Raw genomic sequence first — 72,089 nt, forward strand, 5'->3', positions numbered from 1 at the left:
GGCTCCAGGCATCCCTTGGCTTGTGACTGTATCACTCCAGTCTTGGGCTCTGACATTACAGGACCTTCTCTTCTGCTCTTTCAAAAACACATGGATTTAGGTAATTACCTGGCTAATCCCGAATGACCTCAACTTGGGCTGCTTAGCTTAATTATACCTGCAAAGACTGTTTTTCCAAAGAAGGTCACATTCACAGGCTCTGGGGATTACCATGTGGACAGCTTGGAAGTGGGAGGGCACCATTCACCCCTCTACCCGCAGCCAATAGTCATTTTAAATACATTTGTAAAACGCCACTGGGATAGAATTCCAGGTTACATGGATATTTTACCTGAATTATAAATTGCTGTTTTAAAGTGCTTGAAAACAGTCTTACTCAGTTTGGAAGGAGCTACACAGCATGGGGAGCATTAATATTAATATTAAATGGGGACGCCACCTACTGGTGGCTCAGATTCACAGCTGGCAGTGTGGGGAGAGAACACTGAATGCAGAAATCTGCAGCCGCACAGATGACCCACTGTTGTGTGTGGCACCTGTTGACACACCTGGCTATTCAGATATGGCTCCTTTTCCACTCTGCGCCTCAGTTTCTTTACCTGTGAAGGGGAGGAATCATTCGCTCATCCCTTGTTTATTGAAACACTATTATTAGGACAATCACTAGGTAGCAGGGATGTAGTGATGAATAGTGTGAACAAAGTCCCTTACAGACAATAATTCCACACACAGGATTGTTGTATGGTCTAAATGGAATAATTCAAATAAAGATGTGGTACAGCAGTTATTGGTATTGTTATTCTTACCTTTAAATTCTGTTTTTTTTTTTTTTTTTTTTTTTTTTTTTGGTACTGGGTATTGAACCCGGGGTGCTTAACCACTGAGCCACATCCACCAGCCCTTTTTATTTATGTGGCTGTTTTCACTAAGTTGCTTAGTGCCTCACTTTTTGCTGAGGCTGGCTTTGAACTTGTGATCCTCCTGCCTCAGCCTCCTGAGCTGCTGGGATTACAGGCGTGCACCACTGCACCTGGTTAAATTCTGTTTGATCCAAATGCTTATTTAGAGTTGCCTGCCCTGGCATTATTTGTTGAAGATTGCCAGACTTTTGGGGGAATACCTGTTGGTCTTGCTCTCTGCAGTTTTCTCTGCCTCTTCCTGTCTGGCTAGCTCTTTAGATAGGAACAACTTATGAGGTACTTGGAATTGCAAACCAAGAAAAAGAAAGGAACCTGGAGACACACTTTTCTTTCCCTCTTTCTCTTCTCCATTCCAGGTTCCCCTTGGTTTGTGCATTCTAGAAGAGACCCTTCATTCTTTTTTTTTTTTTTTAAGAGAGAGGGGAGAGAGAGAGAGAGAGAGAGAGAGAGAGAGAGAGAGAGAAATTTTAATATTTATTTCTTAGTTCTCAGCAGACACAACATCTTTGTTGGTATGTGGTGCTGGGGATCGAACCCGGGCCGCACGCATGCCAGACGAGTGCGCTACCGCTTGAGCCACATCCCCAGCCCCGACCCTTCATTCTTTTGATATTATTGAATATCTTTCACATGTTGGATAATGCATTCAATGTTGAATATACAAAAACAATGAACTATGGTCTTACAGAAGCCAAGAAAGTTCCAAATTCAAATTCTAAAAATGGGCTGAGTAGACACTGGTGTTTCCAAAGTTTAAGAAGAAAGATGTCCTCCTCCAGGGAGTATTGGGGACAGTGTCCATCAAACCCCAGGCCTCATGATTTTTATAAATTCAAATGCAATAGCTTCTCAATCTTTTGGCTAAGATCAAGTGTAGTATACCTTTAAGTTTAATGTCTAATATGTCCTCTATCCAAGGACAATATTTTTGAGAAGACAGAAATGCTGACCCTGCTTTGAACATTACACCATGTTTTTATGCATCTAATATATGATAAGCTTTGTATAGGCACAGTTTTTTTTTTATGTGATAAAAAAATAAATAAAACATTTGAACGCCACACCATGTCACGTGGGCATGGGATTTTCCTTGATGTCTTCATCCTCTGCCTTTGTCTGCGTTCACTTGTTCAACTGGACTTCTCTTAATATCCTGAGAAAGAAATGTTTCTAGGCGCTAAAGAACTCGGAGTGTAGTTTTTCAAATGTACATTTTCCAACATTCACAGAATTTCAAGAAGTGCGCCATTTGCCTAGGGGCAGAGGATTTCGACACTCTCTCTTGTGATAAGTTGGTGATTGGGAAGCTGATACATGAGTCTAAGTCATTACTATTCTACATTGATGCTTCCGAGGAGGAAGTGAGTCAGGGGAATTTTTTCCTCCCTCACGTTTTATCCCTGCTGAAATAAGTCAAAATACCCTCCGTCCTTTGTATTCAAAGGTGACACGGGTACCAGCACGACCGTCAGCGGCTGTCAATCCCCAGCTTTTGGAAGCGATGTCACGGTGCTTTCCCTTGCTTTTCAGTTTGCTCAGCATGTCTTTGAAGCATCGCTCAACTCATCTCTTCCACAGCTCACTGTTCAGCCAAATTGCACTGTTTCAGCAGGAAGTCAGCTAAATATCTAAAAGCGAGTGGCAGGGCGTCTCCTTGCTCTGGACTTCAGTGTGTGCTTTTTAAGGAGCAGCCTTCAGAGAGGCAGCATCTGTACCCCTGGACCCCCTGAACCTGTGCACCCTACACCACAGATTCCTGGATCTCATCCCCAGACCAATGGATTCAGAAATTCTGGGAACAGATTAGATAATCTCCGTGTGTGTGTGTGTGTGTGTGTGTGTGTGTGTGTTTTGCTGGGGATTGAGCCCAGGACCTCACACATGCTGGACAAATGCTCTACCATGAAGCCACTTCTCCAGTCTGCAATCTGCATTTCAAACAAATGAGCCTCAGGATTCCTATGCGCTGGTATTAAAATCTCTGAATTGAGGGCTTCTGCAGTCACCATCCACGCCTTTGTAGAGCTTTGTGTCTTCATTTCCACAAGGGGTCATCAACCATCTGCAGAAGCTCATTCCCAGAAACATACCTGAGTATCTCCACAAAGGGGAGGCACATTCCTATGATTCAAATCTTCCCAGAAAGACCTCCAACCTTAAATATATTACTGGTCATATTTGGAAAATGTCCCACTTGGCAATTGAGTGATACCATCCTAAATGACGAGGTAGATCCTGAACAAAGAAGACAAATCAAGTTCAAAATGTTAACATACATTGAAAGAAGAGGAGTTTGAATAGTGGGAGAAGAATTCTGTATAACCTTCAACAGAAAGGAAAAAAAAAGCCCTCAGCTCAGTTGATAGACAGGCAAGAACATTTTCTGCTTTATATTAATAAAATGAAAACGAGGGCACTACCTGGAGCCTTCTTCCTAGACAGGTGGACTCCCAGGGCTGCTCAGGGCAGTCTATATCTCTGGCTGCTGAGATGCCGTCCCAATGGCCCAGAGCTCCATTTACATCTGTATCATTCCTCCAACCACAGACAGCATTTCTGCTTAAGTCTTTTTTTTTTTTTAAACTTGTGATTTTGAAATAATTACAGATGTGCAGGAAATTGCAAAAAAATAAATCAAAAACACAAAAATTATGTATACAGAGGCCCCATACACCCTGCAACCCAGTTTCCTCAATGGTAACATCTGTCACAACTATAGTACAACATCAAAACCAGGAAATTGACATTTGTCATTGGAACAATCCACAGGGCTTATCCAGATTTCACCTATTTTACAGGCACTGCGGGTGTGTGTGTGTGTGTGTGTGTGTGTGTGTGTGTGTGTGTGTGGTGTGTGTGTTATTCCCTGTGATTTTATTACATGTATACATTAGTATGACCACAAAACTAAGCTGCAGCTCTGTTCTATTACTACAGGGACCCTTCGTAGCTGTGCCCAGCCCCTGCCATCCCCACTCCTGGCTCTAGCAGTGACTAATCTATTCTGTCTCTTCAATTTCACAAAATCATTTTTAATAGTGTTTTACTAGCCTTGAGGCAACCTCCAATCATGCTGAGCTTCCTGCTTAGACTGTCCAAGTTGTCTCTCAAGATACCAATTACTGTTTTTGTTAGCACTCGAGTTACAAAGTTGCATAAATTTTTAGTGGTTTGACTATAATCCTAAAATTCCTAAATGCATTCTTTTTAATGTATAATTTTGCTGAGTGTGTGGTTTTCAGCAATATCTGTTCTATATCATAAGAGAAATATTTGTATAATGGCTGAAACATAATAGAAGTTTATTTTTTTACTCACAGAAGAGTCCAAGAAACATTTTCTGTCTGGCAAGCATTTTGGGGGGGCTGGTGTGGGGGGTGGCACTCATTGTTTTTGTTCATGAACTTTTGAACATGTTCTTTGTTATTGGCTCAGTCCATTTCCTGTTAGTATAGCACAATACCCAAGACTGGGGTACTTTATAAATGAGAAAGGTTTATCTCAGATCATGGTTCTGGAGGCTGGGAGGTTCAAGGTCTTGGGGCCATATATCTTCTTGCTGTTGGGGATTCACTGCACGGTCTGGAGGAGGTAGACAAATTAGTTCCACAAGAGATCTACTCTCAAGATAACCCATTTATCCTGAAATGGATTAATCCATTATGACCTCAGAATTCACATAATCACTTCTTACAGGTCCCACTTGGTCCCACCTCTTAATAGCTCACAGCAAGGATTCAATTTCAAAGAGTTTTTTTTTTTAATGGGGACTTTTAAGCTGTAGCAATTATCCTTAATTATGAATCTCAACTCTAATCTCATTTTCAAAATAATCATAAATTAAAATATGCATGTTTTCATTTTAACCAAAGATAATACCATTTGTCAGACATCACTAAAGAACATTGCTAAAGAATTGGGTTCTTGGGGCTGGGGTTGTGGCTCAGCAGTAAAGCACTTGTGTAGCATGTGCGAGGCACTGGGTTCACTCAGCACCACTTAAAAATAAATAAATAAATGTCCAACTTCAACAAATAGATATATAAGAATTTGGTTCTTAAGCTACTTCTGAACAACTGTGATGGTCAAGTTTTGTGAACCAGCCCCCACCCCCGCCCCCCAAGCCTTCTTCCATCCTGTCCTCTCCTGTACCAGCAACTCTCCCAGCTCCCGTCAGCCCCTCATCTGCTTCCATCTCTCCACACAGCCAGGCCTTTCCGCTTCCTTTCTTTAGAGAAGGCAGCTGCCCTGCCAATGGGAAGGGGAGACTGCCCTGGGTCAGCCCTGATCACAGGTGCGTCTGGCCAGTTCGAGACACTGCATGGGGAGCTCATTTGGCAACATCTCTAATGTAGACTTTATCAGTGATAAAGATGATATCTTGGGCTCTATGTATCTTACTTCTTAGTTGGTTCAAAACCTGCATGGGCAAAACACTTGTATTTATTGGGCCTCACTCAAAGTGCCTAAGAAAATACATAGACAGACAGACAGACAGACAGACACACACACACACACACACACACACACACACAGCTTTTGTTTTTTATAATGAAACTTCAAAGGATGAAGATGGCTGTTTTGTTTGTTTGTTTGTCTATTAAAGCTCTGGTAGGGAACAGGTAGAAAGGAAGGGATATTGAAGCAACTAAAGAAGTAAGGAAATCTGATCAAAATATGAGGATGAGGTAAGGTGAGTGGGCCATGTGGGTTCTGCTTCTATTGGGGAGATGGGATATTGCTGCTCAAAGCTTTAATAGTGTTGAAGAAGAATCTGACATTAGAATTTTTAGATCTGAATGGAGTGGGGCATGACTTCCATATTCCTGATAAGCTTCAGGTGATACTGATGACCCTGGTCCCCAGACATCTTGAGTGGCAAGCCTGTATGAGATCGGGAATTACTACCCTTTGCTCTCAATGATCACTCATCAATGTATTTATTTTGAAGCAAATTTATGCTAACAGTTGTTTTGATTAATCTTATATTTCTGATGTATATACAATTCCCTAAGTATACCCCCTTCTGGACAGGTTGCTCATGTGACTCACATGCCCCCACCTTCCAATGACCCCTTTATCAACAAGCTGTGGAGTCTTTCACAGGCCACTCTAAAGTGCAATGGTTTAAAACCACCACCATTTATTTTGGTCATAGTCCTGGACTGGGTTCCACTGGGCCACATTACCAATCTTTACGGGGCTTACCTGTGCACCTGGCCATTTGTGAGGAGCTGGAGAGCTGTTCCTCAGGTGGTGCTGGCATTGACTGGAACATTGCAGGGGACTGAGTCACACTTTTCCCATCCTCCAACTGCCCAGAGAGGGTTTGTTCCTATGGTGGCAGAAATGCATTAGGGTGAGCCCAAGGTGCAAACTCCTTCCTACACATTTGGTTGTGCTCATTGCTGGCACAGCATGGAAGGAGGCAAGCTGCACACATCTAAATTACATCTGCTACCTTCTGTCCCATTGGTCAAAGCGACTGGCAGCATCCACTCCAGGGTGGAACAGAATTGCCCAAAGGTGTGGACACTGGGAGGGGAAGCATTTGTGATTGCTTTTGAAATTGGACTCTTCAAGTTCAAGTTGACCTTTAAGGCCAATCCCAGAAAGGCGTATTTTTATCCCACAGGATTGCTCTTTCACTTCTTTCTTGCTGGAACCTTCTTTCTACTTATCTTTGGATACAGCCCCAGTTCACTTTCAATCACTAGCTCCTTTGTAAGCTTGATATTTAAATTGGTTGAGGTTGTTAGTTACAAAACACATTTCATTCAAACAATTATAGTTACTGGTGTGTAGCATGCAGATATTTCTAAAGGGCTGTGTTCATTTTTGCATTCCTGTATCATGCAACAAATATCAATTGCTATCACTTATACCAATTACTTTATATATTTTAAATCCCATAAAAATATAGGCAGTCTTAGTGATTCCTTTTTACAGAATAGGAAACTAAAGCACAAGAGAACTAAAGTTACTTGACCAAGATCACAGAGCTAGGAAGCCTCAGAGCCAGGATTTTAACTCCTGTCTCTTAAACTCAGGATCCTGTCTTTTTCCATTCATCTCCTAATTGAATGGAAAGTAGTGCTCATGAATAAGCCACATGCAGATATTAAGAAGTGACCAGGATGGATGTGATTGTGCACTTGTTATACTGTAAGTGTCAGGCTCTGGGGGTAGAAGACATCAAGGTTAATGAGTTTCTCTTCTCAGCCTCAGATTTTGGACTTAGATCTATAGATTCACAAATTATTCTCAGTTCTCTTAGAGATCAACAGTCTTTGTGGAACTGAACCATTGTAACCCATGTCAGGAGATACTTAGGGTCTGTGGAGATAGAGAAGGGACTCCCACATCGGCACAGTTGTCAGATGGCCACAACCCTCTTTAATCAATAGGGAAACTGAGGGAAGATGAGAAGGTTGCAGGGTGAGGTTACTTCCGGCTCCTTCCAAAAGGGATTTGAGACCGTTGCACAGGGAGCTGCTATTTTTAAGGAACACGGTCCCCAATGAGTCCTGTGAGTCACTCTTGATGAAAGGCTTACTCTGCCAAGCCAACAAGAGACTCATGGTGAGTCACCAAGGCTCCAACTCTCTTGGATGTTGCTGGAAAAATTCTTCTCCCTCAACTTTCCATTCTGGCTATTCCATAAAAACATCAACATTGGGCTTCACTTTATTGGTTTGGGATTGTGGCATCTGTTCTTCCCTTCCTGGCATGGCTCTTGTAGTGTGGGCAGCCTGGTCTCAGGAGAGGACAATGACTTCAGCTTAGTTACCTACACATGGGGTGGCCGGTCAGTCTTTCTCTTGACGTCAATAATGCAGGGAAAATGATAACACAACCAGGTGTGGTGAATGATTCTTTTCCTAAAAAAAAATATTCTCACGTATGAAAAATAGGGTCCTCGGTTGAGACTGTGAGCAGGAGCAGTGCACACACTCAGTGGAAGGGTCAGGATTGAGTGCAGGAAACAGGCACAACCTTAGATACTTGAACTTTGAACTCTAGTGCAGGGGATGGGGAATTTTAAAAGTTGCCGGAAGGTCTTGTGCTGTGGGCTCTAGGCCGGGTACTACAGGAACACCTCCCTGGGAGCTCTACCTTGGAGGCCACCTCTAGGGCTGCTGGCTTCAAGAGCCCTCTGCTGAGACGGGGTTATCAGGAAGCCACACTGCCAACTCACACTGCCTGTGGACACGCAGAAGGCTGTAGAACATTCGCCCAAAGGCCCAAAGCCTCATGTGTCTGCTACCTTGTTTGCCAACGACAAGAAAAGGTTGAATGGACTAGGGAAGGTGGCCTCTGCTGGAGCTGCCTCCCAGTCTCAGGTGAATACAGTTGTGCCCAAGAGCACTGGATCCAGGATCCTTGTGGATACCAAAATCCTTGGTGCTCGTTGCCTTATGTAAAATGGCATATTTGAATAAAACCCCCACACATCCTCCTTCCACTTTAGATCATCTCTGGGTGACTTAAGATACCCAACACAACATCAATTCTATCTAAACAGCTGCTATATTGGACTCTTTAGGGAATAATGACAAGGAGAAGTCAGTACATGCTCACACAGACACAATTTCTATTCTGAATACTTTTGGTTCATCTTTGCAGATATGGGAAACTGACCGTACAGTCTGATTGGCCAAACTTAACCGGCTTCTGAGACACTAGGTAAGAGTGAGTCTCGAGAATGTATTTGTTGGAGGGAAGATCCAGGGAAGGGTCTGCCCTTGCCACACACCTAATATCAAGCAGCACAGTCACTGTCCACGGGGACATGGCTGTCCCCTCCCCTGTTGTCATCACCCCCTTCCACAGAAGAGCGAACTAGAGGCCTTGGGTGATTTGCACACATATTTGTGAGGAGGGGAGTGGGCTCTGAACTCCATCTGCCTGATGGCAGAGACACACTCCCCAGCCGTCCTTGGCCACCGTACCCTGCTCTTCATCACTGCCTCGCCACCTGCCACCACGCTGAAGTCGCAGGCTCCGAAACTCTCCCTCACTCTGTTTCAAGTGTCAGCAAGCCCCAGGCTCCTGGGCTGTTCACAGGCTCCTGACAGGTCTCCTGCGGCTTTTCTCTGGCTCCTGCTTTTAGAGGGAACAGGACCCATCTCTGCAGTCTTAGAGCTCAGAGGAAGCTTTCTCTGCTAACTCTCTTTCCTCTGGAGAGAGGATTGCTTCACTGATCCCAGGGAAGGTCTGAAATGGCCTCTGCTACATCCACTTCTGCTTTGTTTCCATCCCTCTCCAACAGAAAGAGGGAAGATGAAGGCAAGACCCTGCTTTACGGATTTTTCTCAGTCTCAGCAAAATGTAATGGCTCCGCTCTGTTTTCTTCCTGGAATCACAGGAGGCTTATCCCGGCAGCCCAGCTGCCGATTCTTCCACTCCTCCTCTCCCTTTCAACTGTTCCTTGGAGCTTGGCCTTGGTGTGGACATGGATTTGCTTCAAATTTTTAAGAGGACTCATTAACGAAGTTGGCAACTGATGGATCCTACCACGCCTCTTAAGAGAACCACCACGTCCCCTCCTGCAAACATTTTAAAACGCTCCTGAACGCAATGGTAAAGCAGTGCGGATATCACTTGTCTATTTGCATCTGCCATTGGAAAACACCTCCTCAGTTTAAAATGCCCTCAGGACACAAGTTGTCCCCTATTTGTGCCTGGCCCCTGCTTGCTTTCCTCTCTCTACACCGGGGTTCATCCAGCAATCATTAAATGATAGGCCACCTTTGGGACCCATTCTTGCTTATTCATTCTAAAATATTTGTGAATCCTTACCAGGCACTGTACTAAGTGCTCAGAAGAGTTGGTGAATAAATAGTCCGTGTTTCCAGAAGCTTCCAAGGCAGACATTACACAAGCAACCAATTTCTCCAAACCAGGTTCCTACTTAAGTAGTCAGGGAAGGCTTCCCAAAGGCGGCAACATTTATGTTGAGTGGAAAGTAGGAGGCTGCCCTGTAGAATGAAGAAGGGGAAAACAGAGGAGCAGCAGGTACAGCACGTGGGAAGGTGCCGAGTGAGGAAAGGAAAGCGTTGGTATTTCAGGATCTACAAGGAGTCCCACTGGCCAGAGGGAGGAGCAGACTTAGGATCTGTGGGACCAGACCTTTAGGACCAGACCTTTAGGACCTGGTAGGGCAAGGTAAGAATTTGGGATTATGTGCTCAGTGTGATGGGAAAGGGTTCAAGGGGAGGGGTGGGCTGCCCACTTAGAGTAATTGTCATGACTGAGTGGGGACTGGACTGGGACAAAGGGGAGAGGAGAAAATGGAAGGACAGCAGCTACTGAGGCTGCCCAGCATGGACTAGGCGATGGAAGAGTTGGAGAGAGGTGTGGGTGGGATGTGAGTGGTGGGGAAGGGGAGGGGTCACTGATGCTGAGAGTTTTTTTCCAGTGATCCCGGGGCTCAGTGTCATGGGATCCTGCACCAATATGGCGGAGGGGGCTTTTCTGCCCACGGAGGCTAACGGGCTTATGACTCTTGACAACCTATCCTGTCTCCCCTCTGGTCATGTCTTGTTAGTCCATCCACATTCCAGTGGATAGAACCCTGAGGCTGCCCAGTTATCTGCCTACAGCTTGGACCATGGATGCCTCTGGGCTCTGACAGTGCTGTGGTGGTTAAGGACACAGTCTCCAGAGCCAGGCAGCCTGGCTCAAACCCTGACTTGTTCTCTGGTCTAATGGTGCAAGTCCATTTGGCGTCTCTGCGGCTTGGCTTCTTCAGTTGTAAAATGGGGTGAAGATGTGGCACACGGGTTTCACTGTTGCTGGGAAGGTTGGATGAGCTGCTGCCGGTAAAGTCCTCAGAACGCGTCTGGCTCAGTGTTAGTCCTTAGCGGTGTGAATCAGTGGGGACCAGGTACCTCTGAGCCACCTGATTTCATTCTACACCCATCCTTACAGCAGGGTTTAGTGTCTCAAGGCATCCTCTAAGTAGATCCAACCCCACAAGTGGATTAATAAGAAAGGAGACTTTACCAAGTATCTCAGGGGGAGAAGGAGGATGAGGTTTCTTTGGGAGTGCTCAGTGTCCCAGCTCGAAATCCCTATTGAAAATCTGGCCCCTTTCAAGCTCTTGGTACACCCTCTGCTGGGCCTCCCCAGTCCTGCAGTTTCCATGGCCTCTGGGACTGGGCCCCCCTCGCTCCTTCCTCTTAGTCTTTTTACAGAATCCACTTTGGGTTTTGCTCATTTTCTGTTTTCTCCTATAAACTGAATGTTTGTGTCCCTCAAACCCCCCAAAATAAGTTGAAATCTTACCCCTCAAGGTCCTGGTATTGGGGATGTGTTTTTGGGAGGTCCTGAGAGCAGAACTTTCAGAAGGGCTTTCTGCTCTTGAGAAGCGACCTCCAGAGAGATCCATCACCCTTTCTGCCACATGAGGGTACAGCCAGAGCAGGCCACCCATCTATGAACCACAGAGCAGGCCCGCAGCAGGCACTAGGCGTGCCAGGACCTTGATCTTGGACTTCTCAGCACCCAGAACTGTGAGCAATGAGTTGCTCTTGTTTTAAGCCATTTTGTGATATATTGTTATAGCAGCTCATAAGGGACTAAGCCATTTTCCATTTTCCTAATTTCTAGGCTTATATATTCAGTCTCTCAGTCCTTTTTTCTTTCTTTCTTTCTGTCATTTTCTTTCTTGAAAGAGGTTGACCAATTTAGAGAAGGCTAGGGATCCTGATCCTTACCTCTTGGGGACTGTTCAATTGTCTCCATGGTCCATTTTACTGTGACATCTTTTGGACATATATGTTATTTTATCGTCAGAGTGATAATCTGATGAGAGAATCGATGGTCAGAACTCCAAGGGCTGCTGGGCTGGGGTTGTGGCTCAGTGGTAGAGCACTCGCCTAGCACATGCAAGGCGCTGGGTTCGAGCCTCAGCACACATAAAAATAAATAAATAAAATAAAGGTATTGTGTTCAAGTACAACTAAAAAAATATATTTTTAAAAAAGAAGAATTCCAAGGGCTGGTGGTGTAAATCAGTGCAGGAGCACTCACCTGGCATGCACAAGCCCCAAGTTCAATCAAAATTTAAGGCACTGGATGGAATGCAAATGACCAGCATCATTAAAATTACGACAAAACAAGATCAAGTAACAGTTTCTTTAGGAGGTTTCGGAACCAGGAACCAAACTGCCCAACTCAAGCCCAGAGAACAAATCTCACCACTCATGAGAATCAACTTAAGACAGCCTAACAGCTTTCCCTTAAAGTCTCCATTAATGCCTTTTGTACCTGGCCTTTCTCATTGATCCACGTATAGCAAGGCATTTTAGCGATGGCACAGATGCCCCTGTGACTTGCCAAGAAGAAATTTAGAGCAATGTGATTGTCCATCTCTGCTCATGCAGAGGAAGTGCAACTGATTTGTATTCCACTAAGTGCAGGGCGGCTTCGTTGCAACTTCTGCTTGAGCTAATGATGTCTCTTGCAGTCTTTGCTATCTGCATCACTCTCACCAGCATGAACAATGAATCAGTAATTCCCCCAGGGAGAGTGCTGGAATAATTATGACTGGCCTGGTTTTGGAGTTCATGTACGGTGGGGATTTCTAAAGTATGTGAGGCATTAGTCTGAGGCAAACAGGATTAGATGTCCTGGGCTGAAGGAAGTCGTATTCAGCAGGGACACCTGGAGATATAGGAAAAAAGAGTTATTCATGACATGAGGTGAAAACCCAAGCTTTACATTAGCTGGGATACATATTTGGATTGCAATTAGCCTCATTTAGGAGGCAAGTATTTGGATCATCATCCTATTAGGGTTGTTGAATTTAAATTTAGAAATACACAGGGTCTGATCAATACTCTAATAATTGGTTCCTTTTCAAGGAGAGAGGGACACTAGCAAAGTTACAGGTTGATTCGCTTAAGATCATTTGTCCATGTAATTGCAAGCGGAAACATCATCGGTTGTGATTCCCTAAGGTCTTGTTTAATGAGATTGGAATTGTTCAGAGATTTTTATCATGGGGATATGGTGATGGATGATACATTCAGCAGTCAGTAAGACTGAGGGAAGTGGCTATTGTTGGGGATAACCCAAGAATGTCATTAGAATGAGTATGTTCCAGACTAACAATTATCTGGAATAAAAGGGAAAGAGGCCATTATGGAAAGACAAAAGCTAGAGGTCCATATAAAATAAGCAAGCAGGTTACACAACAACGAGAGTTAGGCAGGGATCTTAGCCTAAAGCCTTGGGAGAAAACTGTCCTATTTGAGGTCATTGGCTTGTTCTGAAGGTCCTGGGTTGGCTGACAGCTTCAGAAGACTGGCTGTTTCTGGAAGGTATCTGAGAATCCTCAGTTTGAAGCACCTTGTTGGATTTGCTTTTCAGTTGTACAGAATTCAAATTTTTTTTTTTTTAGTTCTGAAATGTGAGCCCAGAGATTGGCCCCTCGGGATTTCACTGTTGTATTCATTGTTAATTGTACAGATAAGGCTCCTAGCAATGAAGTTCAAGAATAGTTCCTCTTGGATATCTCTTCCAATAGATAACATTTCCCTGTTGGAGATCATGAAGAGGCTATTTAGGAGGATGTGGGACTAACAGCATAGTGATCTTGGTGTTAGGACCGAGTATAGTACATGAATCTCTTGCAATATTGTGACATGTCTATGTGCAGTAGGACTGAGTCTGCTATCAGAGGTGGAATCTCTAAATGTCTGGGCCTTCCAAAACTGGATCACACGGCCGTAAAGGTTATTGGAATGGGAATATGTTCGATCAAGGAGACTCAAATGGTTCACAAGGTTTTGTTAATCTAAATGTAAATATGCCATTGATTCTTTCAACCTCTCCAGAAGATTTTGGGTTGTAAGGATGGTGTACTTTTGGAAGAAGATTATAGATTCTTTATAATAATTTCACAATTGAGAAAAGGGTAATGACTTAACAGTGTTCTCATAAAATGTGTGCCTCGGTCACTTGATATAAAAGTTGTTTTGCCTCATGTTGGAAACATAAAATCAAGTAGCTTTTAGAAACTGTAAGGGATGTAGCTTTTTGGCAAGGAGGTGCCATGGGCCACCCTGAAAATAGATACACAGTAAATAAAATACATTTTAAAAATTGATTTGATAGTGGTTAAAACAAACAAACAAACTCTTGAGTCTTGTTCCAGGCCCTACCTCCCTTTTACAGATTTTCCAGGGATATGCTGTTGACGGGTAACACATGACTTCAAAATAACCTTACTGTCTTTTTTAAAGTTTCACAACTAATGCTGATTTGCGATAGTAACCAATTGGTTTACACTACAATGAGTATTTCCATGAAGAAATGTAATTTCATGCAGAACAATCAGATTTCCCTATTCTTTCTTTTCAAAATCAGGGACTAGACACTGTCAAGGTAGAAAGACCCAGTGCAAGAAAGGTGCTCAACTTATGGGAAGGTCAAGAAGCAGAGAGAGACAGGAGAGGGGCAGGGCCAGCAGGTAAGGTGAACCCTTCCTGGGCATAGGCCAGTCACCACCTCCTTCAGTCTTGCCCCACCTGCCTACAGTTACCACCTAGTCAGTCCATTCAAACCAGGACACAACTTGCTTATGAATGGAGTGTCCTCTGGAACTCTATGAAATAATCCCTTTGTTGTGTACTTGTGGTTATTAGTTTTTGCTGATTTCTGTGGCGTAAATGCTCTCACCGTGTCTAATTTCAAGGCACCAACTTTTGAATGGGAGTTGAAAAAGATATGGAAAAGTGCACCATTATTATTGGGTTTCCATCACACAGATACAATGGATGAAAGTAATCAGAGAAGCATAGATAATAAATATAGTAACATAGAAAGTGGTGAATTTTGAGTATTTTGCTTTTAATGTCATTCTGTGTAAGCTCATATAATTTAATTTTAGGAGTATCTATTTAAAGACTAGCTCACAAAAATACTGAACATTTAACAAGCAGCTTTCACAATCAAGTGTGAAACAGTGTAAATGGGCTCTAGTACACTACTGAGTGAGGACAATGCCAGGGATTACTATAGGCTTACCTAAGATGAAGATGAGGAGGAAACGGAAGGCAGGGATCCTTTTTATTTGTGTCTTCAGCACTTGTAGGTTATTCAAGAGCCAAAGTAGTTCATTGATTTTTTTCCCCCCTCCTATATTCTGGGCATTGTTTTAGGTACTAGGGGGAGAAGGAGCACTGCAGCAAAAGTCAAGGCTCTTACATTTATTGGGGGGCTATGTAGACACATGTCTGTGTGTCCGGTGATGGGGAACAAACGTTATGGCTAAAAGTTCTGTAGTGCCAAAGAACAGGAGTGGAGCATTGCCATCTCATATGGGATTGTCAGGAAGTTGTGAATGTCTTGGAACCTGACAGTGTGCATAAGGTTGATTCTGCGCAGATCTTAATCAATCAACAAGGTTGGAACACAAAGGAACGCTTTTTTTTTTCTTATGATGCCCATGCAATTGCACTTCTGATGCTCAGCAGTTCACCCAAGTGCGAAGTCCTTTCTAAAGTTCTAGTCTTGGTCTCAGAAACACTAGGGTTTAACTAGACCAATCAGATGCTCGCAGTTCGAATTTTAACCCTGACTCCTCCCATCTCCGCCAGAAGACAGCTAAATGTGAGGACGCCCTTGCGCATGCTCAAATACTCCAAATTCCTGGTGTTCCGGCTACAGGTTTGCGCATGCGCAAGAGGGGGCGTTGCTGGTCGTTATCTGTTTTTGTCCCAAGGTCCTGCCGTACCGTCCAGGCGGCGAGTTGCATTCTGGTTCCGTCGGTGGCCGGTGTGTGGGGAACTGTACTTCAGTCTACCCGTCTCCGACGCCAAGGGCGTCATGAACCGCGAGAGCTTCGCCGCGGGCGAGCGGCTGGTGTCTCCGGCTTACGTGCGGCAGGGCTGTGAGGCCCGCCACTCGCACGAGCACCTCATACGGCTGCTTCTGGAGAAGGTACCGAGGTGTCGGTCCCCTCCCCAGCCGCGTGCCCGCGAGGCTCCGGCCCCGCCCCGCGCCCCGGTCCGTGCCGGGTCCTGCTAGGAGGCTGCCGGGTGGAGTCCTTGCCGGACGGTCGCAGCTCGGCTCGCCCCGCGCTGCTCGCTGCGCTCAGGTCCTTCCCAGCCTCGCCGCAGCCTGCGAACCCGGAGCCTGGCCTGCGGGGCTGAGGGGTCGGGGCTTGGAGACCTCTTCTCCGCTCTCCGAACCGAGTGGTCCCAGCCCAGCTCGTTTCCCCTTGTTTGCGGAAAGGGCAAAGTCCGAGTGTTTCTCTCTCCCAGGGACTCGGGGACACTGGTCCACTACGAGCCAGCTCGGGTCTCGGGGTGTCGCCCCGCCCGGGTGCCTGAACTTTAATTTCACTAGTTCGACAGCCCTAATTATGGCCCCTGGTTGGAGTTGTCTTCACTGACAACACGGAGTATTGGTTCCCACTCACTCTGACTTACTGAAACTTAAACCCCAGGATACGCGTTTGTCATCACTTCTCGCAATCTGCAGACAGTCGTAATCAAGTGTAATAGGAATGTTGTGCCAATTTGAGGTTTCTTCACAGTGCTGAATTTTATCTCAATTTTAGGAGCAAGGAGCGTGGCAAAAAACACATTTAAAAAGTTTAAAATACATTGATGTAGGGTTTACATCGTCTTGAGAACGATGGTTTACTTGAATATAATTACTAGGTTTTTTTTTTTTAAATTTTTTTTAGGGCAAGTGTCCAGAAGATGGTTGGGATGAAAGTACTCTTGAACTCTTTTTACATGAGCTTGCAGTCATGGATAGCAACAATTTCTTGGGCAATTGTGGTGTGGGAGAAAGGGAAGGGAGAGTGGCATCTTCATTAGTTGCTCGTCGTCATTACAGGTATGTTTTTTAAGTAGATGTGAAATCATTTTTTTTTTCTTTTTGAAGGATGGTAAACATAATGGTGGCAGTATTCGCCTTATAAAATTGTCCATTGGCAAACCACTTTATTGTTCAAACGGGCTTGGAATCCAGATTCAACAAGGAGATGGAAACAGTTTATCTGAGCAGGTGCTTTTTGAAGACAAAAGAGTAGAAGTACTAATATCTGGTGTACTAGGTTCTGGGTTGTTAACAGCACAACCCGAATGTTCTGAAAAGGATGTTTGATCTTGTGGTTGTAAGGGTTTTAAATACTTTAAGTTGTTTATAGATTTCCATTTCTCTTTTAACATTGCAAGTTTTGTTTGAGAATGATTTATAGTTAGAACTTTAAAACATTGTCCATCTGTATCTAAGCTGAGTCCCATTTTATGAATATTTGTTTTTGTTGCAAAGAAATAGGAAAAAGTGTATTGGATTATTACTTCACTTTTATTCATTATTTCAGAAAGCTTTTCTTCAGTTCTGATAATCATGAAATTATGAAGTGATAGTGATTTTAAATATCATTTCTTTCTGTTTTTCAACCTTTCTGGAAGATAAATATAAAAACTCTCTTAAAAACTCCTGTCTTCCATGATTTTAAATCATGATGAAATTTTCCTGGGCGTAATAGGATCTTTTTAAGCTAAATTGTTGAAGTCAGAACTAATGATCATGAATGCATAAATTGAATGAAGATTTCATATTTGACAATTTGTTTATAACATAGTTGGTAAGTAATAAATGCTTTGTTTATGAGATTTTGATGGTAAGGAAGTGCAGAATTTCTGATCTGCTTAACTATAAATTACAAATTATTTCAGATTACAAATAGATTTTTTATTTTAAAAAGTATTTAGAGACTTTTTAAAAAAATGTATAATATCATATAGTTTAAAGTCAGTGGATTGTCACTGTTATTTTTAAAAAGCATATATGTCTTTTAAAATTAGGACAATTTTTGAAACAAGTTCATTGCCATTAGAACTTCTCTGGTTATATAGTGTAGTTTCTGTTGTTGCCTAACAAACCATGCCAAAACTTAACAGCTTGAAACAGTTATACATTATTATTTCTCATAGTTCTCTGTGTTAACTGGACTTAGCAGAGTGATGATTGTTTGTTTTGCCTCTTTGGTATAGTTGTGGTCAGATGTTGGCAGCCAGTTTAGTCATCTGAAGGTTCACATGGGCATTTTATTCAAGATGACTTACTCACATTATATGGGAACTCCGATGGCCTCTCTTTGACTTGGGCTCCTCCCAGCATGGCAGCTTGATTTGGAGAGAGGGCACCCTCAGAGTGAGCTGTTTAAGGATCCTGGTGGTGGGCTGGGGTTGTAGCTCAGTGGCAAAGCACTCACCTAGCATGTTTGAGGCCCTGGGTTCGATCCTCAGCACCACATAAAAATAAATAAAATAAAGTTATTGTGTCCAACTACAACTAAAAAAAAAAAAAAAAAAAAAAAATCCTGGTGAAACTGTAGGTAGGGCCTCTTATGAACTACTTAGAGGTTCCAGACAGTCATTTCTGCTAAACTCTTACTGGGCAGGCAAATCACTAAAGCTAATCTGGATTCAGATGGAGGGGAAATTAGACTTCATCACCTGGTGTGGGCAGGGAAAAAAGAAATTGATGGTAGCCATCTTTGGAGCCTAGATATCATCACAAAATTGATGAAATTATTTCAATTTAAATAGGATATTTTCACTCTGTTAAATATAGTTGATGACATATATATTCAATAGCTGAATATCGCCTCTGTTCTTTTTTGGTTATTGTGATTGAATACTTGTGTATTGAATCACTTAAAATACTGAGTGTATTTGTCCAGTCTTTGCCCTGTTTTTTGCTCAGGCTCATTCATGGGATTGGACGATCGGGGGATATTTCTGCTGTGCAACCAAAAGCTGCAGGCTCCAGCCTTTTGAACAAGATTACTAATTCTTTGGTCCTGGACATCATAAAGTTGGCTGGTATGTACTGTAGTAATCATAAGACATTTGGTGACCAAATTTATTTTATTAGTGCCTCCTTCTAAAAAGAATATAACTGGCTTTTTTTTTTTTTTTTTTCGGTATGGGGGAATGAACCCAGGGTCCCTTAACCACTGAGCTATATCTCAGCCCTTTTTATATTTTGTTTAGAGACAGGGTCTCCCCAAGTTGCTTAGGGCCTCACTAAATTGCTGAGGCTGACTTTGAACTCATGATCCTCCTGTTTCAGCCTCCTAAACTGCTGGGATTACAGGCTTGCACCTGTGCCCAGCATAACTGGCTTTTAAAAGGACACACATATAAGAAGTGTTACTGAATAAGATAGAAAATCAGTCATAACCCCAGAGGATGAATTTGACAGTGACCTTTCTGGGAGTAAGTACAGAAAAACAAATACTCAGGCTATGACTCTTATTTATTTGAAAAAAGAAATATATCATTTCTCTAAAAAGGATGTTAGTTTTTCAATGGTAACTAATTTTTGTTTTACTTCTTATTTTTAGGTGTGCACACAGTGGCCAATTGCTTTGTAGTTCCTATGGCAACTGGTATGAGTCTAACTCTGTGTTTCTTAACATTACGACACAGAAGACCAAAGGCAAAGTATATCATATGGCCACGAATAGACCAGAAATCCTGTTTTAAATCCATGATCACCGCAGGTAAAAAAAGAGAAGTGGCCTATATAGTGTTTTAAATATCCTAATGAGAAAATACAGAATTTTTATGTACAGATAGATAAATGAAAAATTAACTAAATCTGTTCCGTATTTCTTTTTTTAATGTAATAAAATATACATGATGTAAAATACAGTGGATATATTGCTTATACAACTTTTAGGTTTATAGATACTAAATGTTTACCATTAAAGTTTATATAATTATTATTTATGGGACCTATTGATTGCTAGTTAAATATACTCTTTCCGTTGAAAATTTAAACAAAAATTTTATATTTTAATCACAGAAGGCTCTTGTGAGTTGAGATGGGCCAGTGATCCTCAAGCTAGTGAAATCAATTACAGTTTTCTTTAAAGGTGAAACTTTGATGTTTGTGATTTGTTTCAGTCCTTGAATTTATATTATTATTTATGTCCATCTCTGAAATAAAGTGAGCTGTAAATTAAAACTGAAATATTGCCAGAGAATGAGCAGACTTGGACTAGTGATCCTTTTTGTTATCAATATCTGTTATTACTTCTGAAGATTCTATTTAATTTTTGTTTTTATTATTTTCCAAAGTTATTCTTTTTTTTTTTTTTGTCACATCAAAGTGTTAAAAAGGTTTGTGATCCTAATTATCTAGTCTTTCACATCATTTTGACCTGGCTTTGACTAATGTGAGCATTGTGCCAGGTCTTTATTACTAGAGGAAGGCTCATCAATCAAAATATTTAGAGTTCTTACATGGAACAGCAATGCTGTGTCAAGTTCCAAGATCTGACTTTATTTTCGTTCACCCTAACATTTAGATTTCTGGTTGGCTTGGTTAGGTTTTGAGCCGGTGGTGATAGAAAACGTGTTGGAAGGTGATGAGCTGCGCACAGACCTGAAAGCTGTGGAGGCTAAAGTCCAGGAACTTGGGCCTGATAATGTTCTGTGTGTTCATTCTACTACATCCTGTTTTGCTCCAAGGGTGCCTGATAGGTAAACGATTTGTGGATATTGACCTTTACGTGTTTGTCAGTCTCTTAAATAAAGTGTTATATACTAATTCTAAAATATGCTTAAATAACATTTGGTGGTAAATAGTGAATGGTCCTAGGAGATTAGATTAACCTTATGGAAAAATAACATAATGGCTTGGGAAAGAAAATATTTACTGTAGAAGAAGGAAAAACAATTAGTATAGGGGTGGAGATCCCTTTGTCACCTGAATAGAAGCAGGCCATATATTTTCTTGCCTTTTTTGTTTTTTCGTGGTACTAGGGATTCTACCCAGGGCCTTGAACACACTAGGCAAGCCCTCTATCACTGAGCTGTCTCTAGTCTTTTTTACTTTTATTTTGAGACAGTCTTGCTAAGTTGCCCAGGCTGTCCTTGAATTTGCCATCCTCCTGCCTCAGCTTCCCAAGTTCCTGGGTTTACAGGTTTGCACCATATTCCCAGCTTGCTTTCTTGCTGTGTATCCTGTTTCCAGTCTCTTAGCATCTTTTTCCTTATTTAAAAAAAATTTTAAATTTTTTTTAATTAGTTATACATGACAGTAGAATGCATTTATGCACTTTCATTTCCTCATTGTTTTAAATAAAAATTTCTTTTCCAAGCTAAATGCTGAGTTTAGTTGTTTTCATTGCTCTCTGTACTTCTTTGACCTTATTGTTAGTTTTCAGATATAGGAACTATTAGTATTAACAGATTTTAAATGGAATATTTTAGGATTATTTATTTTCCTTTGAGATTTTTTTAATTGGAAGATTAAATTCTGATGTTTATTAAATGTTCATAATGGTTGTTTTTATTTTGAGAATGGTATAATTATTTAAGAAAATAAAAGTAAACAGGAAATAAAAACAAATATTTACTGTTCTAAAGAATAGCCACAAGTTTTTATTCTGAAAATGTAATAGCACTTTAGTTTGTTAGTACAGATTTCTGTTTTTAAAAGTAGTTGTTTTTGTTTCATTTTAGTATTTTAACAGAAGTACTAATAATTTGTAAGAACTATATTGACTTTGGACTTATTAATAAGTTACACTCTGGCTTTCATAGAATCTCATTATTTGGCAGTAATGAATGTATGTTAGCTTGTATTATAGACAGATTTGGAGAGAGACTTTTTAAACCATGCTCTTGAAAATTTACCTTGCTACATTCATGAACCTGTGAATTCTATTTTTGATTATATTGTGTACACTTTAGTGGTTTTTATTCTTTACTTAAAAGCATTTAAAATTTGTATTGAAATATTTTTTCAGAGGTTTTATATTTGTGTTTATTCTTCATTTAACTTTTAAAATACTACTATAATTGAATATTGTTTTTAAAACAAAAACAATAGCAAGTAGTGAGCATATTATGATCATAGTCCTTCACTCATTCACTACTGCATATAAAATGCCTGCAGTGAATGTTATTTACTGGCCCCCTTAAGAAGTTTGACACTGAACACCACCTCTGGGCTGATGTTCTTCATCCTTATATGCTTCTCAATTATAATAGCGTCATCCTTCCTGATTTGGATCAAAGTCCATCAGTTCTACCAGATCCATTTCATTGGTCTCTTCTAATTCCTTCCTCTGATATAGGAGTTTTTCCAACAAAGAAAGTTTGTCAGGAGGGAGAAAGCCATTTTCAGGAAAGTTTACCTTAAACTCGATGGTTAGGGGACCCTTTCATTTGGTCTATGATAAATTGGCATACCTTCATTTAGCACACACTTTATATCTCCATGCTAGACAATATGACTGGATGAGAGGTGATGACTGTAGTTCGATTATCAAAGAGTGATACTGGCTTCTGGAAGCCACATAATGCTTCTACCAGCTATATGTCCATATACATGAAGAGGCCTTCTCCTTGTCAAATAAAAACAGCATGGACCCTCTGATCTAACACAACAATAATATCTCCTGGATCCAGTTCTGGCTCTTGGTCTCCTTCACCTTGGAATGTTATCTTCAGTCCATCTTTCATGCCTTTGTCAATATTAACTTCTAGAATCATCTTCTCTCAAACTATCTTCCTTCTATTGCAGCTTTTACATCTATCATTAGGACTGATCCATTCCTGCTGACCTGGGCTCTCCATGTACACAGACTGAATTTGGTGAACCATTCCAGGTCCTATCTGATGAATTCTTATTTGCATTCCAGTACCTTGGCATTTGGGACAGCACTCTACTGCCCCTTTCTTACCACTTCAGCCTTCACATTTGTCACAAATCACATTCTTTTGCAGAGCCAGTTTCTTGTGCACCATTATATAAATCTTCTAATGTTACTGAGAGCTGATGCACAACATTTTTGCCTTTTCTCTTTCCTTTGGATTCTTATCCTTGGTACTTCAAGGCCAGTTTCCTGTAAGCCTTTTTCAATTCTTCCTGGGTGGCATTGGGTTTGACCCCCCTAAACATTATAGTAAGTGGTTTCTTTCACCATTTTCTACAGCTGGTGAGCAGGCTGGGGCCATTATAGGGGAGTGGGTGGGAGGGTTTTACTGTGCAGCTTGGGCAGCTGCAGCTCCTCCACCTCTCCCCAAGTGTTCTGGAAAGTTCCCCTGTATTGAAATATTAAATAAACATTTCTATTCTTGTTTGTTCGTTTTGCTATCTAGGAAAAAATTTAATGTGATAAAGAACTCACATTTCCAAAAATAGCATATGGGGCTGTAGCTCAGTGGTAGAGCTCTTGTCTTGCATATGTGATAACTGGGTTTGATTCCCAGCACCACATAAAAATAAATAAAACAAAGGTATTGTGTCCATCTGCAACTAAAATAAATAAATAAATAAAAAATAGCATGTGGATATTTACATTGGTTGGATTATCTATCCTTGGGGAGAGTTTTATTTTTATTTTGACTAATGTTTACAGTATGCATGGCGCAGTGTTGAGTATTTTACATCTATTATCTCTGTTAGAAAAAAAAATGTTGAATTTTTTTAATCAGCAAAATTCTCATTTGTCACTTTTTAGTAGTGTTATGTAATGAATGTTTCTTTTCTTTTTTTTGTAGTTGGACACAACACCTTTATTTTATTTATTATTTTTATGTGGTGCTGAGGATTGAACCCAGTGCCTCACATGTGCTAGCGAGCACTATACCGCTGAGCCACAACCTCAGCCCCATGAATGTTTCTGTTAAGAGGGAAGTTCAGGAAAAAATGGCATGTATAGTTAGTGATATGTTTGAATTTCTGATTTTATTAAATTTTACAATTACATTTTGATTCCTTTATGTCAAGTGTACTTCCTTTAATACCTCATTTTAATGGTATGGCATATATTTTATTTTGATTAGATAATTGGAATATTATAGGGGAAATATTCTTAAAAGAGATGTTAAAAGAAGGGTATCATTTCTTTTAATTAACACCTTAAATTAGCTTACATTAGTTGGATTATCTGATCCCTATGAAAATTATTTTTCTGCTTCTTGCTTTTTATTTAATGTATTTTCATAATCCTATTAATGCATTTGATCAGATTATTTAAAACTATACTCACAAGTGATTGTATTCTTTTTAAAATATAATTTTGATTTTATTATGGTACACTATTTTCAAGGAAGTTTTTTTTTTGTGGTGCTGGGGATTGAATCCATGGCCTTGTTCATGTGAGGCAAGCACTCTACCAACTATATCCCCAGCCCCAAGGAAGTGCTTTATTAGAGAATGTTTTTATTAGATCACATATATGTGAAAGTGCCTTTTCTCTTGTGAATATATGAATCACAGAAGGTCTGATTTGTTAAAAACATCTGATTACTTTTAAGTAACAAAATAATTTCTATATTGATTTGTGAAGCTTATGAAAATAGATGATAAAATGAGTTTTCAGTTCATAAAATTTAGGGATACAAATTGAAAATGAAAATTTTTGTTGAGCACAATAATCTTATTTCTATTTATAGTTTGAAAACATGAATACACATCTACTTAAAAAAAGAAAATGTATCATGTATAATGTATAAAATATCATGTATAAAATGTATTATATATAATGGATATTTAAAATATATCCTTTTAGAAGAAAATTTTTATTATATAAAGATACTTTGCTTTCAAATTCTTTTATGTGAAAGGAAGCTTTAAAAGAAATAATTTTCTTAAACCATAGGAATTAGTTTTAGTTTCATAGTGAAGACATTTCTATTACAGATGACTTCAGTCATAAATAGCATTTGGTTTTGTGAAGGACCCTTTTTATTATGTACTGAGATTTATTAGCTTCATTTAAAGTTAGATTGAAATTGTCTTAATGTGAGAGGTGTAAAATGAAAAAGTGTGAGTGAATAATTACAGATTTAAGCAATTATTTAAAAGATTCTGCTGGTATACAAGGTATTAGAAAATGGCACTTATTTTGGTACTGAAACATTTCAACATCCTGTACTTTTAATACATTAAACTTATTTGAAAATGTATGTTTTATGATGGTTTAAAGTGAGTTTTCTGAAGATTTCCAGATGTGTTAATTATTTTGCAGATACTAGCATTGGTATGGTAAGCGACTGGTCGAATTTAAAAAAGAATATATCTTTTTGTGAGGGGTCAATATAAATAATCTTCTTGCTTTGTTTACAGGAATTTTTTTAATGATTTAAAAGTTACTATCTACGTAAATTTTTATATTTTTTCTTATTTATTGGTAATGTTAATTTAAAAGGTTTTTTTAGGCTTTTCTAAAGTGCTTGCTTTGTATTTCCAAACTGCTGAATTATATATGCTGAGAGAGTACAGAAGAAATTTCAGTGTCCCCCTGCCCCCTGTATACATTAATGTTGATTGTTAAGTTAAAAAAAGTTTCCACATTGTAATTTATAAAGCACAGTGTATGACTTCCTGTTGTGTATTTGTGCTTAGATTAGAAGAGCTGGCTGTGATTTGTGCTAATTATGACATTCCACATATAGTCAACAATGCCTATGGAGTGCAGTCTTCAAAGTGCATGCATCTTATTCAGCAGGTAAGAGTTTAAAAAGATATGTTAAAAAAAAGTAGATTTTGGGCTGGGTTTGTGGCTCAGTAATAGAATGCTTGCCTAGCATGTGTGAGGCACTGGGTTCAATTCTCAGCACCACATATGAATAAATAAAATAAAGGACTATTGACAAATGAAAAATAAAAATATTTTAAAAGTAGATTTTAACATTCACCAGGATAGTTATTTTTATCTTACAACCTTAAATAGTAAAAACAGTTATGTAGCACTCTCTAATATTGCTTAAATATTGGGTGCATTAGAAACTTCCATTCAGTATCCTCTCAGTAAAAGTCCTTATTCCTTGTTAGTATGGTGGTATTTTGGACAATACTTTTGTTAGTCCCGAATCGGTATGAAAGTATTTCAGTAGTTTTTAACTTTCTGAGAATGTTTCATGACCAGGATTCTCATTTTTCTAATATAGTATTTTAGAAATTTATAGTATTTTGTTCACATTTCCTATTGGTTCATTATAGTTGCCTTGTAGTATTTAAAAAACTGTACTATTTTAAAAACAATTGATGATTATGTTTTGTATTTAAGGAATCATTTTACCTTATTATTCTAGATTTTATTTCATTTAGAAACATTTTAGCATAAACTGTCGAGTTATGGGGATTTTTTGTTTTTTGTTTTTTATGTTTATTTTTGGTTTTATTTATGGTACTAGGGATTGACTCCAGGGGGTTCTACCACTGAGCTGTGTTCCCTTTTCTTTATTTTTTATCTCTACATAAGTTGCTATGGCTGGCCTGGAACTTGTGATCCTCTAGCCTCAGCTCCTGTGTTGCTGGGTGGTTTAGTCAGCTGTTTCACTGCTGTGACTAAAGGGACCCAACCAGAATAACTGTAAAGAAGGAAAAGTTTATTTAGAAGCTCATGGATTCAGAAATCTTAGTCCATAGAAGGTCCACTCCAATCCCTGGGGCTCAAGATAAGGTTGAACATCATAGAGGAAGAGTGTGGCAGAAGGAAGCAGCTCACATCAGAATCAGGAAGCAGAGAGAAAGGGATACAGAATAAATATCCAGGTACAAAATATATATCCCAAAGCCACGCCCCAATCCCCACCTCCTCCAGCCACACCCTGCCTTTTCAGTTACCACTCCCTTAATCCCTAGCAGGAGATTAATTCACTAATTGGGTCAAGGTTCTCACAACCCAATCATTTCGCCTTTGAACCTTCTTGCATTTTCTGTCACGTGAGCTTTTGAGAGACACTTCACATCCAAACCATAACACTGTGATTACTAGTGTGGACCACTATGGCCAGCATTGTTTTGTTTTAAATATAAGCATCAGCTAGATCCTGATGATCTGTCTTGGGTTCTAAGTTTAAAATATGCCTGTTTCCCATTCCATTCAGAATTAAGTCCGAGGTCTGGCCTGCAGGACTTTGCATGTTCAGGCCTTTGCTGCCCCTCTGACCACGTGCCTCTCACCTACTCTGCTCTAGCAGAGCCTCTCAGTGGTTGCCTTTCAGTGCCTCCATCATGCCGCAGGTGTGCCTGCTTCCAGGCTTGTGCTCCTGCTCATCCCTCTTCCTGGATTCCTTTTGTTGAGTTTTATTGCTTCTCCCCTCACTTTTCTTTAGGCTAATAAGACTTTTTTAGATATCTTATCTAAAATAACACTCCCTATTCCTTGCTAGTATTTCCCATGGCCCTTTCCCTCTTTTATATATTCATTGTTTGTTTTGTTTTGTTTTTGTTTTTGTTTATTACTGGGGATTGAGCCACTGAGCCACATCCCCAGCCTTTTTTATTTTTTATTTTGATACAGGGTCTCACTAAGTTGCCCAAGCTAGATTTGTACTTGTGATCTTCCTACCTCAGCCTCTTGAGTTGTTGGGATTATAGGTGTGCACCACCATGCCTGCTTTGTATTCATTGATTTTAAGATGCATAGTTCCACATTGTGATGTCTCTGAAATTGGAATGTCTTATGATCAGTGATGTCTTATGACGTAAATTATCAATATTTTGTCTTACATAGTGATAAGTAAGATAATAATCTTAAAATTGATGGCCTCTTGCTATTTTTCTCCATAGCTTTTTTAATCACTTCTTCTATGTTTACTTTTATTAATTGATAGTAGTTAGAATTAAGGTTTTGTTAAGGTTAGAATTTTGTTTACTGTTAGTTTCTATGTATTTAGGACAATAATTAGTATCTAATACAAAATTGACACTCAGTAACTGACTACTGAACATAGTGAAAACATAAGTGAAGTGGTATTATGTTTATTTACTTGTGTGGATAATGATTTTAATACACACATTCAGTTTTTTTGGTACCAGGGATTGAACCCAGGGGCACTTAACCACTAGGCCACATCCCCAGCCCTTTTTTGTATTTTATTTAGAGACAGGGTCTTGCTGAGTTGCTAAGTGCCTTGCTAAGTTGCTGAGGCTGGCTTTGAATTCACGAACCTCTTGCCTTAGCTTGCCAAGCTGCTGGGGTTACAGGTGTGCACCACTGCACCTGACCACATACTCAGTTTTGACACGTATGATTTGTGTTATGTATACTTAAGTTATTCAAAAATTATGACCTTTTCCAACACAATGAATGTACTAAGGCCTAGTAAATACTATTTAGTATTTTTTTTTGGTTTTTAAATTTTGTATGTACTAGTTTCATCTTTTTTTAATGTTTTCTTATTTACTTATTTATTGGTTCTAATGAGTTATACATGACAATAGAAAGCTCTTCAATTTATTGTACACAAATGGAGCAGAATTTTCACTTCTCTGATTGTACATGAAGTAAACTCACATCATTCATGCAATCATACATGTACCAAGAGTAATGATGCACATCTCATTCCACCGTCTTTCCTATCCCTTTGCCCCTCACCCATCCCCTTTGCCCAATCCTCCACTTATCTCATGCACCCCCTACCCCCCATATGAATTATCAGAGAAAACATTCAGCCCCCATTTTTTTGAGATTGGCTCATTTTGCTTAGCATGATATTCTCCAACTCTATCCATTTACCTACAAATGTTGTAATTTTATTCTCTATTAATGCTGAGTAATGTTTCATTGTGTATATGTACCACAGTTTCTTCATCCATCATCTATTGAAGGGCATCTAGGTTGCTTCCACAGTTTAGCAATTATGAATTGTGTTGCTATAAACATTGAAGTGGCTGCATTACTGTAGTATGCTGTTTTTAAGTCTTTAGGAGTGGGATAGCTGGATCAAATCATGGTTCCATTCCAAGTTTTCTATGGAATCTCCATACTGCTTTCCAGATTGGTTGCACCAATTTGTAGTCTTACCAGCAATATATAAGTGTGCCTTTCCCCCCACATCCTTGCCAACACTTATTGTTGCATGTATTCTTGATAACTGACATTTTAACTGGAGTGAGATGAAATCTTAGTTTTTATTTGCATTTCTGTAATTGCTAGAGATGTTAAACATTTTTTCATGTTTGTCAATCGATTGTATATTTTCTTCTGAGAAGTGTTTGTTCAGCTCCTTGGCCCATTTATTGATTGGGTGGTTTGCTTTTTTGGTGTTAAGTTTTTTGAGTTCTTTATATATCCTGGAGATTAATGCTCTGTTTGACGTGTGTGTGGCAAAAATTTGCTCCCACAGTGTAGGCTCTCTCTTCACTTCGTTGATTGTTTCTTTTGCTGAGAAGAAGCGTTTTAGTTTGAATCCATCCCATTTATTGATTCTTGATTTTGTTTCTTGCACTTTAGGAGTCTTGTTAAAGAAGTCAGGGCATAATCTGACATAATGAAGATTTGGGTCTACTTTTTCTTCTATTAGGCATAGGGTCTCTGGTCTAATTCCTAGGTCTTTGATCTATTTTTGAGTTGCTAGTTTCATCTTTGATGAAACATGGTTATTATGATAGTAGTAGCTGATTTGCTTAATTTCTTTATTCAGAGTTTATATCAGTTGGGATGTCATTGGCATCTGTAGCAGAAGCTCCAGTTGGCTTAAGCAATAAGGAAGTGGATTAGTATAGGTAACTTAAACCCAAAGGTGAAGTGGGTTTTAGCCATGATATATCAGGATTTCTTAAAACCATTACTAGGATTACCATTTTTCTTTTTCTTTCTTTTCTTTTTTTAAGTTGTTGATGGACTTTTATTTTATTTATTCATATGTAGTGCTGAGAATGGAACCCAGTGCCTCCCACATGCTAGGCAAGCGCACTTCCACAGAGCTGCAACCCCAGCCCAGATCACCATTTTTCTTTTTATCATTTGCTTGGTGTCATTTTTGTTATTCCTTAACTTTTTAAGGCTTTCTCACAGTTCTAGACTAGATTATATCTAATTTGTATGGAAGCAAGGGGAGGGTGTACAGTTTTCTAAACTGGAAATCTTGGCAGACATTTTGTTTCAATTACTCATTTGTATTGCTCCCCTCTCTTTCCTCCTTCCTCTTCTTCTCTTTAATGTTTAGTAGTCTCAGTTCTTTTGAAATTCAAAAATATCACATTAAAATTTACAAAAGTGCAGAAAAAGTAGAAGATCATTTATAACCATCTTACCTTTATAAATGCCACTAATAATTTTTATGTATCTGTTTTCTCTTTATATGTATTACTTTTTACATATAGTCATTATATACATTTAACATTGAATTTTTAAAATTTTATTTATTTAGATGTTGGTGGACCTTTATTTTATTCAGTTATTTATATGTGGTGCTAAGAATCGAACCTAGTGCCTCACACATACTAGGCAGTTACTCTACTACTGAGCCGCAAGTCCAGCCCCAACAATAATATTTTAAATTTTGTGTTGTGTTTCTCTTCACATGCTTATAAAGTTTTTGTAATTGATGATCACTTTAACATTCATTAACAGTTACTTGAATGTTATTTACTTAGTCAAGAAGTGCCCAGTGTTTTAGTATTCACAATCTGTTTCTGAATATTAGAAAATTTGGTGGCATACCTGAGATTAAGACCTTAAAAGAAACTGAGCTCCATAAAGCTGTACATCATAATGCCCTGCTTTGTCATCATCTCTCTGCATTTATGAGGTATTTTACTAACATTTTAACCAGAAGAATAAAACTGTGAGATGAGTGGATGGATTTTTAAAATGCAGATATTGCTTTGTTTTAGATACTGTGTTACCTTTAAAATTGATGTATCTTTAAAAGAAAAAAATAAAAAGCAGTAAATAAACATTCTATTTTCCTCAAATTTGCTTTCATGAAAAAAGGCTGTGTCACTGTTACTTTAACCCAAATAAATACATGGGTGTTATTGAGTGCTGGTTGATTTTTCATGACATTCTAAGTAATTAACGTCACCTTTAATTCATCCAGTAGCTCTTACTGACAGTATATACCACTTACTGCCTGCCCACCTTGTGTGTTTAGGCATCCTGCCAGGCTTTTAAAGTTTCTTAACTAATCCTAACAGTTGAAGGTGTACTTTTTTTTGTTCCTGTTCTCTACATGAAGAAACAAACTCAGTGGGCTTAAGTGACTTGCTCAAGGTCCCATAGCTGCAAAATATCCCATCTAGCTCAGTATGATGCTAGAGCCCCATGTTTTTCTTTAAAAAACAAAGTACTAAAGCTGCAAGTCTTTTCTTGAGAAAATAATATTGCATAATAAGGCAATCAATGGAAGAGCGAGCTATAACTGTTTTAAGAATTTCTTAAAGTATTTTTAGGGAATTCCCCAGAATGACTTAATTCTGAGCAGATCAAGAAATACAGGGGCTGGGGATGTGGCTCAGGCGGTAGCGCGCTCGCCTGGCATTCGTGCGGCCCGGGTTCAATCCTCAGCACCACATACCAACAAAGATGTTGTGTCCGCCGAGAACCAAAAAATAAATATTAAAAAAATTCTCTCTCTCTCTCTCCTCTCTCACTCTCTCTCTCTTTAAAAAAAAAAAAAAAAGAAATACATTTCTGTTTATATTTGCTAAAGTGACTGATTTGAGTCTCATGGAATATGGATGATGGTGGATTTATGGCAAGTGATACAGTTACTGTATCAAATACACATACAGGATTAATTATTTTAGTCAAATGGATTGTAAACCTCCCAAAGTGTGGGAAGCAGCAACTTACTACAAGTTTGAAGTATGTCACTGCCACTCATTCACAGACCTGGTTGTTTGTTGTTCAGCAGATGTTTGCTGGGTTCCCACTGATGGGCCAGGCCCTAGGGCATGTGCTGCTACTGCAGTTGTGAATACATGGAAATCCTTCCTTCTTGAAGCATTCTGATTTTGGAAGCAGGCAGTAGGCAGATATTGAGAAATACTCTGGTATTTGGAAGAGAGGGAAGTCAAATTATATGGAGTGATCCAGAGACCTCTTCAAAAAGTAACCTTCAACTGGAGCCCTGAATGATATGAAAAAGTCAAGAGAGAGTGAGAGAGAGAAAGAAGGGAGAGAGAGAGATTCCAGACAGAAAATTACAGCAAGTTTGAGACTAGCAAGGAGGCCAGAATGGCTAGATCATCATAATGAGGGGAATAGTGGTGGTAGAGATTTGAGATGTATTAAGGATTTGGGATTTTAGTTGGGGTATGGCTGTTTGGAAGGTTTGGAGCAGGAGAGTGATGTAGAATATGGTGAGCAGAATGTAGGATGGCGAGCGTAGAAGGCTGTCGTACAGCCCATGTGAAATATGTTGGTGGCTGGGGCCAGAGTATTCTCTGTGCAGGTGATAGGAAATTATTGGATTCAGACATATTTCTAGAATAGATTTTATAAAGTATGCTGGTGAATTATATGTAGGATGTGAGAAAATGAGAATTCAGGGCTTCTAGGCTTTTGGTCTGAGTGGCTGGAAGAGAGGAAATGCTATAGGATAATATTCTTTCTTTTAAACAGGGCCTCTTCATCTAGATTCTGATCCTACTGGGCATTGATTGCTTGGGTAACCTTCAGTAAGGAGCTTTAGCTGTCAGGATTTGAATCATAGCGGATCTTGGGCATGTCACTTTAAGTTCATTATGCTTATTTTTGTCATCTGTAAAATAGGCATTATAGTAGCATCTACCTCATGTGTTATTGTGCAGGTTAAGTGTGTGTTGAATGTAAAGTGCTTAGAGCAGTGTCTGACACACACTAAGCACTCTGTTGTTATTTTGTGAACAATTATTTGTTTTATAGGAATAGGTTCTGGGGATAGCAGTAGGGAATAAAATTAAATAAAATATTAATGATTAATATGTTAACTGGAATAGTGTCTGCCCTGTGATAGGTGTTCACACATTTGCTTTATGAATAAATGAGTGAACTAATAAATGGCAGCTCTTTACCTCATAGGCTGTATTCTAGTGTTCCTTACTCCGCTTCAACAGTTCATCCTCCCAGTGTTTTTTCCATCCATCATTAATGGGGGAATAGGGTCCTTAGGCCATTCTTGAGATTGGGTCTGGCCTGCCTGTTTTCTTGCCTCTGAGAGTGCTGTCATTTGAATCCTGCACTTTAGTGATAAAGGGTTCTAGCTAAGTCTGGTGCACTGATTCCTCTCGTACTCCTGCTCCCGGCTGAGGTTCATGTTTCAGGAAGCCTTGGGCAGCAATTAAATGGTAATAAAAAGGCATCTCTGTGCCATTTTATTCTTACATGCTGCAACTTGGAGTATTTTTCCATTATTCTATTGGTCTTAAATGCTTCCCTCTGTTTTCCTAGGATACAGTGGCGTTCTCTTTAATTACAGTATGTCGGGGAATTAGAGGTGTAACGGGAAGTAAAGATTTAAACAGTCCTGTGATAGTCTATGTCTAGTTTGCTCCCTTTTCCTGCTTTTGCTGCCTCTCCCTTTTGCCTGGATCTGGTCTCTCTGATTAGGCCGGCTATCTGCACCTTCCATTCTCCCTGAGATATGGAGATGGAAAGGAGGTGTGAAAATGAAGGTCAAATGTGGTTATAATATTAATAGGAATGTAGATTGCAAATACAGATTGAAAATCTGTGTCTACAGATAAAGAAGAAAAAAACGATCTTAGTTGAAATTTAGATAGTATCTTTACTTTTAAGAGGAGAGACTTGAAGCATATTAGACAGAAGGTCACAGACTATTTTGGATGGGAACCAGAACTTAGTTTTGTATTTCTAGTAGGTAAATAAATATTCAGTTTTTCTAGATTTTCATTTGAAGTTCATTTTGCAGTGGAATGATATTATCTAAGATTATAATATTAGGCAACATGCATTACGTAGAAACATTGCTTGTTAAATTTCCAAGAGTATACATATAAAAGATAGTTAAAATTTGGCTTCTCTCTTGTTTCTGAGTGGCAGTGGGAGCAGAATTTGTTGCTTACAGTGGTTACAAAGGTATAAGATTATCCTTGCTTCACAGAGACACTCAACTGTCTAACTGTTTGACCGCGTGGGTAGCTATAATCCATTAGGTTACAGTGGCAGCTCTTGAACTCACAATGGGTGTTTAAAACTGCTTAATTGTTGCAAGACTCACTGTAGACATTTATTGTCAAATAAAGGATTGCAGATAAGAAGCATGGGAAGAATCCAGTTTTAAGGTGTAAAGCTCTATTTCAGTAAAATTCCCACCTGAACTAATAATGAAAACCTGCCAACTTCACAAGGTTTTTGTGAGAATTGAATGATTAATATGTAAAGTATAAAATACTGCTTAAAAAGAACACCATTTAAAAATTTGGTTTAAGACTTAAAAACATTTTACTGGCACTGTTACAAAAATAATAAAAGTCTCTGACCTTTTATTTCTATGCATTGTTTTAATTTTGTATTTTTTAATTAAGGTATAAGGTATAATTGTATTTATGGTGTATAATATTTTAAAATATGTGTTATGAAGTGGTTAAATCATATAAATTAACATAGCCGTCACCTCACCTCCTTAACATTTTTTGTTGTGGTGATTATTTGTTGATAGTTGTTGTTTGTCCTAGCAACTAATATGTAATATTAAATGTTATTTATTCTAGGGTGCTCGGGTTGGTAGAATAGATGCTTTCGTTCAGAGCTTGGACAAAAATTTTATGGTCCCAGTAGGTGGCGCTATAATTGCTGGCTTTAATGATACCTTCATACAGGAAATCAGCAAGATGTATCCAGGTAAATAAGTTATTCTTCAGAAAAGGTAACTAACAAGCAGAAACCCATTTGTATATACACTGCTGTAATAAATATTAATCTCCAAAGCTTCCTTTATACCCTCTTTAATGTAATTTGTCCATTCTTATTTTAGGAAGAGCTTCAGCTTCACCTTCTTTAGATGTCCTTATTACTTTGTTATCACTTGGATCAAATGGCTATAAGAGGCTGTTAAAAGAAAGAAAGGTGAGCTTTCCCTTTAGGTGAACTGGAGGGAAAAGGATGACTAGAATAAAAAAGGGCACCAAAATTGAACAACTTCTGTTGTACATCCATCATAAAAATGTTGGAGAATCTGTGATTGATATGTGTGTGTGTGTGTGTGTGTAAACTATTCACTAGAACAGTGTTCCAAATCACTGGTGTTTTTGCCTATTGGTTCATTCCATTGGGAGTTTAGATATATGATATGGGAATATACTCTTATCTAGATCCACTGTAGGTGGTTTTCTTTTTTTTTTATTTATTTTTTATTTTTTTTTAAGGGGGGGGGGAGAGATTTTTTTTTTTAATATTTATTTTTTATTTCTCGGTGGATACAACATCTTTGTTGGTATGTGGTGCTGAGGATCGAACCCAGGCCGCACGCATGCCAGGCGAGCGCACTACTGCTTGAGCCACATCCCCAGCCCCTGTAGGTGGTTTTCAATTAGCCATTGTCATCTGGTCTATCCTGATAGTCTGAGGAATATTGGATAGGTGGTTTTACTTTTATTATTTATTTATTTTAGAAAAACTTTACAAGGGGGATCTTATTTAGTAAAATGAATTTTATTTATCACTTAAAGATAGAGGTTACTAAAGGAAAAATAGAAAAGTCTTCTTTTTAGGTTTTGGAAGCCTAAATACAGTTTAGGTTACGGATGTTAATCTCAGGAGGAAGAACCAGGTCAGAAGTTGGCCAGCTTCTCATACTAAAATAATAAATTTCTCTCTTGCCATTTTTGGAATGCTGAACTCATTGGACTATGTCAGCTGTGAGGAGAAAAGTGACATTTATGTTTAAAAACTGGGCTTTGTCTTCAGTACCCAAAACTAGCTTTATTCAGGACAACTCCAGAACCAGACATTGTTGGCAGAGCAAGTCAGATTAAGGTGTTTTGTTCACCTCCCATTTGGGAGAGCTTAAAGGTCCTGGTACAGGTTTTGTGTATATTTAACTTTCTAGCACTTATTAGCTATTGTAGTCCCTTAGATTTATATTACTACTTTACATAATTTAAAACATTTATATACATGTCTGTAATCTCCAACATCTTTTAACAGTATTATGATGAATTAATAACAGAAGTTTAAAAATTTTATACCCTGTTTTACTTTAGTCATCTTTTTCCCACTCATTCAGTCCATGGGCAAGTTGTTTACTTTTTATTGTGAGGACATTTCTTAAGGTATATCTTCATAAAGGAAAAGATACTCAGGAGTCATTAGGAAAATGCAGATTGAACAGTAAGATACTACTACACAACTAATGTAAAATAAACCTGACAGTACAAATGCTGACAAAGATCATGAGCAAATACATCTCTTAGACATTGCTGGTAAGAATGAAAAGTAATACAGCAACTTAGGAGAAACTCTGGCATTTCTTACAAAGTGAAACATAAACTTAGCATATAATCTAGCCGTCTTCTACATATTTCTCTCAAGAGAAATGGAACCTGTTTTCAAATTTGGCTATTTCTGACCAGAATCACTATAAACATTCATGTGTAGACTTTTGTATAGCTATTCTGTTTGTAATTGCCCAAACCTGAAACAACTGAAATATCATCTGATCAGTAGATAAACAAACTGGTATATCCATACTGAGCAATAAAAAGGAATGAACTGCTGATAATGCAACAAAATCATGACTCTGAAAAACATTATATAAAAGAAAGAAGCCATACTCAAAATACTGCATTTTGTATGGTTTCTTTATATGCTGTCCTGGAAAAGGTAAGAAAATATAAGGACAGAAAAAAGATCTGCGGTTACCAAAGGTTAGGGATTAAGGAGGGGATTTTTTGGCATGATGAAATGTCTTATATCTTGAGAGTAAGTTTCATGGCTCTGTGTATTTGTTGAAATTCATAGAAATGGACACCTGAAATTTTACTTTATTTAAATTATACTTCAATAAATTTGACCAAATTTTTATACAGTAAGAATAAAACTGTGGTTTTATTAACTACAAAAAGGAACATCATGTTCATAGATTGTTGTAGCCAAGAGAAAAGCTCAGATCTTTCAAGGAAATTTCTCCATACATCAGATGACAACTCTTGTTTATGTATGTGTTACACTTATTGGTTTGTCTGAGAGTTTGGTTATTTCAGATGCCAAAGGTTTTAGCTATCATATAAATTAGTTGTTTAACCTTGGAAAAGTTACTTGAACTTCTAGGTTTTGTTTCCTTATTTATAAAAGAAATATAGATATATCAGGCCACTTTTATTTCTAAAATAATTTAGAGTGTTTATTAAAATATAAAGATACTCAGGAGTCATTAGGAAAATGCTTTGGACATTATAATCATGGGAGATGGTCTAATTAAGTCAGTCAGTATAAGGCACATTGGTAATTTAGAAATCAGACATTTTCTAAGTTTGAAATTTTTCGAGCATGCTACAGGGATGCTGCCACATCGATGTTCATAGCAGCACAATTCACAATAGCTAGACTGTGGAACCAACCCAGATACCCTTCAATAGATGAATGGATAAAAAAAATGTGGCATCTATACACAATGGAGTACTATGCAGCAATAAACAATGACAAAATCATAGAATTTGCAGGGAAATGGATGGCACTAGAGCAGATTATGCTTAGTGAAGCTAGTCAATCCCTAAAAAACAAATACCAAATGTCTTCTTTGATATAATGAGAGCAACTATGAACAGAGAGGGAGGAAGAGCAGGAAGAAAAGATTAACATTAAACAGAGACATGAGATGGGAGGGAAAGGGAGAGAAAAGGGAAATTGCATGGAAATGAAGGGAGACCCTCATTGCTATACAAAATTACATATAAGAGGTTGTGAGGGGAATGGGAAAATAAACAAGGAGAGAAATGAATTACAGTAGATGGGGTAGAGAGAGAAGATGGGAGGGGAGGGGAGGGGGGATAGTAGGGGATAGGAAAGGTAGCAGAATACAACAATTACTAATTGGGCATTATGTACAATTGTGGATGTGTAACCGACGTGATTCTGCAATCTGCATTTGGGGTAAAATTGGGAGTTCATAACCCACTTCAATCTAATGTATGAAATATGATATGTCAAGAGCTTTGTAATGTTGTGAACAACCAATAAAAATTTAAAAAAGAAAAAAAAAGAAATTTTTCTTTTTAAGATGATGGAGCCTCATATTCATTTACATCCATCTCAGGCCTCCTTGCCCCAGTGACAAGCCCACTTATAGCATGGTCTAAAGTATGGACAAATGTTTCTGTGAAATGTTTCTTGAAATTTTGTCAGTGAAGTTGAGTGTGGGGTATTTCATTGAGTAAATACTTAATTCACTGACCAAGAGAGCCTGCTCTTTTGGAGCACATGTTGCACATGGGGTGATTAGCAATAAGCAAACAACATAAAAGACAAACTCTAAGGTTTACTTGAAGGTGAATAGTGCTATAGAAATAAAACAGAGCTCTGGTGACTCTGACATTAAAAGGTCTGGGAAGAGAAAAAGGAACAGCAGAGGGGATTGAGAAGGAGCTGTCAGTTAAAACCACACAAGAGCATGGAGTTCTAGAAGCCAAGTGAAGGGAGGATTTCCAGGAGGAAACTAATACCATGGATCCAGTCAGTTAGGGTGAGATTAAGATTTGACCATTTGTTAGAAAAGTTTCTTGTAACATCCTTCTTAGTGTAACTTGGTGCAGGGTTATATTATCTCTGTGAATATCTATATGTGCACATACATTGTGGGCATATGAAATACTGACACCTAGTACTGAGCATTTACTATGTGGCAAGCACTCTTCTAAGTGCATTTTCATGTCTTCATTTAATCCTTACAATATCCCTGTGAGGTAAGTTTTATTGTCACCCTCATTTTCTCAGGAAATGGGACAGAGAAGTACCATGAGTGAGATAAATTGTGAAATTAGATTTAATCTAGGCAGTTGGGCCTCTTATTCTCCATATTAACCTTTAGACTCTACTGCCTTTTTGTATAGTCTAGCCTGCTAGCTGGTAGCTGTGTAGCTACATATAGGTATAACTCTGAAGAGTTAGGTCTACTAAAATCTAAAGGAGGCAAAAAACAATGAATAAATTTAGCTATTCCAGCCAAAATAAAGTACAGTTATATTTTAGAGGGAATATATGTTATTTGCGCGTGTAGAATTGCTATGCTTGGGCAGCAGCTCCCACTGATGCAGGTAGTCTTGGTGGATCAGTCACAGTGTTCCTTCCTTCTCTTTCATAGCCATGGGCGTGTGATGCGGCTAGCTTGGTTCATCGGTAGGTATGTGGAAGATGAGTCCTGCCAGTAAGTTTATAGATCCTCCAGGGATAAAAGGCCTCTTGCTTTGCACATAGCAAGTTTTAAGGATGGTTTTATGGTTATCAGCTGCCATGTTTTTGGCTGTGCCAAAAGAGATTTCTTGAGACTAGAGAACATGAGGAAAAAGAGAAGTGAATCATTTGAGACTCTGGATCCAGCCATACCTACCTGTAGACAGTTGTTAAATGAACCAATAAGTTCCCTTTTCTGTTTTAAACTAGATTTCCAACACTGATATTTTGATTCTTCCTATGTCCTCAACTCCTTGTGTCATTAAGCCATTTGTAATGATTTCAACATGTCACATCTTGTCCCTTTCTGCTGTTGTTACACCATACCCTTATGCTATCCTGGCAGGGTGGCTTCAATGGCCTGCTAACTCTTCTTCTGATCCTCAGTTGTGGCTGATTTGTCATGTTGACTTTAATTTGCAGTATGACTACATGTCATATTGTAGAGTGATACCAGATTAATATTCTAAAATATAGTTTTCTTTAAGTTACTCTGCTTTTAAGTTTCCTGTTATTTGTAAGACAGAAGTCAGACTCCTTAGCCTGCCATCCTGTTTATAATTTGATCCCATATTTCTTTAGCAGTATTGGCCCTACTTATGCATTTATTAATTCAAACATTTATGCATAGACCCTAAAGTTAAACTCACAGACAAAACTGAAACAGTTTATACTCTCATGGAAATTACAGTTTAGGGGAAGTCTGGATATTAAATAAACAATTATAGATCTGATGAGAATTTTGAAAGGAAAAGCAGCATATATATGAGAACATCCATTGCAAAGCAACTCTGGAAGACCTCTCTGAAGAGATGATATCTATTCTGCAAAAGTGCAGTTTGTGCTGGGTGTAGTGGCACACACTGGTAATCCCAGTGGCTCAGGAGGCTCAGGCAGGAGGATTGCAAGTTCAAAACCAGCTTCACCAATTTAGTGAGACTGTGTCTCTAAACAGCTGGGGATGTGGCTCAGTGGTTAAACGTCTCTGGTACCAAAAAAAAAAAAAAAAAAAAATCAGTTTGTACATTTATTTATTAATATTCATGTTGTGTTTATAAGCTAGCATTGTTGGCCAGCACAACTGTTGAACTTGAAAGGGTATTTTAAACTGTGTCTAGAAAGCAAAGTATTGTGCACCCACCAGTGATGTTTTGGATGACTTTGTAAATACTAGTTTTCTTTTAGGGTAGATTCAGATTCAGTAGGTCTGGAGTAGGGCTCAGACAGTTGCATTTTAAACAGATTTCCCTCCTGTGATGCACACCCAAATTATAAACCTGTTGTTTTAGAGCATACACAGGTCATTTGTATGTATAATAGAAACTTGGAAACACGCAGTGTCACAGCATTAATACTTACATAGATAATAGTTTATGGCATTTTAGATAGACCACTTAATTATCCTAAATATCAAAGCTTGAAAATGTAACTTGTTATCTGTTTTATCTTCTACAGTATTTTTTCTTACTTTTTGTTTTATATTGATTATTTGGCAAATTTTGCTAAGATTCCTTTTCAAACGAAATAGGTGGAATATATTTTTCCTGATAAGAACATTTTACAGTTTTAATCATTTTTAAAATACACTTTATCATATAGATAGCTTTAAAAATCTTTAAAAATCCTTAAAATGACTTTTACATGCTGTCATTTTTAAATGCTAAATATGCATGCTGTTTAGTATTTCTTGCTTTTGTTCTTGAATTTAAATTGTGAATAATAACAGTGAAATATTTGTGTAATATATATAAACCTTGAGTAATTTTGTATTAAAATTATTTAATTAGCACATTAAAGTGATAGTTTGAGTGCACACTCTAAAAATCTGCCATTATCTGAAGTGAAATGCCTAACTTGGTTACTCTTCAAACAATCCAGGTGATCTGGTAGACTAGTGCCACCATGGAGTTTGCCATTTGTCCCTCTGTTCTTAGCATCCTTTATGTGATATATAGTAGATGCTCATCAGTTGCTTAATAACAAGTAGATGCTTGTTAAGTGAACTGGCAAAGAGTTTTTGGGACAACTGAGTGGAATATTGCTTAGTTGTCCCTTGTTTTACACAGAGGAAGTATTTCATTGCTTATATGGACCTAGGTAAACCGCTTGAAAGAAATGAGTTAAATGATGTTTAACAGGCATTGTACCTCTGGGCATAGTATCTCCTGCCTACTTTTCTCATTTCAGGATTTTAGAATTGTTAATGTGTTAGGGATGTTCTGTCACCTTCTTGAAACCGTAAGAATTTCTTTTATGTCTTGATTCTTTTGTCTTTTCATATTTAGGGTTTGACTTTTAAACATTCAGCTATTCAGTGGTACCCAGTGTGTGTACAGTTTGCTTAGCATGAGTGAAAATGCTCTTGCTTTGAGAAGGACCTGCAAGAATATGTAGCTCAGCTACTGAGGGACCCAGCAGGCATCACAGCTCAGCTTTTCGTGGACTTTCTTCTTTGTTATCATTGAGTAAACACTATGGGAGGGATTTCATGTTCAAGTGGTATTCATGGATTGGATGGCTTCATCTCAGATGTCAAGAGGTAACCTCTTTGTAACACTCAGAGCTTTGTTCTTTTCCTTTTATCTAGATACAGGTAGTAGAGTAGAATAAATAGGGACAGGACAAGAACATCACTGTCAACTCCTGTGTGTTAGCACACATCTAGAGGAGATCTGCTAGGTAATGTTAGGGTTGGGGGTTTGGTGCTGGGGATTGAACCCAGGTTCTCATGCATCTTAACCATGTGCTCTACCACTGAGCATCATCCCAGCCCCAGTTTTTGTTTTTATCCTGAAAGCTCTTGAGACTAAGGTAAAAAAAAGTAGGTGGGCAGGGAACTGAGGTTTGTATGAATGTCTACTGTATGTCAGCAACTGTGCTAGGTTGATTATATTCGTTATTTCCAGTAATACACCACAAGTTATTGAGGTAAGACTATCTCCATTTTACACATGAAATTGTGGCTAGAGGGGTTCAGCACTTGCCCAGGGACTGAGCACAGAGCTGAGTACCAGACCTGCTGTGGAGACCGAGGTCTGGTGATGCACCAGCCCTCGAGCTTGCTTTCTCACTCTCCCAATTGCAGTCACCTGTTCAGTGCCCAGGGACTGATCGATCACTCCAAGCAAGGTATTGAGCCATAAGATGATGATTGATCTTGTGACCTTCCTACTCTGTCTAGTGGAGGTATTAAAAACCTCAAAGCCTCTCTAATGTAATAATTGGTTTTATTTAAACTTCTATGTGTAGAATTTATTTAGAACGGATTATCTATAAGAGTAGTTTTCTAAGTGTTAAAATACTTGTTTGAGAACTGTTGTTATAAATAAAACTTAGCTCTTTAACAACTTCATTCAATAGGTAGGTCTTTCTGTTGAAAAATGTGGCTGTCCTCCATAAACCATAATTGCATATATGTAGCATAAATATTGTTTCTTTATTGGATTTGTTGCAGAAATAAAACCTCTTTGTGTATAAATGGACTTGGTTTTGAACTGTGAAAATTTAATCGTGATAGTTTATTGGTTCAGCTCTGGAGAAGCTGAGGCAAAGCTATTTTGCTCCAGCCAGAGCTATTTATATACCATCACTGTGAGCTCCTTTTTATATTATTGGTGTTATGCCTACTAAAAAAAGGAGTGTTAAAGGAAAACTTCGCATTTCTTTTTATTCTGTGCCCTTATTCACCACAATGATATTTTTAGAGGTTATTTCATCTAGCTATCTCTCTTCAGGAAAGGCTTTATCTTTTTCACAGTAGAGACAGACAAGAACTCAGCTTGAAGCCATTTCTTCTCAAGCTTTCCTTTTTGAAGGGTGAAAGGATCAGAGAAAGTGGGACTTTGTGTGCGAATTGAGCCTCTTTGCCCTTAGGCCCTTCCTGAGCAGCACATCTGTTTCATTGAGGGGAGAGATGACCAGGAGTTTTAATGGAAGAGACAACTTTAAGGAAAGAGGTTAAAATTTAAGAGACTGTTTCTTTTGAGTTTTTCTATGCAAAAAGAAAGATCTGGCTTAGAAGTTTATCCTCACTTTGTTTTGCTTCCAGAGAAAACCATTATTCTGCTTAGCTTTCCTTTTATAAAAGTGCTTTGCTGAACAGGGCAGGCAGGTAATCATTTATTGTTGCAAACATCTGCTGAATTGGCCAAGCACAGAAGAAGAATGACAGCCAAATGGCTGCTTCAGAGGCTAGAATTTGTGAGCTGAAGCTTGGAGGACAAACTAAGTTCTAAGGGAGCACCAGATACAACCTCAGTGTCCTGTAACAGAGCAAAATTTGGAAACATGAGTAAATTTGCAGCTCTAAAAGTAGTACAGTTAAATATCCAAAAGTGTCAGATTTCAGGCCTGGATATGAAGCCTCAACCATTTGAGCAGTGTTTTTGCCTCAGAGGCAAGCCCTTGCAGATTCTTGGCACTGGCCAGCCATGGACAACAGTACATCACATTTAGTACTGTTTGCCTCAAATATGGACATCAGTGTGTGTGAAAATGTACCTGTAGTGTCTTCCATCCATGTGTTCAGGTCATCGACGAGATGTTATACTACATGTCAAGTTTCTGTTTTGATTTATTATCCGTTCTAGGAGATAATGAAATAATATCTGAAGTACCATTTTAATTTTATCCTAGAACATGAAACAGTATGTTTCAAAAGACATCATCACTTGAGACCCTTTCCTTTAATATTTAGCTGTTATGCACATCTTTGGATTATGGGGAGGGATAGTCTGGATGTCGGGTTTCGTGACTGCAAATCAGCTTGCAAAAGGCCATATGAAAGATAATGCTTAATATAATTCAACTTATTTTCCATTAACATCTTGAACTATGGTGTAAGTTTTGTATTTTTATCCTAGAAATATAGCTGACATTAGCATTTAGGCATACGGTTCAGTTTATCTCTAGTGAAAGTCTTTTAAAATTGTTATGTACAGCACAAAGGACATAGAAAATCAATAATATTTCATTTCTTTTAAGTAAGATCCTTCTATATACATTTGCTTGGGTTGCTTATAAATTTCTTCCTTTACAGAAGTATTTTGTAATAAATGTCAGTTATGGATTTAATCGTAGCAAAAAATAGTGCAGGTTCTGTAGTACCTTTAATATATCAGGTAAAAAATTGCTTAGCTAAGTATTAGTGTAGTAGAATAGTACAGTTTCCTAAAAGATATTTTTTAAATGTGGTGATATTAATAGGAGAGCATTTAGGACCTTAGTACATGGAATATTGTAGAATTCAGTGCATTGTACCTTTAAAATATTTGAAGCTTCTTTGTTTATTGGTTTGCCAATCATAACCCTTTACACAGTGTAGAGATACTATAAATATTTTCTGTTGAATGTAAACTTGATTTGAAAATACTCTTCTTTTTTAATCTAATTACTCTCATACTAGTATGATTTGGTTACCTCAATGTTATCTTTGTAGTCTGAAGAATTGTAATATTAGTTATAGTTAAAATTGAATTTTGGCAGTATTATCAATTGATGGAACTGGCTAAAATTAATTTATTAGAGTATTAGAAATTGAACATTGGGCAAATTCAGTTTTTTAATAGTCATGTATGCATCAGTAAGTTTAAAAGCACACTCTAGGGGGTTACTAAGGAAACAGTTCCTATTTTTTTCAGAAATAGCTAATTCAATACAAACTAAGTACTCATTAACTTCCTCTTAATCTACAAATGTGACCACATTGGTGTTTAATGTGGTAACCTAGCCAGATAGAATGATATTTTAAATTGGTCTTTACCACTAAAATATATAAACTGGAGAAAACTTTGCTTCATTAATAAATGCTTAAGGATAAATGAAAGGCGGAGGTGGTTTTGGTGTTGGAAGGGACACACACAGTGGTCTGAAAAGGGTATTTCCCAGCTGTCAGATTTGTTTCTGCTTAAGAGAGATTGATGAATTTGAGAATAAGGGAGAATTAGATGCAGATTAAGACTTCAGTGAATAATAATAGATGAATAAGATCAGCATTTAATAGCTAAATGAAAATATGTGACTGTGTTAATAAAAAATATACAGAGCACTTAAGTTAGTGACCTAGGTATTTTATAGTAGTTGAAAATATATAAGTGAAACCCAGGAATTCTACCTTTTGTTAAGACTCACATGGTACTGAAAAATTATGAATTGTTCCAATTGCTTTAAAAACTGTTGACATATTGTTTCCATTTAAATATTTTATATTTCACCTTCTGATGGAGTTTGGAATATTGATGTAAAGAGGAACCAAGAAATCTTTATCTAAGAAAAGATGCCTATAACATTTTTTCCCCATTTCTGAAAATAATATTTGCCTCCTTAAATATTTCTCTATACTTTTCTTAATGGCAAAAGAGAAAGTCTTATCACATGTAATAGTAATAATTACTGATAGCTTCATTAAGTGTGGCAGTTGTAGATGTTAACCTGTTTTAGAATTAATCTTTATAAAGTATCCTAAAATTTAAGAATGATTTTTGTCTTAATATATTTTAGGTGAGAATATAAAATGCACACTCTTGACAAGGGTAAAATGTTTGTGGTCATAAATAGACTTACTAATAATTGAAAGGAATTTTCCTGTTCTTTTAATTTTTACCTAATAAAAGATGGAGTTAGTCATCCAGGTGCTTTAGACATGAAAAAGACCTTTTGGGGCCCAGCCAGAGTATCTAACTCTTAGATAAGAGTTCAGACAGAAGAAGTTCTTATGGCCTTTGAGGTTGCAGAGGTGTGATTTCCTGCTGTCTCCACTTGGGTACTCTGTTGGCTTTGGCAGTTTGGTATATCTTTCAAGTTTATATTTAACTGTGGATGTAGGACCAGTGCAAATGGGTTGATTCACCTGCAGATGTACTTGGGCAGGTTTTCATTTGAACACCCGTCCCAAGGCCATATGAAGAAAGCAGAGTAAAATTTTGGTTCAAATAATTGCCAACTTAAAATTTATTTTTAAGTATTTGTTTGTCCCACTTTATTTGGGACATTTTACACTAACAAGACAAACATTTTTATTATATTTTCAGCTATAGGATATCAGTTTACTTTGGACTAGGACAATTTTTAACTTTATGTGATTTAAAGGAAATACTTTTAAGGCTGAGGATATAGTTCAGTGGTAGAACACTTGCCTAGTGTGTCTGAGGCCTTGGGTTCAATCCCTAGCACCACAAAAACAACAAACAAAAAAACAACCCACCACCAACACTACCATGGTAACCTCACTTCACTTACCTCTTAACTTGTATACTACAGCCTGGCATATTTCTCTTGGTATTGGGGAAATAGTGGAAAAAGCTTGTACTTCCAAGGAGTTTTTCCATTCTGATAGGCAGTAATAGGCAATATTCAAATAAGCAAATAAATGAGATAATTTTAGATTGTAGTAAGTATAGTGAAGAAAACAAAATAGATAATAGTATTAGAGGGAGACTGGGAATTGAGGGTGGGGAAAGTCGAGCTATTTTAATAAAGAAGTAACAAAGGAAGGTCTCCTTAGGATGTGACAAAAGGGTTTGGGCCACTTAAGGAGTTATCTGGGAAATGTAGGGAAAGCAAATAATAAAGGTCAGACAGGAAAGGGTTGCAAAGGAGGATGGTGGACAGTGGAGTGGGGGGTGACAGTCACTGGGTTGGGTATGTTGCTGGGTTACATCATGTGGGGTCTTGGAGTTGAGAGTGGTGTTTTTATGATTACAGGAGAAAGTCATGAGAGGAGTGGTGGGAACTAGTTTATGCATTTGAAAGCCACTCTGGCTGTGTATAGAGAAGATTGTGGGGGGTGGGGGCAGAGGAGTAAGCAGAGAAACCACATGGACTCTTCTGCCATGTCAAGGGGTGGAGTTGATTGGGTGCTAGACTAGAGTGGGTACCTCTGGAGGTTCTGAAGAGATGGATTTGATATGGGCAGGTCATAGCCCCAGGGCAGGAAGGGGGCTGGGATTTTTTGTTTTTGTTTTTGTTTTTTGCCTTTACCTAAATCCTATGGTTTCTGATGGTTATGGCAGCTTTGAATCTCTTTATATTGGCAAAGGAGGGCACATAATGATGTAATTTATAGCACACACTTCATACACTCAGATTTCGTATTAATACAACTAATGAGTTGCAATATTTATTCGATTTGTTTTAAATGTGACTTTTTTATTGCAGGAAATGTTTTCATATTTGTCCAGTCAACTAAAGAAGTTGTCAGAAGCCTACAGTGAAAGATTATTGCAGACACCTCATAATCCCATTTCATTAGGTAATTTTTTCCTTAAAAAAAGAAAATCTCTACTTCTTATCCTTCCTTAGGAAGAAATCGGTCTTTACAGCAAAAGAACTCTTTTTGTCTATATGCTATTTTGAATTTATTGCAGTATTAATTCGTAAATTTAAAAAATTTAACCTTTAGAAATGCTTTAATTATTTCAAAAATAAAATCTATCCACTGAATCAGAATCAGTGAATCCTTTTTATCACTATGATACTTATAGTGAATATACATAAAGTAATAATTTAAGTCTTGCTTCTAACCAAAATACCTTGGTCACTAGTAATAACTCTAAATAATTAACACTTTCTCCAGGATTGGGGGTGAAGCTCAGTGGTGAAGCACTTGTCTAGTATAACAGAATCCTTGAGTTTGATCCCCAGTACTACAGACTTAAATAAATAAGTAAAACTCTCTCCACTTAGCAATATCAACATATCAGAAATTAAATTTTTTCTTATTATTTTTAAAATGTCATTACTTAAGAGAAATGTGTATTTAGCTTACGTAGCGTGTGTGTGTGTGTGTGTTTGTATCCATCTATCTATTTTTTGTACCAGAGATTGAACCCAGAGGCACTTTACCACTAAGTCACATCCCTAGATCTTCTTTATTTAGAGACAGGGTCTCACTGTGTTGCTTGGGGGTCTTGCTAAGTTGCTGAGGCTGACTTTAAACTCGCAGTCCTCCTCAGGCCTCAGCCCCCCGAGCTGCTAGGATTACAGGCTGTGTCGCCATGCCCAGCTTAATCTGTATAAAGAAAAAATGGTAATATAGAATTATGCATTTAACTAATTTCATAATTACCCCTTTAATTGGTGAATATATATGTATATTTATATGGCATAGTAGTATGGAAAGTGAATCATTTGCAACTGCAGCCTTTTTAAGAATAGGCTTCTGTGGAAAACCTTTGTGGGCACCAACATAATATTATCCCAATCCCTTGCTGGTAGGCAGAGAAGCTGGTTTGGGATATCAGAATATCAATTCTGCTGTGTGCTAGCCTCTCATCAGTTTTTCCCCTATCTCTAAAATAGAGATAATTATCCCTCACATGCAAAATTGTTAAAATTGGTCGAGGTTATGTTTGTAAAGTATCTAGTAAGTCAGCCTTCAGGCATGTCCACAGTTTCCCCCCATACTATCAGAAGGATCATTTCCATAAGAAGTTGATCTTACAGTCTTAAATATGTACTAAACAATCTCCCAGATTCTCATTTTATAAGTTATTAAAACTTGGATGAGTTTGAATAAACAACCATTACTAATCTTGTCATTGCATCATCTATTGAGTTGGAAAAACTCACTTTTGGGGAAGGCAATGTGGAAATTCTGTTCCTGGTTGTGACCATATTAATTCACATAAAACTATGTTTGTCTGATATTAAAACAAACCCCTTATTAAGTGCATTTTAAAGTGATGTGCCACTTGACAGACACTGAATAAGAAGTAATTTGTTTTTTTGTTTTTTGGTTTTTTTTGGGTGCTAGTAAACCAGAGCTTACAGGGATATTTTTTTTCTTTTTCAGCTGTGACACTTAAGACACTAGATGAACACCAGGATAGAGCTGTCACTCAGCTTGGCTCAATGCTTTTTACCAGACAGGTTTCTGGAGCCAGGTAAGAGTAATTTTTTAAAAGATATTTAGGATATTTAATGGCTTTTCCAAGTTAAGTCTAATAAAATACTTTTCTTACAGTAGCCCCCCCCCAAAAAATATATGCTAAACTATGCCTGAGAATTCATTGTGTACTCAAAGAATGATGAGATAGAGAATCTGTAAGAATAGTAGTTGCACCTGAAGACTTTCTAGGCTTGAAATAGTCCCAGAAAGATATGAATCTTGTTTAATAGTGTATAGAAACAGTTTCATTCTTCTCTCTACAGTTTTTTGCCTATTTCCTTTGTTAGATGATTTTTCATTGATATCATATATGATATTAGAAATAAGTCATTACTAAGTTCAAGTGAAATTTTGCTAAATAAATGGCTGTTTCCTAAACTAAAAGGGTTATGGAATTCTTGCCTAAGTACTGCCTTGGAAACATGTACTTTTTTCTGTAATATATACTTAGCATGAAAATGAATCTCATTTAGCATGATAGATTTGTTGAAGTCAGAGAAAAATGTCTTGAAAATAAGTATCTTGCTTTAAATGCTTTTCTTCACATACTTCTGTTAAAGAATTTCATTCTGACTACCAGAGGGTAGAAATTTCACATCAAAGGACAGCTTTTTTGAAAGAAGAAAATCTTAGATTAATTTAGCTTATACTTTGATAAACTCTTATCTGTATGCAATACAGTTTTGACAAATGCTTTTTCCAAAATGTTTTTTTTTTGACCTGACTTTCAGTATTGCTGGTATTTGTCTTTATATTTAGGTTGATCTTAATTAATTGACTTCTTAAAAAAAAAAAAAGGTAAAAGATTAGAAATCTGCTTTTATCTTCGTATGCCTGTGATGTCAAGCTTAGCAAATGCATGGGCCAGAGCTCAATATTGCAGTTTGCTGATCTGCACCCCATTGTAAGTGGTTACATCATTTCTTCTGGCTCCTTGCTGTAAAGCTCTGTATTGCATAGCACTGATCAGATAGTTGGAATTTTAGTTTGTTGATTTTTTGAGGGGACACACTACAGTTAAAGTGTCTATGTATGAATTCAGATTCCAGATTTGGCACAAAAACAATTTGCTTTCTTTTCTACTTTGAAGATGTAAAAATGTTTGAGATTCCTAGAGTTTGTTGTCCTTTTATAGATGATAAATAAATGGTGATCATCAGGCAGGACTTTTTAATGTAAAATAGCAGTGTATTATATAATTTCATTTTAAGGCTGACAATCCATTTGCATAGGCCATGATTTATGGCTGTTTTTAAGCCTCTTAATAGATGAATGGCTTAGTAAGACAAATATCTTGTTTATGGGTGACATTCTGTTAACATCACCAGACATTAAATTGATAAATCTTCTCCCTTTCAGGGTTGTGCCTCTTGGGTCTGTGCAAACTGTGAGTGGCTACACTTTCAGTGGCTTTATGTCCCATACAGATAATTACCCTTGTGCTTACCTCAATGCTGCAGCAGCCATCGGGATGAAGATACAGGATGTGGACTTGTTCATAAAAAGACTTGACAGATGTTTAAAGACACTAAGGAAAGAAGGAAAGAAGGACAGCGATGTATCTGTAGTTGACAATTATGGCAAAACTAAAGATGTGCATATTGAAGAAATGCCTTTAAAACTAGATAATGTACTTCTTGATACGTATCAGGATACTTCTTCATGATGTGTGAAATGTTTCTTTTTGATAATCTGAAAGAAATGGTATGGCTACAGTACATAAAGGCAGTTTAAAGTAAAGAACTGAAATTTTTGAATTGAGAATTTTATAGAGAATATTCAGTTGAGGACTAGACTGTGGTCTGAGTTAGCTCTTGATGGTTGCTGTTTTTTATTTTTAGACTGTCTCAATCTTTTTGATTCTTGACAGGTTAAAATATTCAATTAGCATTTTTATAATTGTTAGAATATTTGTCAATGAAGCATCATGGTTCAGATAATTCATAGAAATATAATCACTGTAAAATCACCTCTAATTCTCTTTGAAACGTAGAGTGCTTCTTCCTAGTATTCACAAATCACTTACATTTCTGATCAAACAGAATCTCTAATGCTGCTGTTATTGAACCTTCCCTCAGGTGTCACAGCGTGCCTGTAAGAGACCTTATCAAAGGAGCAGAGGCAAGACGTAAACTTCCATTTAGATGCCAGAGCAGCGGTTCTCAACTAGGGATGATTTGCTTATATCTAAGCAATGTTTAGGGACATTTTTGGTTGTTGCAGCTCGTGGGATATTATTGACATTTGGTGGGAGAGGCCATGGGTGCTGCACAGCATCCTGTAATGCATCAGTTCCTGGAACAGAATTAACCAGTCTAAGATGTCAGTGATGCTGAAGTTGAGACACAATACTCTGAAATCCATGAAATCCTCAAATGTAGAGGAGTTTTCCATAACAACCTTAGTTATGCAGTAGTTACCGTCATGTGCTGCATGACAACAGCAAGGAACTACATCTTAGATAGTAGTTCCATAAGATTATATTACCTAGTGACCTCATATCCATTTGGGTTTTTTTTTTTGGTGGTACTGAGGATTGAGCCCAGAGGCACTTTTCCACTGAGCTACATCCCCAGCCCTTTTCATTTTTAATTTTGAAACGGGTTCACTAAATTGTTGGAGATGGCCTTGAACTTGTGATCCTCCTGCCTCAGCCTCCTGAGTCACTGGGATTACAAGAGTATTCCACCAAGCCCACAACCATCTTGGTTTGTGTAACTATTACTTTCATGTTCACTTAACAGCTCCACTAACAATCTCAGACCACATCTCCATCATTAAGCAACACATGACTGTCCTCCAAGAAGCTAGATCTAGAAATTTTATCAACTATACTGCATAGAGAACCTTAAGTGATAACTAGGGTAATGAGTTCTAAACATGTCATTATAAATTGTTCTTTATGGAACTTGCACATTTTTCCATTTGGGCAAGTGAAAACTTTATTTCACTTGCTGTTTTTGCTTTAAACAAATTTGTATATTGATTAGTTTGCTCAGGTGTGTGCTCAGCCACCATCAAGATTGGCTAACCAAGGTTATTTTGTAACATATTTTTGCTAGGGAGGTAAAAATTATGTTGTATGATAAATGGATGTATTACTCTTTTCTGTGCCCATATGCTCATATTCTGAGTCTAAAATTCCAGGTTTATTGACTAACAATGATTTTTATTAATTTTAAGAAATTGACTAACGCCTCATAGCCTAAGGAGTAGGTGAAGCCTCTGAATACACTACCTTGCCAAGCCATGTTTCCCCAAACCTGCTCTGTAAAGCATTTTTTCAATTGAGAGATGCTGGGGGAGGGGCGTGGGGGGACGTGGAGGGGGGAAGGTCCTGTAGACAAATAATTTGGGAAACACTTTTGCAGACCTGCTCATGGCATATTGAAATCTCTAGAAAACTCCTTTAGTAAAGATTAATTCAGTTTGATTATGTCCTAATCCAAAGAGAAACCTGTTTTTAAAGTAAGATACTACTTATTAACATCCCCTTCAGCATACATTCAAACTACAGTGGGAGACACTGTGTTGACTCACAGGTTGTAGTTTTCCTGATTTGGTGATGTCAACTGTTCGAGAAAGTTTCCTGGTATGTTGGTGATGTGTGCATTATCTTAGATCCTTTTAAACATGAACTTGGGCAGAGATCACTCCCTTTAATGTCTAAGTCAGAATGCTTCAGACACTGGCTTGATAGCCTTAAAAGTCAAAACTGGGTTTAGATGAAATACTTAGTTCATATAAATATTATAAAGGTTATTTTAAAATCTATTATATTTGGGGGTTTCACGCATTTCAATTACAAGAACTCATTCCAAAGGAGTAAATACTGGGTTGCAAAGTTACATAATGTTTTCTGTGTGAATTTGGGACTAAGTTGTAGAACCAACAAAGATGAACCAGGCACAAACCAACCCCTGGAGTCCGAGAAGGGACCAGAGCGATGCTGCAGATGTAAGTGCTGGCAGTGCGGCGTGCCCTGCGTGTGAGCCAAAACTGCTTTGTAGAACAAGTAATCTATACCATGTGGCCATCATTTAGATTAAGAAAGGCCAGAGTCAAGGGACGAGCACATCTCTTCATCTGCAGTGCATCAGCAGTTCTTGGGCTTCAGCTGCTGAATAGATAATAACTAATTGAAGATAAATTACATAAACCCATGTGTGAGTGATAGATATGCTAAAACATTTTGTTCCTGATGCACAAAATCAACTGTAATTTTTCCTGTAACTGCCCCCTCCCTTGTCAAGTGTTTTTGAAATTCCAGGTCTGCTCCAGCTGACTTCACATGGACCCTGAGGTCACAGAACTCACCAAGTGTATGAAGGGATGATGTTGCTTCTATCTCTTCAGGCTTCCTTTGCCCCCACCCCAGGGTCATCTTCCTCCCTCTCCCATTTCTACATAAAAGTCTTTAAAAGTGTATATATAACTTTCTATAAATTGCTAGCCTCATAATCTGTTATCCTTGAACTGTGTCAGGGGCAGTAGGGAAGAATTTTCTATCTCCTGTCTTTGTGGTCCCTTATTAACAAGGCCATCAGGTTAAAATTTGGGAGTTGGGGTTTTAAAGTCACTGAGCTGTATTAGAGGAGTCTGCCCAGAAAAGAAAATGGAATAACATGAACTCTTGTTTTGGTCACTTACAGAGCAGGGAGAGGGGCTTTAAATCATGCTCTTACTTTGGCTCTTGATCCTTTGCAGATGAGTCTTTCTATAAGGGGATGATATGTGATTCCAGCCTCAGGAACCCCATGTACAACTACAAATCTTACTATTTAGCTTTTTGTGTTAGTTGAATTAAGTTGCAGAATATGAATTATTGAATGCAATTCTGTTTAGCAAATAGGCACTTGATGAACAGAATGGTAAATATAAATTAAATTCTAATTCACATAATTCTGCAGTGGTTCTCTTTAACTACTCATAATAAGAACTGTCATTGAGACTCGAGCTTAGATGTGCTTTTATTTTTAGACTATGCCTGTGGTTTCCATAGATTTTAGTGAAATTTAAATTAAACAAAGGTGTTTTTGTTGCCACTGTTGTTTTACTGGTGATATTGCTTTAATAATGAATTAGCTCATTCTGAGAGTTAAATTCATAATCAACAATTGAAAACAATAGCAACAGCAATAAAAAATAATCCATGAATCTCTTATACTCAAGAGAAGTTTTTGGAATACACACATATTTTGCTGCACATAAAAATTGGATTTACTTTTCCCACTAACTTGTTCTAATTTCTGCAAGCCCTCACGTGGTTTTGTTATGTTTTACATTCATGAGCCTGAGGTTATTTTTGCAATTTTAGAAAAATCCAGTTTTGAATACATTAGAAATCATTTCAGACCTCCGAAAAGTTTGATGATAAGAATTGTTTGAATATGTTGTTACAGGTTTGTTCTGTTTTTTTTTTTTTAAGAGTCCTTGCAGCAGTCTTCCCTTTGTCAGGTTGCTTTGTGACTCCTGTGGTCTGGTCTAGTCCAGGTCTGACTTACCTACTTTGTCCTTTTGTGCCTTGCTTTTTACTTTCATTCTGTCCATTATGTACAGCGTAAGATGGTGAGTCGAGGGCTAACGAATGCCTTTGTCACTTTCCACCTAATATTCTACATTTCAAACTGAGGCCTTCAGCAGAACCTGGAAATGTTCTTCTGTTGTGTCAGGTGCTGTCAACATGGGCTTCTGGAGCAGTGTGAGGAAAGATGCCGTTCAACTGTACAACTGGGAGCAGTTTTAGCCATGAGAATGTGAAGCTGATGTCAGCCTGCTAACTGTATGTCTTATCAAAGGGAAAAAAATGTTTCCTGGGATATTTTTGGTGTAGACTGTTTAAATATAAAATTGAATTATATAATTTATTACATGAAATTAATTTTTAATAAACACTAATAGTACCTCATATCATTCTACCTAGTCATTATTACAGATAAAACATAAAAGTACAAATAACTGACACAAAATTACTTGCCTGTTTGATTTTGTCATCATTATCAACTATACTATACTTAGACCTATACTGTTATACGGCTGGGATCTGAATTATTTTGATGATGATTGGTAGTAGGGTTTGAACCCAGGGGCACTTAATCACTGAACCATGTACCCATTTTTAATTTTTATCAGAGACAGGGTCTGGCTAATTTGCTTAGGGCCTCACTAAGTTGCTGAGGCTGGCCTTGAACTTGTGATCCTTCTGCCTCAGCCTCCCGAGTTGCCAAGATTACTGGCATTTGTCACACCCAGCTTGAATTATTTTTTTAAAAGGAAGGAGATGACATTTTGCAAAGGGCTGATTGACTATATAAAGTTGGACACTTAATAGTATCTAACCTTTTCTAAAAGAAACATTTTTATTTGAACATAAAATAAACTAATCAGGGGCTGGGGATGTGGCTCAAGCGGTAGCGAGCTCGCCTGGTATGCGTGCGACCCGGGTTCGATCCTCAGCACCACATACCAACAAAGATGTTGTGTCCGCCGAGAACTAAAAAATAAATATTAAAAAAATTCTTTCTCTCTCTCTGTCTCCTCTCTCACTCTCTCTTTAAAAAAAAAAATAAAAAAATAAACTAATCAGTGTAACTTCAGATATCTTTTTTAAATTTTTTTTTTTTTAGTTTAGTTGAATACAGTACCTTTATTTATTTTTACGTGATGCTGAGGATCGAACCCAATGCCTTGCACATGTTAGGTGAGCACTCCACTGCTGAGCCACAACCTCTTTTGCTGTTTGAATTATGGAGGTGGTGTCTTTGGGAGTCACATCTCTGTACTGGTAATTACCATGCGAGCTCATATATGACCCCTCTGAATCTCATTCCTATCAATGATATGTGAAGTGGACACAGCCTTATAGGATTGAGGGTTGAGTGAAATAACACTTGGAGTGATTAACTCAGTGTGGGAGACAGTACTGTTGACTGCTGTGATACTCTGCTAAGCAGTGTTAGATCTAAGTAAAAATGTCTTCTTTATCATCTGTTTATTCCAGAGAACTTTTTTAAGGGAAGTTGTCCATACTCCAGTGGAAATAAATTTCAAACATTGATAGTTGACTTCAGATGACCTTTTTAAAAAATCTATGTAACTTTTAGGGTTTTCCTACTTTGTTTTTATGAGTTTCCTTTGGTTTTGCATTTAAATTTGAGGATGAAAACATACACATACACACATACACTTTTAAAGTGCAATTATTATGCACTTTTATGCACCTGAAACTTCAAATCTGAACCTTGAACAAGTTCATATCACAGATTGTGTTATCTGACAGCAAGGATTTTGGTGGAGTCAGTAGACCTACGGTATCTTTAGCCTTGTTCTTCCAGAACTTTAGGTAGGACAGCTGGTCGTGGCTCTAAATTTGTATCTTGAACAAACCTTTTTTCCTGGTCCCTCTACTTGTATGCAACTGCCTAATCACTGTCTCTTGGATGCCAGCTGTTCATGCTCCTGATCTTTCCACTGCTTAGGCCCCAAACCTGGGAATTATCCTCCACTCTACATCTAATCAAGTAGTCGTGTCGTATTTGCCTTGGAATTGTACCCAGGGTCAAGCCCTTTCTCCTTCCTGTAACCAGCCAGCTCTGAACCACCAGTGTTCCTTGGTTGTGTTGCTTATCTCCTTCTTCCTCCCCCCACAAAAGGTCTCCCTGCCTCAACCTTGGCCCTTGTGCAGTCTGTTTTTCAGTGCAACTGCCAGAGGGACCCTTGAAATCCATCCTGTCACTTACCTGCTCAAACTCTTGCCGGTAATTCCCTGTACCACTTGAGTACAAGCCAGAGTCCTTCCTAAGTCCCCAAAGGCTCTGCTGCATCCACCCGTGCTACCCAGTCCCTCATCCTGCCGACTCTACTCGTCTCTCCCACACTCACCCCTGCCCCTCTGCTTCAGCCACGTTTTCAGCTCCAGGACACCTGGAGAGCCTCAGCCCTGGCTGTTTCCTCGGCCTCTTAACCCACATGCCTTTGCAGTTTTTATTAAATTTCCTCACTTCCTTTGCAGTTTTTATTAAATTTCCTCCTTTTCAAAGACTACCCTTTTAAATACTGTAGCTGTCTCCCCAACCTTAACACTATTTCAAAAGTCAGCTTTTTCACTGTTGTGACTTAATGACCCAACTAGAACAACTGCAGAGGAGGAAAAAAATCGGGGGTCTCACTGTTTCAGGGGTCTCAATCCATAAACAGTAGACTCCATTCCTCAAGGCTCAAGTGAGACTGAACATCATGGCAGAAGAGTGTTTCAGAGGGAGGAAGCTCCATAATGACCAGGAAGCAGAGACTCCACTCACCAGGTACAAATATATACCCAGAGCCACGCCCCCAATGAACCACCTCCCCCAGCCACACCCACCTGCCTCCAGTTACCACACAGTTCATCCCATCAGGGATTAACTCACTGATTAGGTTAAGGCTCCAGCCCAATCATTTCTCCTCCAAACCTTCATGGTCTCACAGGTGAGCTTCTGGTGGACACCTCATATCCAAACCATAACCCTAATTGACGGTGAGGACTCCGTTTCAGTGTTCCAATTTAAATTCAGGTTGGAATTCAGTAGGTCTGGGGTAGGGCCAGCATTTTTAGTAAATCCTTAGGTGATACCTGTACTATTTATGGGCCTCATGGACCACACTGGGGAGCAGAGGTCCAACATGCTATGCAATTTACATATTCATTATGTCATCTGGTGTGTCCCCCATGCTAGACCAGAAGATCCATCAAAGCAGAGTCTTCTACGCATGTATCCCAAGCACCTAAACTTCACCTGCCACACGACGCATTCTCAAATACTTTTATGAATGATTCAGTAGGTATTATTAAATATTTATATAACTATGTATGAAATCCCATCGTGAGTAATTGAAACTATTCAGTAATTTTCCATCTCTCTCCAAAAATTTTCCTTGAGGTGGCAGACATAAAGGTCTCCCTGCAGGGAAGCCTTGCTCCCAGCCGCTCGGCTGACACCCTCCTGTCTGAGCCAAAGTTATGCTTTTCAGCCAGTTTCTGAGTCAGGCGAGGGGGCAGGTGTCAGAAGGCAGTGTCCTGCAGCAGGCAGCTTCACTTGGGGGGCTCCCTGCTGGGCTGGCAGATACTCTTGTCAGGCCCGATCATAGACAGGCCGATGCTCGCCCCGCCCAGCTGCTCCGTTTTCTTTGACAGCTGTTGGTCCCCTATAAACCTTTTGCTTCCTTTGCTCTTCCTCTGGTTTCCAGAGGATCCAATTCACAATAGCTGAGACCAAAGGCCCCTGCCTATTTTTCTACTCTGGTTTGCTCCCTCCTCCCTTGCTTTAAAGGGACCTGCCAAACCCTGGCATGTACCACGTGGCCCTGTTCAAACAGTAATCCGCAGCCTCCTGAGTCTCCTGTTCTGGCCAGCACAGATCCACACAGTTTCTGTCTGGCCTTTTTAAGCTATTTCCTGATTTAAAATACAAATTTCCATTTTGAAGTGTGGATCCAGACTTAACGCCTTGGCACACCTTTGATAAGTGGTCCACAGACAGTGAGAGATGTCAATCATGCAATAACCACTCTTCAGGAAGTTTCCTTCAAAGCCATAGAGTGACAACAGAGTGAGAGGCCAGACTTCAACCCTGGCTCTGCCACTCAGAGACTGGGCACGAGTTTCTTTTGACTATGGGTAAAATGAGGATAATAAGACCTCACAGGGGTGAAAAAAAGATCAATGAAATTATACATGTACTGAGCAAGGAGTCAGGTATGTGGTGAGCGGTGTGATGTCGCTATGACTAAATGGTAGTTTACTACAAGCAAGGCCAAGGAAAAGCTCTTTACTAAATAGCACCAGAAGTAGTCCTTGTGAGACGTAGGTGTGTGTGTTAACCTATGTTGATTAAGACCAAGTTATCCAGGTTTAAAAAGAAAATTGACTCTATTCACAGTGCGTGGCCTACGTGGCCCTTCTGGAGATGACCTCCTGCCTCCTCTTGGCTCTGCCATGGTGGGGGTCGTTTCTGTCGCTTCACTTTTTCTCTTGTTAAAATACAGATGCTGTGGGAACTAGAAACTGCCATTTATCCTTATCAGTTAGTGGTTTCTTGGTTTGGGTGAGTTTATCAACTGCTACTGCAAGAATGGGTAACAGAATGGCTAAACTAACAGAAAACCATTTTATCATAGAGACTTTCAAACCTATGCCCCGTCCCCCACAGGGGGGCCTCCACATGTCCCTCGCTGAGCTTGGCATTCACCAAGTCTCATTTTGTTTCACACACCCACTGGCCCTCTAGTATGTCAAAGCAAATCTCAGGCATCATTTCTGAGTGAGGGTCCCATCTTAATATGTACCTCCAAAGCAAAGGACTTTCATTTTTTTTTTTAATTGTGGTATCCTTAGCCCACCTAAAAGTGTTGGCAATGACTTAGGGACCTAGATCATTCAAATACAAGGCCAGGGCTCATTCATCACTTTCCTTTTACACTTGAGTCGGAATCCAAATGGGGGCACCTCTGGGTAGATTTTAGTGGGAAAGGGTGAGAGTTGAGGAACAGAGAGCGTTGGAGCCAGTGGGTGAGGAAGCGCAGAGAGGAGGTTCTGAGAGCTCCTGGCCCTGCTCGGTGCCCTGCTCGGTTCTGTTTCTGCTCGGGGTTGGGGTCTCAGCGCCGCAGGCTCTGTAGCCCAGGATGTGGTGCAGGTCTTCCTGAGGGCTGTGCCCTCCAGGTGCCGCAGACCCCAGACGCTCACCACCAATTTTTTCTTCCCAGGTTCTTGTCTCACGAATTCAAAGACTGAAATTCATGGACGAGGCTGAGTGAGTGGGAGAGGAGGATTTATTCAAGTGTCAATAAAAACAGAAATTCCACAGAGGGAAAGAGGACTGGACAGTCCTGCCCTCTTAGTATGCTGGTCTAGAGGTTTATATGGCACCTGGGTCGATGCTATTGGTCCCAACTTATGCTAATCAGGGCTTGGAAGGGGGCAAATGTGACTGGCTAGGCCCACTCAGGTCTGCTGCCCTCTGCCCTCCTGGCAGCTGGCCTGGCTCCCGGCTTCCCAGGAGGTTGAGGGCCACAGATTGCAGACGCTGGCGGTTTCCAGGCTGCTGGGCTGGCATTATGGGCCGTGCAGCCTGAGCCCTGTCATTTCCCCCTCTGAAGGAGTGCCCCAAGTACCATTAGGGGAAAGGGGTCATGACCGCTCTGGCTACTTCAGGCTGAGAAGGGGCACTGACGGGGATGGCAGTCACAGTGCTTCTGCAGAGGCCCGTTCAAGGGCCCTCAGTAGAGGGGAGTTTGGTTTTGAATTCCACCTGTAGGGCCATTTATAGGTTGGGCTTCTCCCACCTCAGGGGGTCTAGAAGTCCTGGTGGCGATGCTTGGCAGCCTGGGAAACAGGTCAGTTCTGACAGCTTTCCCTGGGCTAATCACCCTGGGCTGTGGGGGCTGCCCCCTCCACACCAGCTGCCCAGGAGCTCGCAGCCTGCTGAGGAATTGAAATTTGACTGGCTCCAACTTCCTCTGGTTCTGATGAGAAAAGGACTCGTATCCACGTCTAAGTGTCAGTTCAGTTTCAACACCCACTTCCTTAAGGTGAGGTTTTAAGTTAGAATCCCCAATAGGACGAGGCCTAGCAGCAGGTTGGGGTCATTGTCCTCGCCACCCAGAGGTCACCCTGATTCTAAAGCGCATGGAAGGTGCATAGAGCTACACGGCCTTAACCAGCTGTGTAGGGGGAGCACCAGCTCACGTCAGTGGTCCCTGGGAACGGGAGGTGGAAAGGTGTCCCCGGAGAGACCAGAGGAGCAGAGTGGGGTGCCCCGGGGAAAGATTCTGCCCGATGTGTCTCGGGAATCACATTAGAGACACAACAGAGTTTTTAGGAGGGTCTTGGCATCCGTGACCAGATCAAGAACTAAACAGTGATTTTATGCTCCTCCCTCCCCAAATCTTGGTCACCCACAATAAAAGGGTCCTTCGCGCCCAAATGGCAGGAGGTATAGGTAGAAACCTATGAGGAGAAAATCCAAAGTCAAGCTGACCTTGGAGCCATTCACCTGGAAAGGTGAGCTCAGGAGGGCCTGGGAAGGCCCGGGGCTGCTCCGATCCCCACCGTGACCCTTCCAGGTGAGGACAGATTCCCACAACCGTGCACAGCTGCTTAAGGTCAGAGTTGAGGCAGCTCTCAAAGGCCAGCGCCACCATGGGCCAGGCCAGGGGCAGGAACAGCCCAAGGAGGTGGAGAAACCCTTTGCAAGGCAAAACGTTGGCCCAGAACATTCTCACAGCTTCGGGACAGACCATGCCTCTGCTTCTGTGCCTTCTGTTTCCAGAGTCTGCTCTCTATGTCCAGTGGATGGACGGACACAAGAGTCCCCATTGCCAGTGACTCAGACCTTCCTGGGTGGGATAGGGTGGAGTAGGGGGCAGGTGGGAGCCTTTTGAACATGGACCGACCTCCACTAACTTCTTGAAGGCCTGTAAAAATACTCACCTACTAATAAAAAGCAAATAGGCATTTTAACATGGGGAAATTCAGCATTTTTTGGGGGGGGGATTGCATTTATGATCAGAGTCTATTTTCTATTTATTCTCATCTATTTGCAATAAATGTGTTTTGGGGCCAGCTTGGTTTATGCTGTTCCACAGGAAAAAAAAATAATAAATGGGAATAGAAACACAATCTACCCAACCAGGCCGCTCCCCAGCCGTCCCCACGGAGCCCGAGCTTCCTAGGCATGAAATTGACTGATGCACACAGAGGCAGCAGGTGCGGGGCCACATGCCACTTGCCACTTTTTTTCCAGTGTGTGTTTATAATCAGCAAATGGCTGTGGACGTTTCAGTGGTTCCCTAATACTGATGGAGAGCGGATGCCATTAGAACTTGAACTGGGATCGCCACGCAGATGGTGGGAATAAACATCCAATTCCACACACAGTTTTGTTTGTCTCACTCTTAAAAGATCAGCTGGGTGTCAGGCTCCAGGGTGCCAGCAGCGGGGAGGGGGAGCAGGGCTGCTCTGGCTTTCAGACTGGCTTCCTGCTGAGAGCCAGGACAGCGGGCTCCCCCCACCTGGAGAGGTTCCTGAGCAGCAGACCCCACCCTGGAGCCACAGCCAACAGCTCCGACCCCCTCCTCACAACCAGAACCTGCCTCCATTCCACAGTTCTTGGGCTTTGCCGCCCCCTGGCTCCCATCAATTGCAAAGTCGCCCCAACCCAGCCACCCCAAAACTGGCTGAGCCCTGGCCTCTCCTGGGGTTCAGCATGGCGACATCCCCAGATTTGACTTCACGTACTCAGCCTCCTCTGACGTCCCTCTGATCTGATCGCAGCCTCCCTGGGGTCTGTTGCTTTACCACATCGTGTGCGACCTTAGCAGGTTTTGTTTTTTTTTTTAAACAAATAATCATCAGTTAACTTGTTCAGGCTAGAAATAACCCATAGAGGTAAAGTGAACCTGGTCCACAAAGGTTTGCTTTGCCAGGTTTGAAACAATAGAAATGTCTCTGAATCATGTCGTGCCTTGGTGTGGACGTCTTCCCGGGTCACACATGCTTTGGAACACAGCATCTTGCTTTGGTTTTCAGAGGGTCTTTGGAACCCGCAGGGTGTGCTGAGCAGGCTTATTTTCAACCCAGCCTCAGAGGATCTTGGTGATTGACATGGTTTGTCTGGCAGGGTCTGTGTTTAGGTCACTGTCCGTTGCTATAACAGAATGCCCGAGACTGGGTGATTTATAAGGAAAACTTGGGCTCACAGTCCTGGAGGTGGAGAGGTCCCAGAGGCAGCCGCTGCTTGGCTTCGGGTGGGGTCTCTTGCTGCTTCAACTTATGGCAGAGAGCAGGAGGGGGGACGAGGGCTTGCACAAGAGGGGACACGAGGGGCAGCCTTGCGTCATCACACCCAGATCTTGCACATTCAGACCACACAAGGAACCCTGGGCGGGACTCGGGCTCTGACGCCCGCCTGCCTGGTGCTTTCTTGGAGACACTGCGCCAGGGGTTAAGATGGGGACCTTCACAGCAGAGCAGGGCTCGTCAGCTCCCCTTAAAGGGCCAGGAGGAGATCTCAGGCTTGCTGGCCACAGTAGCTGTTGCAAATACTGGAAAGCAGCCGCGACCTGTTAGCAAACGGGCATCGTGTGTTCCAATAAAACGTCATTGATGGATGTGGAAATTTGAATTTCATATACTTTTCATGAATCTTGAAATGCTCTGCTGTTGATTCACTTTTCCCAATCATTTAAAGGTGTAAAATCTATTCGCAGCTCCTGGGCCATACAGACGGCGGCTGATTGGATCTCGCCCGTGCCTTGCCGACCCTCCTTTAGAGCAGGTTCTGCCCTCTGTGGAGTGTGTAATCGGGCGGGTTACCTGCATGACCACGCTGGGGGCAGCCGGAGCCTCCTGCAGCGGGGACCTGGCATGCAGTGCGGTGACTGTCACATTGCAGCCCTCAGGAGAAGGGAGGGTGGCAATTAGATGATGCTGAGTCCCGGGAAGTTGTTGGTCCTCCCCAAACACACCCCTGGGGCTCTGGGCTCTCCATCACCTCCTCAGCCTTTCGTGCACCTGGAGCTAATGAAACGGGGATGGAGGAAATGCAAGCACCCCCCACCACCACCACCCCGGCAGAGAGAGGCTTTGTTTTATTTTTTAAACCCAGGAGAAGCCGCTATACTAGCTTGGGCTGGACCAGGTGTGGACCTTTAGGGCTCAGACCTCTGTTCCCGACCTCGGCCACCTTGCTGGGCCTCTGACAGCCCCCCGGTGGCCTGGGCCTTGGCCGTGGCCCTGGGTTGGTGCTGATGGTGTGGAATCGTCCATTAGCCGCACACACACCTCTCACTCCCGAGGACGAGGCCTGGGAACTGGGAAATCCTCCACCCCCAGCACCCCGGGGACTCAGGCCCAGGCCAGGACTCAAGGTCAGGGGGCTCAGACGGGCCTCGGGGGAGCCTGGGCGGGGAGCTGGATGGTGCAGGTGCACAGGGAGCCGCCAGGAGTCCCGAGGGTGCCCACTCAGCATGGAGCCCGGCAGCGTGCCCACACCTGGCTGGTGGTGCTCCCCTCTCCGAAGCAGGAACGTGTGACGGTCACCTGTTCCTGACCCACTACCCAACCCCCTCAAGGCCCCACACCTGGAGCCCTGCAGCTCGCAGGCCCCTGTGAGAGGGGCTCTCAGGACCCAGGAGGCCGGGGGGGACTGTCCCCCCTCCCAGCCTGCAGTTTCCTGCGGTCAGCTGAACATTTTCACCTGCCCAGGGCACTGCTGGCGTCCCACTGCCCGGGGCTGCAAGGTCACTGCTGGCGTCCTGAAGGGGTGGACGGCCAAGCCGTAAGGTCCTGGGTAAGTGCTGGGTAAGTGCTGGGAACCGAGGGTCAGCCTGATCCTTGACCACCCCTTGGGACAGCCTCGGTGCCTGCCCAGCCCCTCCTGGGCCCTGACGCTGCTCCCTCGCAGGCATGTGGCCAGAAGCGGACACGGAGGACAGCAGAGCCGCTCCTCCTGTTGTCCCGCCCCCTCTCCTGGGCCAGCCTTCGGGCTCCCCATCAGTCAGTCCAGCAGCAGCCCCCGCCCACTAAGCAAAGCTGCACAAACCACAGGTCAACCATGGTTCAACCTGCAGGGCAGTGGGACCCCCGTGGCATGGTTGGAAGGTGGAGTCCAACTGAGCCTGGCCAAGGGACTCCTAGTTTCTTATCAACATTCCCCTCTCTCCCTGAGAACACCAGTTTTAACCGGAAATAATGCCACCCTTCCAACGGATTAAACTTCCCAACTGGCATAACCATGTGAGACAAGGTCAGGCCAGTGGGATGTTAGCTGAATCACTGAATAGGACTGTGGGAAAGTTTTTTTTTTTTTTTTTAAGTGTCCCTAACAAAGAATTCACATGTGATGACTGGAGCTCAAGCCACCATCTTGGACTAGGAAGTGGGCACACGAAGCCTGGTGGGGTAGTGAGGTGGAAGTAGATGGGGGCTCTGATGATGGATGAAAGGTCCATACCCCCCCCCCCGGGGTCACACCCTCCCGACATGGTCCCAAAGAGGAAGATACGCGGCTGCACAGTAAACCATGGTTTTGAGTTTATCTGATCCAAAGGATTCAAGTCTCATCCAAGGGGTGACAGACAGTGGCGAGGATGGCCATGTGGCCGCTGCCCTTTACACTCACCTTCTATGGTTCCTGGGATAACTGTGGCTCGAAGTCAAGAAAGGGGAGACCTGAGAGCCGTGGTCCTAGGATGTGTCCTGCAGTGACATGTTTGCGCACTCTGTGACTCGTCGTCCCCTACTGCAGACGGGGAGATGGAGGGTCACGCTGCCTGCAGAGGGACACGCAGGGGGGGGTGGCTTGAGAATCCCGGCCCTGGCCTCCTCCCTGTAGCCCTGACAGCAGTCCCACAGTGCACAGCCAGGCAGCACGCAGAGGGACTGCCGCCCAACCGCAGGGCCCTCCGTTCCCAGCCAGGGTCTGTGCGGCAGTGCTGCCTCTCTTCACAGGTGACCTTCACGTGGGGCGGGGCTGGGCAGGAGGCTTCCCAGTGGCGCTGTCCTGAGGGACAAGAGCACCGCGGGAAGCGGCAGGTCTCTCCACCTGCATTTCATTGGTAACATGTTTTTTGGCCATAAGACTGGCCAAGATCCAGGGAGAGGGGACACAGACTCCCACCTTTGTAGGAGTGTCAGAATTTGTAGATGTGCTTAAAACCAGTCCCCGTATCAGTCAGGCGTGTATTCAGTAATGATCATCCGGCTGGTAGGGCTCCTGGGAAGAGAAGGAACATAGACATGATGGCTGGAGCTCACACAACCATCTTGGACCATGAAGAATCCACAGAGAGACACCAGGAGCCAACATCACGGCACCTATAACAGGGAACAGGTAAGTCCACCTTTCCAGACCTAACCGGTTGAATTCTGGAATCTGGGAAGCTCAGGAGGCCCATGTTGCCCTGCGTGTAAGTACCAGTCATCAGAGCTGGCCGGGTCCCCTCCCTGTCTCTGAGGACCCTGTGGCTGCCAACCTTGAGCCCCAACTTGGGAAGAGTGGAGGACGTGGCCAAGGGCAAGGGTCTCCAGGCACAGGGGTGAGGTCAGCCGTGGAGGCCCAGTGCCGCAGGGAGGAAGGCCGACTTGCCTTTCCAGGGTCCAGCCGACCTCGGGACACAGGGCAGTGAGGCCGAGCTCCCCAAGTCCCCCAGGGCTCCCTCCACCACTGCCCACCTCCCGCGTCCCTCCCCGGGACAGGAGCCACGGCCCAAGAAGGGCCAGGGGATGGTCCAGGGGACAGCAAACAGGGCACTGGGAGTGTGTTCAGGGCCAGGCGGGGTCACGTGGAACTGTTGAAGCGCCACGCCCACCTGCAGGGAATCAGGCTCCTCCCGCCTGGACACGGGGCAGTGGGTAGGACCGGAGCCCCCCTCCTCTCGTCCTCTTGGTGAGACCGGAGCCTTGGGCTGGAGGCTCTAGGACCCTGAGTGACAGCAGAGACCCCTCCTCGGCCGCCTCACCCTCGAGGATCCAGGCCAGGGACCCCAGGAGGGTGAGCTCCCAGGGCCACCTGCCCGCCCCGTGCTCCCCAGACCCACCCTGGCCTTGCGGGCAGCGGGAAGGTGGCCCTGGAACCGTGGAGGTGGGCGGTGAGTGCAGCTCCTCTGTCTCTGCTTCTCCCACGGGCTTCACACCAGGACAAAGCGCTTTTCCTACGTGGAGCCAATGGTGGGTCCTGAATGGTTTCTTGGGGACCCTTAGCCCCAAACTCACCCTGTGACCTGAGGACACGGCGGGGAGGGGTGGTCTGCCCCGGCCGGTCCCCTAACTAGGAGGGAGACCGACGGGCAGAGGCGCCACCTCCGCTGGGCTTTGCCCCAGGGCCCTGGCACCCAGCCCCATGCCACTAAAAGCCACAGTCGGAGGGACCCCAACCTGACTTGAACCCCTGACTTGAACCCCGCGAGGCTCCTTGCAGCCTCCGCTGACCCCTTGGTGTGAATGATCACGTTTCTCTGCAGGAGCATCCACAGGTGCCCCAGGATGCTGTCCCCAGGGGGCTGCGCCCCACTGTCCCTTCATCAAAACCCCCAAATCCGGAAGGAGTATCAGACAGGGGAACCACGGGCCAGCAGGAAGCACAGAGGTGACCAGGGGCGTGTCCTGGGCTCAGTCCCAGGATAAGTGCCTGGGGGGGGGGAGCTGACAGGGAAGGGAGGGGCTCAGGAGGGGCCACGGGAGGGACAGGTGGGAGGAGGTGCTCAGGCTGGACTCCAGACCCTTTCAGAGCCACACTCTGGCCACCCACAGGCGTCACCAACTCTAGGGTGACATGGCAGCCACACCGTCCCCCGGGCTTCTCTCCTGCCCAGGGTCAGGGGCTGGGGAGGGTCCCCCAGGACAGGCAGGGCTGAGGGAGCCGTCGACTGGACTTGGCTCCTCCTCTGGTTGGCACTGGGCCTGTTTCCTGGGCTGAGTGACCAGGCTGTGAACTAGGGGCATTCAGGGTCCTGGGGCTGGAGGCTCAGGCCAAGGCCAGCGGCTGCTGCCTTCCAGAGCTGCAAGAGCCTCTCCAGGCCGGCCCTCCCAGTGCCCTGTGGCCACAGCACCACGACGCCCCCCCACAGCCTGCGTCTGTGCCCTCAGTCTCCCTGTCTACGAGGACATCCGTTGTTCTGGTCACCAGCGTGACCTCATCCTGACTACGACATCGGCAGTGGCCCCACTTCCAAATCAGGCCACACTCTGGGGTTCGAGGGTCAGGGCTTCTTCGTGTCCCTAGGGGGGACCTAGTTCCACCCAGGCTCCAGTCTTCCCTCTGGTGACGCTTCCTGGCAGCTGTGGTCAGGCCTGTGGTTCTGGAAGGGCAGATGGGGACAGAGTCCAGAGGAGGGAGGGCCAGGGTGACCTCCAGATGAGGAGTGGCCAGGGCAGTGTCCCTGCCGTGGTGACATGAGAAGGGACGCGGAGCCCACCAGAGCCTGGGGTCGGAAGGGCCTGGTGGGAGGGCGGCTGGGGCTCAGGAAGCCGGGCGGGGCCACCTGCAGGGGCTTTACCCACAACTGACCACCGGAGGCAAAGAACTCGAACTGAAACCAAAATGATTTCCCATCCTCCCATCATCCAGGAGTTTGGCATCTCACCTGAGTTGTTAATCTCGGGAAAAGTGACAGAGGACACACAGACCCCGTCGCAGCGTGGATTAAGGTGTGGGTGCTACCTCGGCCACTTCTTACTGTGTGACCTTGGAGAAGTGACCTGCCTTCCTGGGCATCAGAGTCCTGTGCCCGAGAGGGTTGAGAGCCAGCTGCGTCACCCGGCTGTGGAAGGACCCCGTGTGAGCCCAGAGGGAGGCCCTCTGCCCAGTGCCCGGCACCCGCGTGCTCCTGGGTCCACGTGGCTGTGATCCATGGAGCGTGAGCGCATGGGGAAGCCCAGAACAGGCCACGGCCCCGGGCTTCGGGCTTCTGGGGCTCACCTTGCAGCAAGTGTCCAGGGAGCTGGCCGGTGATCCTCAAGACCAAGAGGACCGAGTGTCTGGAGAGTTTGAACTAGTGCCACCTGGGCTCAGCCAGCTTGCCCCCGGGACACTGAAAAGCTGGCTGAGGGGCCACAGAACCACCGCCTGTGTCCCCTGAGGAACGTGAGCTGCCCGAGGGGGGAGGGCCCAGGCACAGAGTCTTCCTCAATCTTCAAGGAAAAGGGTGAACGGCAGCATTCCCGGACGGGCATGTGACCATCCCTCAGGGAACGATCCGAAGGCTTGGGCACGCGTGGGAGAGAGGGGCAAGGACCCGCACTCTCGGGGTCACTAGGAACCAGCCGTCCCAAGCCACTTCCCTCCCGTGACGGGGAGCAGATGCCAAAGACCCAGGGGAGGGCTGGGGATGTGGCTCCAGGGGTAGCGCGCTCGCCTGGCATGTGGGTGGCCCAGGCTCGATCCTCAGCACCACATACCAACAAAGATGTTGTGTCCGCAGAAAACTGAAAAATAAATATTAGAATTCTCTCTCTCTCTCTCTCTCTCTCTTAAAAAAAAAATGACCCAGGGGAACTTAATCGTGGGAGATGTTACTAGAGACCCTCACAACAGCCTTTGGGACAAGAAACAGCAACGTGATCTTCACAGCTGGGCCGTTCCCTCTTGGGTTGTAGCCAAAGAGTCTCACTTGACAATCAGCCCTAGGGGAAGGTCCCCAGAGCTGACTCCCAGGCGCCAACTCTCCGCCAACTGGGACACACGCTTGCCTTGGCTGGATCGAAGAGTCTCTTTCTCCGCTGCTCTGAATGCAGTTTCAAAGATTTCCCTGTTTGTTTTTGAAGCAGATTGGAATATTCACAACACATTTAGCATTGTTTCATATTTGCATTTAAAAAATCCCCCCCCCCCAGTGGTGACATATTTAATCAAAATGCGTTGGATGCTCCATGTCATACAGAAGCCTTCCTGGGCCTTGCTGATGAGGGGGGAAGCTAGTGGGCCAGCAGGCATCATTTTCTGCTCTTGTTGTTTTAATAAATAAATAAACACTGCACATGTGAGCTGCCCACGCGTGTGCACGCGTACACACACACACACACACACACACACACACGTTTTCTTGGTGCCACCTATGTGTCAGGCAGTGTGCTAGGCACAGGAGATTCACAGTCATGACATTGGAAGGAAGCGACTTCTTGAGCCAAGTGCAGAGGCATTTCCCGACAGCCCAGGAGCTGCGGGAGCATGTTCGTGCCAGCTCTTGCTATACATCCTCCAAGGTTTGCAGCCACCTTACCCTTTGTGCTGGGTTTCACTTTTGAAATAAAAGCTGATCTCCTGAGAGAGGCCATAAAGGCAAAACTGCAGTCCAGACACTTTTTTTCCTAAAGCAAGGAAGGATGTTTACAAAGAAAGTCCCGAGAGAGCACATTGGGCCAAACACTGGGAAAAATCCAAATAACCTTCTCCCCTGCCCCCAACCACTGAAATGCCACCCGGCCCCCAGACAGGGCGGGCCAGCTCTCGCCCACCTGAGCTGGGCTGCTCGGGGCCTTGCCGCGGGGTGAGCTTGTGGGACCAGCTGGGTACCCTGTCCCCGCATGTCACCAGGACGTTTGTCCTACATTGTAAGTGGAGTGAAACGCAGCACGGATCGTGGCTGTTACAGGCCCAGCGCGGTCCCCCCCCCCAGGTCCCCGGCAGTGCCTCACGGCTCTCCAGAGGGTGTTTTCTGGACAGACAGGCTGCATAAAACAGACACAGGAACCTCCTCTTCTTCCAGTCTGGCTGCTCAGCCCCCTGCCAGCCCTCACCGCCATCCTCCAAGTCAGCACGGTCCCATCCGTCAGGGGTGACCAGAGTCACTCAAGCAATCCACGCGGGGTGTTCACGGAAACACGGGGTCGCTCCGAGCCGCGGGGAGTGTTTGGGAGGTGGGTGCCACGCGGTCTCTGTACAGTGGCTGAAACGACTGTCTAGAAATGAGAACCTCGTCCCCTGACCTGGCGCAGCCCACCTGGATCCTGGCAGCCTCTTAGGAAGGAGCACCCTGAGATCTCTGAGAAGACACCAATGCGGGACCCCATGCATGACGGGTGACCCAAATTTCCAGGGGCTGGCCGGGGTCTCTGTGGTTCCTTAAAATCTTTCCGGGTGTTTCTGAACCGTTGGGGTGTCAAGAGCTAGGGGTCCCACATCAGAGACCTGGGTATGCAAGTTGGTTGTACCGCAGAGTTTTGAGGGAGCCCTGGGGGCACTGATGAAATTCTTTGAGTGGGGGACAGAAACTACCCAAGTCAGATACCATCCGTTAGTGCTTGGAACATAGTAGGTGCTCAGCAAATCCATCCATCCACAATTGCAGTCAATTCCTGGATGCTCCCTGCACAGATTCTGTGTCTCTCTCCCTCCGCTTTCTCATCATGATGCCATGTGTCCCCTGTGTGCCCAGTGAGTCTCACCCCCCCTCCAGGTGACATCTCAAGAGCCCTCAAGAAAGGCTTCTGTGAACACCTGCTCCTCCTAATGCTAAAGGAGATGCATACAGGTTGATGGCACTCTCAGGCGTCTCTTCTCTCGGGTGTCACCCGCCTCCTGCACTATGATTGGGTTTCATACGATCGCTTCCATTTACTAACCCACGACCACCTACAGGGCAGGGCATTCAGCTTCCATGTCTCCATGAAGGTGGTGGTGAATTCATGTGTCAGCTTGGCTGGGCCATGGTGCCCAGAAATTCGGTCAGACATCATTTTGGATATCTCTGCAGGGTATTTTTGATTGAGATGAACATGGATGTCAGCAGACTTCGAATCAAGCAAATTGTCCTCCATAGTAGGGGAGGGCCTCACCCAATCAGTCGAAGGCCTAACTAGAAGAGCAGCAACAAAAAAATTCTGACCTCCCCCAAGCAAGAGGGAATCCTGCCAGCAGGTGGCCTTTGGACTCAAATGTGGCCTTAGCTCTTCCTGGGCCTCCGGTTGGCTTTATCCACCCCACAGTTTTGGGGCTTGCTAACCTCTAAAACTGAGTGCATCTCTTAAAGTAAACCTTTGCCTTTATATGAACACATTCTGTTGCTGTTTCCCTGGAGAACCGCGGCTAGTGCAGTCACCCAGCGGAGTGGCCGCAAGTCTTGAGGACGTCAATGGTGCGGTCCGTCCTTTCCCGGGAGCTCCTGGAAGGATGTCTGGGTTCGTGCCTTGCAGAGAGCAAAGCTCTGCACACTCGTTGCTAGAAGTGCTCGTCCCCCTCCCCCTGCATCGCCACCACGGTGGCAGCTGGTTCCAGGGCTTGTGCCACCGCTGGTCTGAGCGTGGCCTGCAGCTCTTCCTCCATGACCGCTGGATGCCTTATTCCAGACAACCACCTCGGCCTCTTCCCCGACCACCGAGTGCTGAGCTGACCCCTGCTGTCCGGGGCAGCCTCTGGGCCACGTGGTTTGTAGTCGTGCCTCATTGGATGGAAGGAAGCCGTGGGGACGGGGACGGGGTGTTCCCTCTTCTTTTCTGTGAGCCCATCATGCAGCCACCCAGAAATGGGCAGGCATTAGCAGGTCGAGGGGGTCTTTTTTTTGCCTGGGTGGTGGGTGGTAGGAGAAAGCCAGTTTTCCAAACTAAGGATGTTGCCAAGACATGTTCCCGTCTACCGAGAGGCTCTGCTGAGTGAGGACAGTTTCTGAACCAGTGACAAGCCCCAGA

At 41.9% G+C, this 72,089-nt stretch overlaps 1 protein-coding gene and 2 pseudogenes across 2 annotated transcripts; 2 read left to right on the forward strand and 1 right to left on the reverse strand.

Annotated features, from left to right (window-relative positions):
- Nucleotides 1–1,761: 1,761 nt before the first annotated feature.
- LOC113193481 (U2 spliceosomal RNA) lies at nucleotides 1,762–1,913 on the forward strand (annotated as a pseudogene).
- A 13,707-nt stretch (nucleotides 1,914–15,620) lies between these two features.
- Nucleotides 15,621–54,791, forward strand: Sepsecs (Sep (O-phosphoserine) tRNA:Sec (selenocysteine) tRNA synthase). Of its 2 annotated transcripts, none has more exons than XM_077803173.1 (11): nucleotides 15,621–15,872; nucleotides 16,624–16,778; nucleotides 18,660–18,778; nucleotides 19,303–19,461; nucleotides 20,293–20,446; nucleotides 25,326–25,428; nucleotides 34,371–34,500; nucleotides 34,634–34,725; nucleotides 47,200–47,293; nucleotides 48,836–48,926; nucleotides 54,604–54,791. In XM_077803173.1, exons 1-11 carry the CDS (start codon nucleotides 15,759–15,761, stop codon nucleotides 54,689–54,691), a joined length of 1,299 nt encoding a protein of 432 aa, XP_077659299.1. In that variant the 5' UTR covers nucleotides 15,621–15,758; the 3' UTR covers nucleotides 54,692–54,791. The 2 variants fall into 2 exon arrangements, with proteins under 2 accessions (XP_077659299.1, XP_026258981.2); XM_026403196.2 differs by lacking the exon at nucleotides 54,604–54,791 and adding an exon at nucleotides 50,291–52,216.
- Nucleotides 21,889–22,772, reverse strand: LOC113192925 (dnaJ homolog subfamily A member 1 pseudogene; annotated as a pseudogene).
- Nucleotides 54,792–72,089: the final 17,298 nt, after the last annotated feature.

This window comes from Urocitellus parryii, chromosome 10 (genome assembly GCF_045843805.1).
Source record: "Urocitellus parryii isolate mUroPar1 chromosome 10, mUroPar1.hap1, whole genome shotgun sequence".
Lineage (NCBI taxonomy): Eukaryota > Metazoa > Chordata > Mammalia > Rodentia > Sciuridae > Urocitellus > Urocitellus parryii.

What these genes read in the sequence shown, in the direction of transcription:
- Sepsecs (XM_026403196.2), top strand. Translation starts at nt 15,759, where the DNA reads ATGAACCGCGAGAGCTTCGCCGCGGGCGAGCGGCTGGTGTCTCCGGCT. An exon ending in GTTGCTCGTCGTCATTACAG is followed by an intron (nt 16,779 to 18,659) that starts GTATGTTTTTTA and finishes TTTTTTGCTCAG; the next exon opens with GCTCATTCATGGGATTGGAC. An exon ending in GCATGCATCTTATTCAGCAG is followed by an intron (nt 25,429 to 34,370) that starts GTAAGAGTTTAA and finishes TATTTATTCTAG; the next exon opens with GGTGCTCGGGTTGGTAGAAT.